The 72,089-nt window shown below is 40.8% G+C and overlaps 1 protein-coding gene and 1 long non-coding RNA gene across 2 annotated transcripts; both read right to left on the bottom strand.

Moving 5' to 3' along the window:
* Positions 1–4,615: 4,615 nt before the first annotated feature.
* Positions 4,616–8,875, bottom strand: LOC133649661 (uncharacterized). Its single transcript, XR_009826112.1, has 4 exons — positions 8,605–8,875; positions 8,446–8,537; positions 6,201–6,255; positions 4,616–4,876 (listed from the first exon to the last, which is right to left on the bottom strand). It is a non-coding gene; the product is annotated as an uncharacterized LOC133649661 (long non-coding RNA).
* A 23,709-nt stretch (positions 8,876–32,584) lies between these two features.
* On the bottom strand, positions 32,585–58,863 carry kpna6 (karyopherin alpha 6 (importin alpha 7)). The gene is made up of 14 exons (XM_062047505.1): positions 58,695–58,863; positions 54,566–54,699; positions 54,394–54,486; positions 44,497–44,596; positions 44,326–44,420; positions 44,106–44,237; positions 43,925–44,013; positions 43,757–43,856; positions 39,773–39,936; positions 39,625–39,703; positions 39,428–39,553; positions 39,230–39,357; positions 38,949–39,133; positions 32,585–36,190 (listed from the first exon to the last, which is right to left on the bottom strand). Exons 1-14 carry the CDS (start codon positions 58,696–58,698, stop codon positions 36,003–36,005), a joined length of 1,617 nt encoding a protein of 538 aa, XP_061903489.1. The 5' UTR covers positions 58,699–58,863; the 3' UTR covers positions 32,585–36,002.
* Between the last annotated feature and the right edge of the window lie 13,226 nt (positions 58,864–72,089).

Here is a 72,089-nt window from a genome sequence, read left to right as displayed (position 1 = left end):
AAGTGAAAGAAGTAAGAAGGTTTTCCAAAATAAGAGAACAACTTCAACTCAAGTTATGGAAAAAAGTGTCAACATGGCACTGCCATATTTATTATTTAAGTCACAAAGTGCATTATTTTTTTTAACATGCCTCAAAACAGCAGCTTGGAATTTGGGACATGCTCTCCCTGAGAGAGCATTAGGAGGTTGAGGTGGTCGGGGTTGAGGTGGGGGGGGGTAGAGGATAGCGGGGGGTGTATATTGTAGCGTCCCGGAAGAGTTAGTGCTGCCAGGGGTTCTGGGTATTTGTTCTGTTGTGTTTATGTTGTGTTACGGTGCGGATGTTCTCCCGAAATGTGATTGTCATTCTTGTTTGGTGTGTGTCACCATTGCGTATTATACTCAATGGTTAACTGGACATCTTTTAGTGCTCGACGCCTCAATCATTGGTATGTTTTCATCTACAAAACCATTCTGGGTATCACTCCATCTTATCTGTCTTGTCTTTTACCAAAGAAACAAGGAAGTCACAATCTTCGTTCAATGAATGTTCTGCAATTTGTCGTACCCAAAGTAAGAACTGAACTGGGCAAGAAAGCATTTAGGTTTTCAGCAGCGAAGGCTTGGAATAACCTACAATCGAATATTAAACTTCAAACCCTTGTTACGTTGAATGAGTTTAAAGCTTCTGTGAAAGGACTGCAGTCTACCTTGTCTGTATGCACATGTGTTATGTGAGCAAGTTTTAATGTCGTAAATGTGATGTTTTATGTATTTGTTTACTGTTTTTAATGTAACCTTGCTGCTGCCCTCTTGGCCAGGTCTCCCTTGGAAAAGAGATCTTTGATCTCAATGGGATTTTACCTGGTTAAATAAAGGCTAATAAATAAAAAAATAAATAAATAGTGTGGGTTTACAGTGTGGCGCATATTTGTAACAGTGTTAAAGTTGTTTATACGGCTACCCTCAGTGTGACCTGTATGGCTGTTGATCAAGTATGCCTTGCATTCACGTGTGAGTGTGTCAAAAGCCGTAGATATTATGTGACTGGGCCGGCACGCAAAGGCAGTGCCTTTAAGGTTTACTGGCGCTCTGTACTTCTTCCTACGTCCGTGGCGTTTTAAAAAGTCATACATTTTACGTTTTGAAACCGATACCGATAATTTTGAAACCGATACCGATAATTTCCGATATTACATTTTAAAGCACTTATTGGCCGATAATATCGGACATCCCTACTTAACACCCTTTCTCCACTTTTAACAGTCACAGGTAATGTTATGCTACGCAAGTCAGTGCAAAACTGTCCCAAATTCTAAATACACTTTTTTTACTTTGTTGTTGTCAGCTATTATGGTGTTTTTTGTTTTGTATTGATATGAAAACAAACAACAACAAAACATTTAACTGTGTTTTTTTTTAATTCAGGCTATTTAAATGTCCCACTAATAACACATTTTACAAGTCCACGTTGAACACATCAGTTCATAATTAGTATTTATGAGCATCCAAATAAGCTATCCTACAGTGTGATACGTGTGAAACACACAGTCACACTGTTGCTCTACAATGAACTGGCAACTTTTTTTTCTTTTTAATGAATTGGCGACCTGTCCAGATCTGTAGCGTGGCCGGATGACAGCTAACGTAGGCTCAGTAAGTCCAGCGTGTCAAAGGTAATGTTACAGACATTAAATGAATGAACAAGTAGGCTAATTGTGTCAACCCTCGGGTAGTTTTACTTTCTCACTCAAATGTTTTTGATGTCCAGGGTCCCCGAACGGGACAAGCGGTAGAAAATGGATGGATGGATGGATGGGTCCCTGCGCTGCTGCTCCTTCTCCTGGACTCGCTATTTGCGGGTCTTCCTAATCTGCTGGCGTTTGCTTGCGCTCACTGAATGCTGATGAGGAAGAACCACGGGAGGAACGAACCGCGGTGTGGACCAAACCTTTTTTTAGGGCCAGTGGGGTTATTGAAATGACTACAATTACAATATCATGTGACTTGTGGCTTTTTTTTTTTTTTTAATTCGGGTTAATTCGTATTCATTAGTTCAGTGCACGCATAATCATTTTGTCATAAAGCTACTGTAGGCTGAGTTTGGGCTCTAGCGGGCTGTGGGCCCTTAGAATTGTCATCACCTTTCCCCCCTATACGACGGCCCTGTCTGTCATTGAAAAACACAATTTCTCAGTATAAATACTCAACTGTGTAGCAAACTAACTGGTGAGATGTCTCCAGTCATGTACAATAATCAGGTAGAACAACTATTTGAACGGATGTCTCTCACTCCCGACAAAATCATTTGCAGCTTCTCCGCTCTGGCAGCAGAACAATACAGATGCGGTTTTCCCCAGACGCCATAATTAAACTAACAGTAGCACAAATGCAAAACCAGTTCACCTACTGGCAATTACATGATTAAACCTAACCCAACCCAACTAATGAAGGCGGGACAAGTCTTGTTGCCATGCTTGTTAAGAAGGGACAAAGACCAGGACATTAAGAGTCAAGTCAAGCTCCAGTGCGGTGAGTTCTTTCGTCATTTTATATTCCAGCATAAAGATGATTGTTTGAACGTGTTGTGTGTAATGTGTATGTACAGAGGACCATGGTACTTTTGGACATTAGCCCTTGTCCACCAAATGTTTAGGTATTCCAGGTTCCTGGGACCTTTAATTCCTGTAGACCTGTGTGGTTTGTGTTTTTACCACATTTCACAGTTCAGGTATTTACTACAAATCAGGCTGACGACGTATGGACGAGGAGGACCATGTATTTCCACTTTGATGCCATGTAAATAAGCAGACAATATTAGGTTAGCTTTATTTACGGAACTTTACATAAAAGTCAGGCTTTTGTCCACAGTGTACTACAGACAGAAAGTCGTCCCCTCAGTAAATGATGAATTCATGAGGTTTAGTGTTAGCCTGTTCATAACATTAGCATACGGTTACTCAGGTTAAGGCTAATGACTACAAATGGGTTGTCACTGATTTCTTTTACAATTTAGTAAATATTTGATGTGATTTACCTTCCTTCTACTCGTTAACTGCTTCCTCTTTCACATTTATCCTCAAACAACGAAGTCGCCAAGTCCTTTGTCGCTTCGGTGAACGCCGTTGTCAGGACAGTTTCACTGATGACGTTGGATCCACTGTCACAATTTTCCATCCTCTTATAAGGTTTCATCAGCTTTTCACTTATTTATTTTGCCCAGTATTCTGTTTGTAAATCCAACAGGTTGTCGGCGATTCTTGCCGACTCGCTTGTTTTGAGTCACCGCTTCAAAGCCCGTAGAAATACTGAATATTTCTCTGTAAATACGTTTGAAAAGGCTGTTCACTTCTCATAGCTTAGCGTACCAAAATGAAGTTTGTAAACATAACAGCATGAAATTGCAAACCAGTTTAAAGACTACGGCAGAGTAAAAACACTGCAAGGTAGTTCCACTATACAGCATTCTTCAGCACACAGATGTCACACAAAAGTTCATTTTGTTCTTCTTTCTCTCCATTGTCAAGTTGGTTGTAATGAGAATACACAAGAAATAAGAAACAAACAAGTTGTCCTGAATACTCTAACGGCGGCCAAAATTTCCAAGACAAAGTTTTAGAAACGCCCCAACTGTCTTGAACCAATCAGCACTCAACAGTACAAACCGCTCTACTAAATTTCCTGAGGAATTTTACAAAGTCCCACCTTGCTAGTAAAAACTAAAATAGTGCCTGTGGAACTTTAATTACTACAGCTTTAGTTGAAAACGCAAGGGGGTATTTCATTTACCATGGTACTTTGGAAAGTTCCAGTTAAGGTTCTTGGGGTGGAAAAGAGATTGTAGTTTGACTTTGTCTCCATGAGTTATGTCGAATAAACTTGATGCAGATGTACTTCAGGATGTTTGATGAGACCATAGAGACTTTTTCAACATTGGAAAAATTCATCTTTGTTGAGCTCGAGTCGTGTTGCTGACACATTTTTTATGTGAAAACGCTCACGAGGCTCAGAGCTCTGTGGAGTCCAGGAAAGTTTGGAGGTCCAACAATGCCCCGCTCTTCCCGGCAGGAACATTTGTCATGTTTCATTTTCAGGACTTTCCAGTGGGTAGAGCTGTACTTGAGTTATTGAGGCCAACAGCGTTTCAAGGACACAATAATGTAACATGGCACTGGTATCCACCGTCTTCCTGGTCACTGAACAACACCATCTTCCATCTGATGGACACCACGTACTTTCTATAAACCGTTCAATGTTGCTTTTCACTGTCTCACAGGAAATACATTCTTGGACATCACCGGTCTCAAACGCCACCATGATCAAGACTTTCATTCTTCTGCTTCTGCTTGTCGGTTAGTAAACAAGACACGTAAACAGTAAACAAAACATGATCTATAGAATGGTACATACTGTATTATAATACAGAAAGTTCACAAGTACATACTAATATGTGAGTAAATCCCATTCAAACAGGAGCCAACAGTCAAACTGATGATCCTGTGCCAGAAGAGTCTGAGCCAGAAGTTACTGCGCCAGAAGTTTCTGTGGCAGAAGTTCCTGTGGTAGGCATGACTGACAGTGAGATTGACAGTGCGACTCACAGTGGGATGCCTCCTCCTCACAATGATCTGCCTGAAGACCTGGAGTTAACTTTGCATTTAAAAAATCCAATCCCAGAGAAGTACAAACTTGTTTGTGAGGCTGAGGGTCAAAAAATCACAATTAAGCTTGTCCCGTGTGATACCACCGACACCCCATGAATGACCACTGCTTTACCTTGACATTTATATCTGACATCATGTTCCTGTTCTACCTATCTAGCAGTTATTCGATTGCTAACCACTAGGGGCTGTGTGGTGGGAAAGTGGCAGTTTTAGGGCGAAGTGTAGCGTTGTTCCTGAGGAGGATAGATTGGAAAGATTATTATATTTCATAATATAATATGTTCATTCAAAAAAAGAGGAGGAACAAAGCCACACTTTGGTTAAGAAGTTTATTGGTGAAAAGTCTCTAAATGTTTCTTTCTTCGGAAAAGTTAATCTTATTGAAAATCATGAAGTCTTTGTGCTCTCTCTTAATTGTAAGCTTTTTCTGTCAACAATCATCATTAAAAAATATCAAATAAAATTTGACATTTAGTACTTTTATTTCCGCCAATGAAACATTGAAACATTTACATTTACTATAGAGACACCTACATTTAAAATGAAAACATCTGATTTAAAGGTGAGGTGAGTTATATTTATATAGCGCTTTTCTCTAGAGACTCAAAGCGCTTTACATGTAAAACCCAATATATACATCTTTAAGCTACATTTAAACCAGTGTGGGTGGCACTTGGAGCAGGTGGCTAAAGTGTCTTGCTCAAGGACACCGCGGCAGTGACTAAGAAGGCGGAAGCGGGGATCAAACCTGGATCCCTCAAGTTGCTGGCACGGCCGCTCAACCAACCGAGCCACGCCGCTGAACATGAACGTGAACTTCACATTTTTTGGAATTTTGCTCATCATTCACATAACTTATTTAAGACAAGAACACATGTGAACACGTTTTAAAAAAAATCAATCAATCAATCAATCAATCAATCAATGTTTATTTATATAGCCCTAAATCACAAGTGTCTCAAAGGGCTGTGAAAAAATGCATTCTAATTCGTAAATAAACGCTAGCAAAAGCCAGCTAACAATGGAGCTGATGGGAGTCGCTCTATTCCACCGATAAAGTGCTCTAAAAACATCCAAAAGCCCCCATCAACATTATATACGTATGTCATGTAGTATCAGGCACATTCATAACAACATGTAATATTCACTTATTTTGCACTTTTTACGCATACAGTGGCATATTAGTTTCACAGACGCATCACAATGTTTGCTTTGTCCTTTAACATCAACAAACCGAGTATTTTGGAATTGGAATTGCATTATTATGGTATCGTTGTGTATTGTTTTGTTGGATTGATTAATAAAAAAATAAAAAATAAAAAACGACTATTCATGGCAGACTTTGTGAGACAAAACAAAGATTACTTTGGGACAAAAGATGATCCAGAACCTTACATTTTTTAGCTTCAATATAAGGAGGATGAGCTACCAGTTTTAGAAGCTGAGTACTGAACAGATCCAGCTTTAGTGACACATTAGCATTAAGCATCATGTAGCAGTATTGCTAAGTGCTGAACAAGAAATACTAACTGCAAATATAATAAAACAATCACTTACTGAACATTGTCTGCTCTCACTGGGATGCCAACTGGTGGGGTGTTCATATCGTCTCCTGTAGATGAAGAAATAAACAATAATCCTTATGCAGGTTTTAAGACAAAAAAAAGGTGCCGCAAACGAGCGTCTTTTGGTGTCTTGCTCGCCATCTCCTGGTTGGATGTCAAAGTTCCATACATCCATCCATTTTCTACCGCTTGTCCCTTTCAGGGTTGCTGGAGCCTATCTCAGCTGCACATGTGCGGAAGGCGTGGGGCATCGGCGGTCACTCTAAACGAGTATGACAATCATCCTGGTAGGAGTGTATCCCTTTATGGAGGATGCCTGTGCGTGACTTTGTTTAGTGTGGGGAGACTGGTGCACAGTCACCACACGATCCTTGACAGAATCGGGTCAGGCTCCAGTGGCATGGAGTCCAAGACGACTGGGGACCCTTTTCTGCCATCGCAGCCGTTGTGGTAGTTCTTAAATCTACCGTCTTCCGCCTGCTCCGCCGTTGAGGTGGGGTACACCCTGGACAAGTCGCCACCTCATCGCAGAGGCCAACACAGATAGACAGACAACATTCACACACTAGGGCCAATTTAGTGTTGCCAATCAACCTATCCCCAGGTGCATGTTTTTGGAGGTGGGAGGAAGCCGGAGTACCCGGAGGGAACCCACGCAGTCACGGGGAGAACATGCAAACTCCACACAGAAAGATCCCGAGCCCGGGATTGAACTCAGGACTAACCCCTGTTCCACCGTGCTGTCAACGTTGAACAATTTATTGGTTTATAGCCACAATATTCTACTATACAGGTGAGAGGCATGATTTATAATCTAGAATGAACTTTCACCAACTCAGATGCATGAGCCCTTATAACAACAATATTGTTAATACTTAGGTAATGTTCAGGTCCATCCATCCATCCATTTTCTACCGCTTGTCCCTTTTGGGGTCTCGGGGGGTGCTGGAGCCTATCTCAGCTGCATTCGGGCGGAAGGTGGGGTACACCCTGGACAAGTCGCCACCTCATCGCACAGCCAAAGGTCCATTCATCCATCCATTTTCTACCGCTTGTCCCTTTTGGGGTCGCGGGGGGTGCTGGAGCCTATCTCAGCTGCATTCGGGCGGAAGGCGGGGTACACCCTGGACAAGTCGCCACCTCATCGCAGGGCCAAAGGTCACGACATGTAAATACAGTATTGTTAGCGGTTTTTGGATGTTTTTTAGATGCCTTTATGGATGCAATAGTGTGCTCCTATTATCTGCATTGTTAACCACATCATACTTAACTTGTATTTAACAACTAAGAATGGATAACACAGAAAAACATATGTTCTTGTCTTGTAGAGATTTGAATGATAGGCACTATTTAAAAAAGTGCAATACCGCGACCCCGAAAAGAATAAGCGGTAGAAAATGGATGGATGGATGGACAATGTTGAAACATCTACATTTAATATTAAAACATTTACATTTAACAATGAAACAGCGCCATTTAATATTGAAACTTCTACATTTAACTTTGAAACATTTAACACTGAAGCATCTACATTTCTACATTATTTTAATGACCCTGTATTTAATACATTCTTCCGAGAATTCAGTTGTAAAATAACATTAATCAAGCTGTATTTATATTTGTTGTAATCTTACTAGAATGGTTTTATTTTTTTCCGCCAAAAATGTCAGAATATTGTGAGAATACAATTACATTTTTCCAGGAAAAAAGTAATCAGATTACAATAATAAAAGTCTTAAGAAAAATATCTTAATGACAATATGTATTCATTTTTAATTTAACTTTTTTTTTCTTTACAAAATTGCCGTTTTCATATCATATCAGTTGTATTTTTTGTATTTGAAATGTTGTAAAGTTACCAGAATAGTTGTATTTTTGCGGGTCAGAATATGAGAGCAAAAACAATTGCATTTTTCACAAAAAAAAAGTAATAGGATTAAATGAATAAAAACATTTTTGTAGCAGTTATACTATGTATTTATTTAATTGTTTTCTCTTTGAAAAGCTATAATGTTACTAAAATAAATAAAAAATAAAATATTCTGTGAGTCAATCCCTTTTTTCTTGTGACTGTATGTCAAAAATTGTCACAAAAGTTTGGAGAACAACAGTTGTTGTCTTCATACAGACGTATTCCATAGTAATAAAATAAGCTTGAAGAGATAAGTCATAAAAAAGTGGAATTAGGTTTGTCATTTCTTGAGGAAAAGCTACAAAAGGAAGAAGGAAGTTCTCACCAGTTCAGCATACTTCTTACAGAGGCCTGCTAGCTTCTCCTCTGGCGTGCTCAAAGTGTTGAGAGTCTGCATGAGGAGAGTGATTTCTTTGCCTGCATAGAAAAAAACCCCATACATTTCATACGTTCACATCTAAACAAGAGGAAAACTACTCCTCACCTAAACCCTTCACTTTCTTCTTCTCCTGCGACTTCTTCTGTTGCTTCTCCCCGCCGCTGCCGCCCTTGGATCTGCCCGGCTTGCCATCCTTTTTCTCCACCCCGTTTAGCTCAGGACTGTGCGACTGGCCGCAAAACAGCTCTGTCTGCAATAGATGCCGAGCATGTCCTCCAGCTGCCAGCTCAGCTCCTCGGTCTTGTCACACCGAGACTGAGCAAACGTGTCTTTGGTCACCGCCTCGTCGCTTTGAGAAGGCGCTTCGGATTCTTTAATGTTTCCTTCCAGACTCCGGTCCCTCTGCGGTAGATCGAGCATCTTTGTTGCCCAGGGCGACCGACAAATTCCATGTCTTACTTCTTCATTAGCTGTTTCTGTTTGTAAAGAAAACACAGAGATCATCTAAGGCACAGGTGTCAAACTCAAGGCCCGCTGGCCAAATCTGGCCCGCCACATTATTTTATGTGGCCCACGAATGCCTGGAAATATTATGAGTTAATAAAATGCTTAATCTTTTCTTGCTAAATATATTTGTTCTTTCCCTTTTGACATTAAAAATCATGTACTGCATGCAATAGCATACCTTTTAATATTCACTATTATCAAAATATTATATTATCATGTAATCCAAAAATATTTTTTTGTTAAAATAATGATAAATACTGTACTTAATATCTGCTTGACTTATGATTTCTACGGAGCCCCTAAAGGGACATGGGGAAACATTTTTTTTAGATATGTATCTCGTGCACACGACAAACTATCATGTGCGCACACAAAAGTTTCTCGTGCTCACGAGATATGTATCTCGTGCGCATGAGATAGTTTCTGGTGCACACCAGAAAGCATTGGATGCGTGCGGATGGTTTGAGGTGTGTGTGAAAATGCCAGTTCAGGAGTTAATTCGGCTGTATTTCCAACTAGGACTTTCCCCTATGTCCCTTTCGGGGTGTTGTGGCAAAATGTGAATGCCTGCCAAAAATGTATTTCCTTCGCGGGGGCGCGCAGCGCTTGCTGAACCTGCATTTTTGGTTTGGTGTGTCCACAGCGGATTAGTAGGTGTAAGACAAACACTTTATCTTCCTGGTTATTGTAACGCTACGTGTTTGACATTATTTAAGACTTTATCGTGTCCGGGAAAGGACAGTTTGCCTCTTCTGTGGTATTGATGAGATTTAAAAGGAGTGTTGTTAGTCCGATGTTGATGTGATAAAACCTCTTTCTTGTTTGGAAGATACACACAACTGTAACTGTTATATCTTCCTGCACATAATGAATATGTACAACGTGTTTGGATGTATTCATTAATGAAAAATTGTCATTAAATGTAATATTGCCTGACCAAAAGTGATTTGATGTAATATTTTGATATTTACACACACGTATTTGACTACAATACCCTTATGAGCATTACATATATCAAAATCAAGTACCTACTGTACTGTTTACTTGTTGAAATACCCTTTTTAGAACAAATAGCTACCCAAATGGCCACTTTGTTGCTGCCAAAAATTGATTTCAAGTAATATTTTGATATTGACACATCTCATCTCTGCATATTTTACTAGAATACCCTTATGGGCATTACATATATATAAATCAAGTACCTACTGTACTGTTTACTTGTTGAAATACCCTTTTTGGAGAAAATATCTACCCATATCATTTATATGTGTATATCCATCCATCTATGAGTATATATATATATATATATATATATATATATATATATATATATATATATATATATATATATATATATATATATATAAATAAAATATACATATTATGTATAAGCATATATATACATATCTATATACACTATATACACTATATACACAAGTTTGGGGTCACATTGAAATGTCCTTCTTTTTGAAGGAAAAGCACTGTACTTTTCAATGAAGATAACTTTAAACTAGTCTTAACTTTAAAGAAATACACTCTATACATTGCTAATGTGGTAAATGACTATTCTAGCTGCAAATGTCTGGTTTTTGGTGCAATATCTACATAGGTGTATAGAGGCCCATTTCCAGCAACTATCACTCCAGTGTTCTAATGGTACAATGTGTTTGCTCATTGGCTCAGAAGGCTAATTGATGATTAGAAAACCCTTGTGCAATCATGTTCACACATCTGAAAACAGTTTAGCTCGTTATAGAAGCTACAAAACTGACCTTCCTTTGAGCAGATTGAGTTTCTGGAGCATCACATTTGTGGGGTCAATTAAACGCTCAAAATGGCCAGAAAAAGAGAACTTTCATCTGAAACTCGACAGTCTATTCTGGTTCTTAGAAATGAAGGCTATTCCACAAAATTGTTTGGGTGACCCCAAACTTTTGATCGGTAGTGTATATATATAATGTATGTATTATATGTTACTGTAACTTTTTTTTTAAATATAGTAGTTATTTTGTATGTCAAATTGAGTGTATATATGTATACTGTATATATGTATGTGTGTGCGTTATATATATATATATATATATATATATATATATATATATATATATATATACACATACACACACACATTACACAAATATAAAAAATATTTTTCTGTCAGCACATACTGGAGCTGTGTACCGTTTGTCACAGAATGACATCACACTAAGACATTCAGTGACACTTTTCCAGTGTTTATCAGTGATTTTTCTTTAGTTATTTAGAATTTTGGTACAGTAAAAACCTTTTAAACAAAGTGCTTGTTAGTGAAATTTTCTGAAATTTGTAGGTATATTCTTGCTATCGTTTACATTTTCAGAATGTATAATATTGTTTTTTAGAGAAATGCTTTTACATTTGGTTATCATTGTTATCTGGAATCAATTTTTGGCAGCAGCAAAGTGGCCATTTGGGTAGTTTTTAGCTCTAAAAAGGGTATTTCAACAAGTAAACAGTACAGTAGGTACTTGATTTATATATACATGTAATGCCCATAAGGGTATTCTAGTAAAATATGCAGAGATGAGATGTGTCAATATCAAAATATTACTTGAAATCAATTTTTGGCAGCAACAAAGTGGCCATTTGGGTAGATATTTGTTCTAAAAAGGGTATTTCAACAAGTAAACAGTACTGTAGGTACTTGATTTTGATATATGTAATGCTCATAAGGGTATTCTAGTCAAATACGCGTGTGTAAATATCAAAATCTTACGTCAAATCACTTTTTGTCAGGCAATTTTACATAAATGAATACATCCAAACACGTTGTACATATTTATTATGTGCAAGAAGAAATAACAGTTACAATTGTGTATATCTTCCAAACAAGGAAGAGGTTTTATCACATCAACATCGGACTAACAACACTCCTTTTAAATCTCATCAATACCACAGAAGAGGTAAACTGTCCTTTCCCGGGCACGATAAAGTCTTAAATAATGTCAAACACGTAGCGTTACAATAACCAGGAAGATAAAGTGTTTGTCTTACACCTAGTAATCCACTGTGGACACACCAAGCCAAAAATGCAGATTCAGCGAGCGTTGCGCGCCCCTGCGAAGGAAATTGTGGATAATGCATATGTTTAAGAGCTATTTCTTTATTCATAATCATGTTTGAATCAGCTCATATTTTTCCAGGTTTACGACAGGGTTTACGACAGGGTCGTAAACCATCAGGAATGTGAACACAACCCCCAAGTCTCTCTTCTTATCAGTGTTGAGAGGAGGGGGGGGGGGGGGGGGGGGAGAGAGAGATGGGGGCTTTCTTTGTGTGAAAAGAGTGGCTTTTTCCTTTGGAATGCCAGATCAACTTGGGCTACGCATTTGGATGTGTTGTTCGAGGCTGGTCTCTATTCTCAAATATTTGACAATAAATTACAAAATACCTATACTGTGCTGGGTGGTACCTCTGAGTCAGTTTATATGTCATCTAAGGAACTTGGGACTGACCAGCGTTTTACATCCCACTTGGAGGAACATCTGGTCAAACGCAACAATTTGGGGGCTTCGTCCGAGATGACACGCTGACAATTGGACCTTCTCTTGCAATCTTCTGGACAGACTCACATGGCCAAAACATAATTCAAGGTAAGCAGAACCTTTCTTTTTAGATAAAATCTGCATTAGGAGTCTGCCCAGAAGTCTGTAAGTTAAACACTGCTTTGTACCCCAGACACAGAATGGTGATTTTGATAGATTGATTGCATTTTTGCCGAGCCTGCCATTGCATTAAAATTGTAAATAAGTGGTCAACTCATGTCATTGTGTCTCGATTACCGTGACGGGCAGTTTCATTGACGAGTGAAGTAATAGTTGGGTGTGGCTCACCCTGGGTAGTTGGTCGCCGCCTAAAAGAGTAACGGGTTGGATGCCCATCATATGGTACAGTAAATACTCCCTGGTTGTAAGATCCCTGTTGACATTTTTATGTGCACACAAATTAAGGATGGGTTGGAGGCCATTTGTAAAATACAATAAATACTCCCTGGTTGCGAGTTCCCTACGGCATTAACGTGTGCGTTAAAATTAAGAATCGTACGGGAGGAGGCCCTTCTGTACCATATGATAAATTCCACGGCTGGAGGCCATTTGTAATAAATACAATAAAGATTCCCTGGTTGTGAGGTCCCGGCGACACTTTAGTGTGCGCTAAAATTAAGGAAAAATAGACACAATGGCCAAGGAGTGTGACAGAAAAGAATGTGATGACGGCTGGGGAAAATGTGATGAATCATTACTGTTTAATAATCAATTGAATGCACTGTTGTCGACAATGGAATTAGCAGGTAGAGTTTAAAAAGAAAAATAAAGAAAAAAAAAGAAAAAAAAAAAGAAAAGAGAACGTTCCTTGAAAGGGTTAAGAGGGAGTTTACAATACTCGAAAAGTTGTGAACTCAAACGTCTGGTAAAATAAAAAATAGAATAAAAAAGTAACTGGAAGTTTTATGGTAAAGTGAAACGCAGAGAGAGAGTGCTTACGTGTGTGTGTGCGTACGGCCGTAGGCACTTGCTTGTGTGTGCGTGAGTGCTTACATGTGCATGTGTGTGTGTGCTGGATGCGCGTGCTCATGTGTGTGTGCGCTGGTGAAAATGGAACACTCAGGGAGAGAATTTAAGAGTTTGGCGTATGATAAAAGTAAACGGGGATTACGTGGAAAAACGAAATGCAACAAAAGAACCGATGATTAATGACAGAATTGACTGATTGGTCTTTTGCCTGCCGCGCATGCGTAAGACAATTCAAACGACCCGCCCAGACTTTGACTAAGCCACCGCCCTATGACGTAAAGCCGGAGGCGTCTTTATACCCACTTTTGACAGTCACAGGAGGAGCCCTGGTGGTCGAAACAGAAACAAAGCTCTCTGGTCCACCCCCTACTCCTGTGACAAATGAGGGCGGTGCTCACACAGCCTCTCTAAAATTGAACCCTCCTCCAAAACTAACGCTGTCTCCTGAGTGTAATTCACCTCTGGTGCCTAAGCCCCAAAATAACATCCACCCAGCGGAAAACCTCCCGAATATGCCTAATCTTACTAGACAGCAGATAATGCATGAGTCAACGCAAAACTCCTCACTTTACATGCCAGACCATTTTGTTGCCATAAACAAATGCCCTCCCCCAGTAGATGACAGCCTCTCACGTGCACATCAGACATTCTTGAACAACACACAACAGAGCCAGACTTTGTGGTCTCCTGTAACTGTTAATGGCTCAATGGAAGGCTACATTGACCAACACCCACATGAACCACATGCATACAACACACGCTCAAAAAAGCTGGTGGGACACGCATATCCACTTTTTCCTGATAATAGCGTCAGATTCCAATATAAGCCTTTTGCTGTGGCAGACATGCAAGCCATTGTTGACAAACTTCCACCTGTGTCTGAAGGTGGGAGTCTTTGGCTTAACACGTTAGACAAACTAACAGCAGGGTACACTCTCTCAGTAGGAGACTTTAGAGGCATTTTGTATCGTTGTGTTTCCACGCAAGATGGCCAAAATACAGAACAACAAGCAGGATTAATGGCTGAATTTTCGGCCTCACCGATAACACCATACGTTACAAACATAGCTACTGCTATGCGCAGTCTCTTTCCTCAAGATGAGGATGATAAGGCTAATGACAGAGCAGCAAGGACGCAACTCCTTAATTTACAGATCACTGAAAATAAAAGGTTAAAAGAACCAAAAGGTCAAAGATCAGCTAGGGTATATTCAGCAGTGGGTGACCTTGCTTTTGAGTTCCAACAGGTGGAGGAAAGAATCCTCAACAGACGTGCGACCAGACGGTTGGACTCGGGTGGTGGACAACACGATGCTTCAAAGCCAGTCCGGGGTGGAAATTGTTTCGGCTGTGACCAGCCTGGTCACTGGAGTCGTGACTGTCCGAACATTTTCGAACAGGAAAGGTTCTGTAGTGCCAACAAACGAACACAAAAGCGTGGCAAAGGACGCCCACTGCAGGAGCCCCAACAGGAGATACAGACTGGCCCCCTGCTGGACATGCGTGTCAACGACAATGTTATCAGTTCGTGATTGACACTGGCGCCACCCATTCGATTCTGAATGCAGAGGTACCAAAGAAACTGTGTGCTTCCTCTTTAAAGGTCGAAGGCTTCGCTGGGGTCACAAGAAGGTTGCCTGTCACCAAACCACTTCCGGTTCAGATTGCTGGACACACACTAAAGCACCCCTTCGTGATTGACCTGCACACACCCTGCCTAATTGGTAATGACCTCCTTTACAGACTGTACCCTGACATTCAAATCGCACAGAAGGAACATTCCTGGTGTTACCTGACGGCTCAACCACCAAGCTGCGACACCAGTACCAAGGCTCCTACCACAGCCTGAAACAACAGGAATGGCTGACATCCAACTGCTCTAACAGTGAAAACCCTGACTGGCTGAGATGCTTCCGTGTGTTCTGCCACCCGACTCGCCATATGTTATGATCACCAGTTAGACACTCATACCAGGAGACCTTTGACTCCTTTGTATATTTATATATGTTGGAACTCAAGGTGTGGTTGCTCATGTTGACCTATCTTTGAAACAACTAGCATGGTATAAGATGGACACAATTGTGTCCCACATTGTTCACTTGCTCTCTGTCTCGCCTACAAAACCAAAGAACTTAGGTGCAATGATAAGACACGGCGTAGCTGCCAAACATTACACATTTAAGCATATCAAATAATTGTAGTTGCTCATTACATACACAGAGTTGCCATGGCAGAAGTCTGATAGAAAGTATTCAGTAACAAACGTGTCCGCATCATTCGACTTTCTACAACATGAGCTTGACTTAATCAATTATTGGGGCCACCAGGTGTGGTAAATTTTCAAAATACTATTGATAAAGCATCCGCCATACGGGTAGTATTTTTCTAGTATTTGTGACAATATAAAATATAAGCATATTTAGTGGAGTTTGAGTTATTTGTTATATTGCTAAGGGGTCCCCTACCCTAACAACACCCCCCAGTGGACCACAGAGGCTAAAGAGACTATCATTGACCTCAAACATGACTTGTCCTCCGCTACTTGGCTATTAGTTGACCTTTTTCTTAGATGTTTCTGAAAGTGATAGTATTACTAACACAGTCCTTTTTTCAGAAACAGAAGGGGGTGAGTGAGGGTAGATACAGACTCCTTGGAACAAAATCGACAATCATCCGACTCTGACACATTCCATAGTTTTAACGTTTTTCCCGTGGGTAAGAAGTTATAACTAATTTTAATTTGAAAATAACGATTTTACACATCGATAGTACTTTAGTAGATCAAATTTAGAATATGGAGGAGGTGAGGGTGAACCATGTATAGTCTTTGATTTCACTGATATGATCAATACGGTACAAGGGAAAAGGTACGTACTGACTTGTGTTGACAATTACAGTGGTTGGCCGGAAGCAACAACAGCCTCAAAAGAGGATGCAACATCAGTAATTAAATGACTTGTGAATGACCTAGTACCCCGACATGGTTTCCCCAAAAAGATTAGGTCAGACAACGGCAACCATTTAAAAAAAACAAAACTCACTTAGCCTTGGTCGAAAAGGCTTTCGGACTAGAACACAGGTTTGGGGTACCATCCTGAGTCCCAAGGTAAGGTTGAAAGGATGGACCAGAACATTAAAAACTAATTGGCTAAAATCTGTGCACAGACCAAATTTAATTGGATTGACATGTTGCAATTAGCGTTAATGATCACTCGAAGGTCCGTGAATAAAACTGTTTTACCGCCCTTTGAGTTTTTTCACCCTATGAGCTGCATACAGGTCAGCCCAGGACCAGCAGCCGCCATGGAAGGAGGACTCAGCGTAAAACCAAAATGGTATTTTACACAAAAAATCCAGAATTTGTGTGCCAGTTCTTCTGTACAGATACGAGGATGACAGCCCGCCACTCCAGATTCCCTTCCGGCCGCTGAGAGGGTCAAGATCTAGGTCATCAAACGCAAGTGGACGGAGCCCAGGTGGACTGGTCCCTTCAAGGTCGTGGAACGGACGTCTCACGCCCTTCGACTAGCTGGAAAAGGGGACACCTGGTACCACCTCTCCCTCTACACTCCTGCTGAAGAACCTGACAGATTACCAGCGGATGTCATTGCTGACATCGCCACTACATCTGCCCCACTCGACCCCCCAGCAGCGCCTTTTGAGCCTGAGGCAGCTGAAGAAGAACGGGAGCAGAAAACGACTCATTTTTAGTGTGTGTGTTAACGAAGTAACACACATAAGGGGTGATTGTGCTAGTAACCTCTCCCCCTCTAGGTCATAGAAGAGCGAGGCTTTAATTACACACACATAATCCTACAGCCCAGAAGACAACGCTGAGAGAGAGATTTTCTACCTATATTACTCTTTTTAACTTCTATATTGTATATCCTTATTTGAGACCAGCCTTTATACTCGAAGTTATCCAATTTCTCTTGCTTGTTTTCAGCATAACTATCTGTGTCGTTATATTAAGTGAAAAGTTTGATGTTTATCCCCGTTTCGTTACCTGAATTACTCTGATTTTGATAGACGAAAGGCAGGATGTTACGCCCAGTAGTTTTTCCTGACGGACTGGTGCTTGGGCGTGTTCTACTGTCTTTGTGTCTCAGTTCTTCCTTCCTGACGACAGTGACTGACAAGTGTCTAAGAACAAACAGCGGACTTTAAATAGACTGGGTCAAAGGGGATAGCAAGACTTATTTTTTGACCTGTGCAGTGTGATTAATTACGGGGGACACAATAGCTATTACCGTGGTAATAACCTCTATATTTGTTACAACTCAACCCTGAACCATTGGTGTCGGATGCAGACAACATACTATGGTAAGTGGTGCCCATCGTCTCTTTTATGTTGTTTTGGGGGTTGACCTGACTGATACAGACTCTAAAGGAATTATTAAAATTAATGTCCTTGAGAGGGCGTTAACTACCTCTACACCCTCTGTAGCACATAAAGTACCACCCCACCTTGGTGGTGTTTCAAAGGCTCTCACATCTGTGCGTGCTAATGACATCACCACCGAAGGCCTGGTAGCTTTGACCTTAGGAGCAGGTGCAGGCAACCTATGGCTCAGGTGGATGACTAGCATGGCTAAGAGCCAAAACCTGGGTGACTGTGTTGCTTGTTCCGCTGGACGTCCTTTTCCCCACACTTACCCCGCCCCTTTTAAGTTGACTGACATAAATGGCTCAAACTGTCTTATTTCCTTGTTCTCTGAACCCAGGCCACCAGGGTGCGATTTGTTGGCTAGTGTGTACCCTCCTGTTGACAATTCCACCGGACTTCTTCCATTTGTGGCCCAAAAGCTGAATTACACGTGTTTTCAATTCAAAGGACCCTCTTCGTCCCCCAACAAATTGGGTGACATTAACCCTTCCTGGTGCACCACACTGATAGATGGCTCAAGGATAGGCCCTTGGGCACGAGCTGACTTATTCTGGTATTGTGGGGAGCACAGATTGTACATTAGAATCCCAACGTTATCCGTAGGGCTTTGTGCTATGGTTAGACTGGTGACCCCACTCACCCTAGTGGGTACCAAATTAACTCCCCTTGTAACTCCTGTCTCAGCGGCCTCTCTAACTTCTCGCCGACGCCGCCATGTTTTATCTCGGAGGAGTGTAAAGGGCTCCTTTGATCTGATGAGAAACCCTGATGGTGTTTACTTTGATGCAATTGGACAACCAAGAGGGGTCCCCTCACAACACAAATTGTGGTGTGAATCCTGTGCAGGTTTCGAGAACCTTCCTATCATTGGAGCTATTTTCCCTGTGACTGCTACTAAAAATGTAGAACGCATTAACTATGTTTTTTATAATCTGTTGAGACTGACCAACCTGACTCGTGACGCCGTTGAGGGACTTGCTGAACAACTTGCCCCGACCTCCCTCATGGCCATCCAGAACCGCATAGCCCTTGACCGCATCCTAGCCAAGGAAGAAGGTGTGTGTGCAATGTTTGGTGACCAATGCTGTACCTTCATTCCTAACAATGCTTCCCCCGATGGCTCGGTCCAGAGCGCCTTAGAAGGCCTCAGAGCCTAAGAACTTACTGAAGTTTCCGGTGTCTCTGACCCCTTTAAAGATTGGCTTCATAACACCTTTGGCAGGTGGTCTGACCTAATTAAGTCGGCCCTGGTCTCCATTGGAGTTTTCTTGGCCGTCATAACCTCATGCGGATGCTTTATTGCCCCTTGTGCTAGGTCTCTATGCACCCGCATCATTGTTAGAGCTGTCAAAGGTCAACCCCACCCTGGTTCTGGGCTTGCTATGTCACTGAAGGGGGTCAAGCATAGTGGTGACTTTCAGGGACCGTTAGTTTCCTTCCCTGACAATGACGACATTGACGTTGACTCCCTCCTTCTCTCTCCCATGTAACTATGGTTTGATTGTTTATCGATAGCTTGCTCGAAAACCAAAACAGCACCTACTTTAATGTAGGGCGTGCTTTAGAGGTGTTGCTCTCGTAGGAGAGATCTTTTGGATAAGATCTGAAGGGGGATTGTGGATAATGCATATGTTTAAGAGCTATTTCTTTATTCATAATCATGTTTGAATCAGCTCATATTTTTCCAGGTTTACGACAGGGTCGTAAACCATCAGGAATGTGAACACAACCCCCAAGTCTCTCTTCTTATCAGTGTTGAGAGGAGGGGGGGGGGGGGGGGGGGGGGAGGAGATGGGGGCTTTCTTTGTGTGAAAAGAGTGGCTTTTTCCTTTGGAATGCCAGATCAACTTGGGCTACGCATTTGGATGTGTTGTTCGAGGCTGGTCTCTATTCTCAAATATTTGACAATAAATTACAAAATACCTATACTGTGCTGGGTGGTACCTCTGAGTCAGTTTATATGTCCTCTAAGGAACTTGGGACTGACCAGCGTTTTACATCCCACTTGGAGGAACATCTGGTCAAACGCAACAAAATACATTTTTGGCAGGCATTCACATTTTGCCACAACACCCCGAAAAGGACATGGGGGAAAGTCCTAGTTGGAAATACATGATAAATGATAAATATAAATGATAAATGGGTTATACTTGTATAGCGCTTTTCTACCTTCAAGGTACTGTTGCGTTTGACCAGATGTTCCTCCAAGTGGGATGTAAAACGCTGGTCAGTCCCAAGTTCCTTAATGACATATCAACTGAACTCAAACGTACCACCAAGCACAGAATAGGTATTTTGTAATTTTATTGTCAAAGCTTTGGCAATAATGAGACCAGCCTCGAACAACACATACAAATGCGCAGCCCAAGTTGATCTGGCCTCCCACAGGCCAAAAGCAACTCTTTTCACACAAAGAAAGCCCGCCTTTCCCCTCCCCCCAACACTGATAAGAAGAGAGACTTGGGGGTTGTGTTCACATTCCTGATGGTTTACGACCCTATCTAACCAGGCAATCTGAAGACAAAGAGAAACTAGTATACAGAGTAAAATTAAGGAAAGAAATGAGCTGATTCAAACATGATTATGAATAAAGAAATAGCTCTTAAACATATGCATTATCTACAATCCCCCTTCAGATCTTATCCAAAAGATCTCTCCTACGAGAGCAACACCTCTAAAGCACGCCCCACATTAAAGTAGGTGCTGTTTTGGTTTTCGAGCAAGCTATCGATAAACAATCAAACCATAGTTACATGGGAGAGAGAAGGAGGGAGTCAACGTCAATGTCATCATTGTCAGGGAAGGAAACTAACGGTCCCTGAAAGTCACCACTATGCTTGACCCCCTTCAGTGACATAGCAAGCCCAGAACCAGGGTGGGGTTGACCTTTGACAGCTCTAACAATGATGCGGGTGCATAGAGACCTAGCACAAGGGGCAATAAAGCATCCGCATGAGGTTATGACGGCCAAGAAAACTCCAATGGAGACCAGGGCCGACTTAATTAGGTCAGACCACCTGCCAAAGGTGTTATGAAGCCAATCTTTAAAGGGGTCAGAGACACCGGAAACTTCAGTAAGTTCTTAGGTTCTGAGGCCTTCTAAGGCGCTCTGGACCGAGCCATCGGGGGCAGCATTGTTAGGAATGAAGGTACAGCATTGGTCACCAAACATTGCACACACACCTTCTTTCTTGGCTAGGATGCGGTCAAGGGCTATGCGATTCTGGATGGCCATGAGGGAGGTCGGGGCAAGTTGTTCAGCAAGTCCCTCAACGGCGTCACAAGTCAGGTTGGTCAGTCTCAACAGATTATAAAAAACATAGTTAATGCGTTCTACATTTTTAGTAGCAGTCACAGGGAAAATAGCACCAATGATAGGAAGGTTCTCGAAACCTGCACAGGATTCACACCACAATTTGTGCTGTGAGGGGACCCCTCTTGGTTGTCCAATTGCATCAAAGTAAACACCATCAGGGTTTCTCATCAGATCAAAGGAGCCCTTTACACTCCTTCGAGATAAAACATGGCGGCGTCGGCGAGAAGTTAGAGAGGCCGCTGAGACAGGAGTTACAAGGGGAGTTAATTTGGTACCCACTAGGGTGAGTGGGGTCACCAGTCTAACCATAGCACAAAGCCCTACGGATAACTTTGGGATTCTAATGTACAATCTGTGCTCCCCACAATACCAGAATAAGTCAGCTCGTGCCCAAGGGCCTATCCTTGAGCCATCTATCAGTGTGGTGCATCAGGAGGGGTTAATGTCACCCAATTTGTTGGGGGACGAAGAGGGTCCTTTGAATTGAAAACACGTGTAATTCAGCTTTTGGGCCACAAATGGAAGAAGTCGGGTGGAATTGTCAACAGGAGGGTACACACTAGCCAACAAATCACACCCTGGTGGCGTGGGTTCAGAGAACAAGGAAATAAGACAGTTTGAGCCATTTATGTCAGTCAACTTAAAAGGAGCGGGGTAAGTGTGGGGAAAAGGACGTCCAGCGGAACAAGCAACACAGTCACCCAGGTTTTGGCATCCACCTGAGCCACAGGTTTACCTGTACCCGCTCCTAAGGTCAAAGTTACCAGGCCTTCGGTGGTGATGTCATTAGCACGCACAGATGTGAGAGCCTTTGAAACACCACCAAGGTGGGGTGGTACTTTAGGTGCTACAGAGGGTGTAGAGGTAGTTAACGCCCTCTGAAGGATATTAATTTTAATAATCCCTTTAGGGTCCGTACCAGCCTGTTCAACCCCCAAAACAACATAAAAGGGACGATGGGCACCACTTACCATAGTATGTTGTCTGCATCCGACACCGATGGTTCAGGGTTGAGTCGTCACAAATATAGAGGTTATTACCACGGTAATAGCTATTGTGTCCCCCGTAATTAATCACACTGCATAGGTCAAAAAATAAGTCTTGCTATCCTCTTTGTCCCAGTCTATTTAATGTCCGCTGTTTGTTCTTAGACACTTGTCAGTCACTGTCGTCAGGAAGGAAGAACTGAGACACAAAAACAGTAGAACACGCCCAAGCACCAGTCCGTCAGGGAACACTACCCGGTGTGACATCCTGCTTTTCGTCTATCAAAATCAGAGTAATTCAGGTAACGAAACGGGGATAAACATCAAACTTTTCACTTAATATAACGACACAGATAGTTATGCTGAAAACAAGCAAGAGAAATTGGATAACTTCGAGTATAAAGGCTGGTCTCAAATAAGGATATACAATATAGAAGTTAAAAAGAGTAATATAGGTAGAAAATCTCTCTCTCAGCGTCGTCTTCTGGGCTGTAGGATTATGTGTGTGTAATTAAAGCCTCGCTCTTCTATGACACTAAAAATGAGTCGTTTTCTGCTCCCGTTCTTCTTCAGCTGCCTCAGGCTCAAAAGGCGCTGCTGGGGGTCGAGTGGGGCAGATGTAGTGGCGATGTCAGCAATGACATCCGCTGGTAATCTGTCAGGTTCTTCAGCAGGAGTGTAGAGGGAGAGGTGGTACCAGGTGTCCCCTTTTCCAGCTAGTCGAAGGGCGTGAGACGTCCGTTCCACGACCTTGAAGGGACCAGTCCACCTGGGCTCCGTCCACTTGCGTTTGATGACCTTGATCTTGACCCTCTCAGCGGCCGGAAGGGAATCTGGAGTGGCGGGCTGTCATCCTCGTATCTGTACAGAAGAACTGGCACACAAATTCTGCATTTTTTGTGTAAAATACCATTTTGGTTTTACGCTGAGTCCTCCTTCCATGGCGGCTGCTGGTCCTGTGAATGGCTGACCTGTATGCAGCTCATAGGGTGAAAAAACTCAAAGGGCGGTAAAACAGTTTTATTCACGGACCTTCGAATGATCATTAACGCTAATTGCAACATGTCAATCCAATTAAATTTGGTCTGTGCACAGATTTTAGCCAATTAGTTTTTAATGTTCTGGTCCATCCTTTCAACCTTACCTTGGGACTCAGGATGGTACCCCAAACCTGTGTTCTAGTCCGAAAGCCTTTTCGACCAAGGCTAAGTGAGGTTTTTTTTTTTTAAATGGTTGCCGTTGTCTGACCTAATCTTTTTGGGGAAACCATGTCGGGGTACTAGGTCATTCACAAGTCATTTAATTACTGATGTTGCATCCTCTTTTGAGGCTGTTGTTGCTTCCGGCCAACCACTGTGATTGTCAACACAAGTCAGTACGTACCTTTTCCCTTGTACCGTATTGATCATATCAGTGAAATCAAAGACTATACATGGTTCACCCTCACCTCCTCCATATTCTAAATTTGATCTACTAAACTACTATCGATGTGTAAAATCGTTATTTTCAAATTAAAATTAGTTATAACTTCTTACCCACGGTAAAAACGTTAAAACTATGGAATGTGTCAGAGTCGGATGATTGTCGATTTTGTTCCAAGGAGTCTGTATCCACCCTCACTCACCCCCTTCTGTTTCTGAAAAAAGGACTGTGTTAGTCATACTATCACTTTCAGAAACATCTAAGAAAAAGGTCAGCTAATAGTCAAGTAGCGGAGGACAGGTCATGTTTGAGGTCAATGATTGTCTCTTTAGCCTCTATGGTCCACTGGGGGGTGTTGTTAGGGTAGGGGACCCCTTAGCAATATCACAATTAACTCAAACTCAACTAAACCCTAGCTTTTATGTAACTTATTCAATATGGTGAAAGTAACAAATATGCTTATATTTATATTGTCACCAATACTTGAAAAATACTACCCTTGTGGCGAATGCTTTAGCAATAGTATTTTGAAATTTTACCACACCTGGTGGCCCCAATAATTCATTAAGTCAAGCTCATGTTGTAGAAAGTTGAATGATGCAGACACGTTTGTTACTGAATACTTTCTATCAGACTTCTGTCTTGACAACTATGTGTATGTAATGAGCAACTATAATTATTTGATATGCTTAAATGTGTAATGTGTCGTTTTAGCTCAGCTGTTGTGTAGCTGCTAGCTCCTCGTAGCCTACAGGTGTCTAAAGTGCAGCCCATAGTTATGTGTTTAACACAACTATGTGCTAAACCTAAACAATTGAAAATGTGGTATTTGGGTGTCGGTGTAATGTTTGGCAGCTACACCGTGTCTTATCATTGGATCTAAGTTCTTTGGTTTTGTAGGCGAGACAGAGAGCAAGTGAACAATGTGGGACACAATTGTGTCCATCTTATATCATGCTAGCTGTTGCAAAGATAGGTCAACATGAGCAACCACACCTTGAGTTCCAACATATATAAATATACAAAGGAGTCAAAGGTCTCCTGGTATGAGTGTCTAACTGGTGATCATAACATATGGCGAGTCGGGTGGCAGAACACACGGAAGCATCTCAGCCAGTCAGGGTTTTCACTGTTAGAGCAGTTGGATGTCAGCCATTCCTGTTGTTTCAGGCTGTGGTAGGAGCCTTGGTAGTGGTGTCGCAGCTTGGTGGTTAAGCCGTCAGGTAACACCAGGAATGTTCCTTCTGTGCGATTTGAATGTCAGGGTACAGTCTGTAAAGGAGGTCCAGCAATCTGAACCGGAAGTGGTTTGGTGACAGGTAACCTTGTGACCCCAGCGAAGCCTTCGACCTTTAAAGAGGAAGCACACAGTTTCTTTGGTACCTCTGCATTCAGAATCGAATGGGTGGCGCCAGTGTCAATCACGAACTGATAACATTGTCGTTGACACTCATGTCCAGCAGGGGGCCAGTCTGTATCTCCTGCTGGGGCTCCTGCGGTGGGCGTCCTTTGCCACGCTTTTGTGTTCGTTTGTTGGCACTACGGAACCTTTCCCGTTCGAAAATGTTCACGACTCCAGTGACCAGGCTGGTCACAGCCGAAACAGTTTCCACCCCGGACTGGCTTTGAAGCATCGTGTTGTCCACCACCCGAGTCCAACCGTCTGGTCGCACGTCTGTTGAGGATTCTTTCCTCCACCTGTTGGAACTCAAAAGCAAGGTCACCCACTGCTGAATATATCCTAGCTGATCTTTGACCTTTTGGTTCTTTTAACCTTTTATTTTCAGCGATCTGTAAATTAAGGAGTTGCTTCCTTGCTGCTCTGTCATTAGCCTTATCATCCTCATCTTGAGGAAAGAGACTGCGCATAGCAGTAGCTATGTTTGTAACGTATGGTGTTATCGGTGAGGTCGAAGATTCAGCCATTAATCCTACTTGTTGTTCTGTATTTTTGCCATCTTGTGTGGAAACACAACGATACAAAATGCTTCTAAAGTCTCCTATTGATTTCTTCCCATTTCACTCAAACAACTAAACAAACAAACAAATAAACACACTTGCAGCTAACCACAATCAACAGCATACCATTTACGAATACCTTCATTTGTCACTTTCTCATCTTTTCTTCACTTTCGTTTTCCTTTACAAACAACATCCTGTATCCATCTTTTCTCAAACCATCCTCTTCTCCCTCAATCTTCCTTCACCTGCTCTCTTTTTCTCTCTCTCTCCTTCTCACTGGAGTAGGAGGCGGTGGCCTAGTCAAAGTCTGGGCGGGTCGTTTGAATTGTCTTGCGCATGCGCGGCAGGCAAAACACCAATCAGTCTAGTCTGTCCTATTTGTCTCATTAATCATCGGTTCTTTTGCTGCATTTCGTTTTTCCACGTAATCCCCGTTTACTTTTATCATACGCTAAACTCTTAAATTCTCGAGCACCAACCCTGCTCTTTTTTTCTCTTGACCATTTTCACCAGCGCACACACACACACATGCACGTGTAAGCACTCACGCACACACAAGCAAGTGCCTACAGCCCTACGCACACACACCCACGCACACGTAAGCACTCTCTCTGCGTTTCACTTTACCATAAAACTTCCAGTTACTTTTTTATTTTATTTTTTATTTTACCAGACGTTTGAGTTCACAACTTTTCGAGTATTGTAAACTCCCTCTTAACCCTTTCAAGGAACGTTCTTTCTCTTTTTTTTTTTTTTTAAACTTTACCTGCTAATTCCATTGTCGACAACAGTGCATTCAATGGATTATTAAACAGTAATGATTCATCACATTTCTCCCCGACCGCCATCACATTCCTGTCTGTCACACTCAGTGGCCATTGTGTCTATTTTTTTCAGAAGGGCCTCGAACCCCTGAAGGCCTTTAACCCACAAACCATACGGCGGCCTTTAACCCCGTAATTTTTCGTACAATACGCAGCTAGAGCCTCTAACTCTAACCCGTGCAATTTATCGTGCAATATGCAGGCCTCTAACCTCCATATCATACGAGGGCCTTTAACCCGTTACTCTTTTAGGCGGCGACCAACTACCCAGGGTGAGCCACACCCAACTATTAGTTCACTCGTCAATGAAACTGCCCGTCACGGTAATCGAGACACAATGGCGTGAGTTGACCACCTATTTACAATTTTAATGCAATGGCAGGCTCGGCAAAAATGCAATCAATCTATCAAAATCACCATTCTGTGTCTGCGGTACAAAGCAGTGTTTAACTTACAGACTTCTGGGCAGACTCCTAATGCAGATTTTATCTAAAAAGAAAGGTTCTGCTTACCTTGAATTATGTTTTGGCCATGTGAGTCTGTCCAGAAGATTGCAAGAGAAGGTCCAATTGTCAGCGTGTCATCTCGGACGAAGCCCCCAAATTGTTGCGTTTGACCAGATGTTCCTCCAAGTGGGATGTAAAACGCTGGTCAGTCCCAAGTTCCTTAATGACATATCAACTGAACTCAAACGTACCACCAAGCACAGAATAGGTATTTTGTAATTTTATTGTCAAAGCTTTGGCAATAATGAGACCAGCCTCGAACAACACATACAAATGCGCAGCCCAAGTTGATCTGGCCTCCCACAGGCCAAAAGCAACTCTTTTCACACAAAGAAAGCCCGCCTTTCCCCTCCCCCCAACACTGATAAGAAGAGAGACTTGGGGGTTGTGTTCACATTCCTGATGGTTTACGACCCTATCTAACCAGGCAATCTGAAGACAAAGAGAAACTAGTATACAGAGTAAAATTAAGGAAAGAAATGAGCTGATTCAAACATGATTATGAATAAAGAAATAGCTCTTAAACATATGCATTATCTACAGTACTCAAAGCGCTTTGACAGTATTTCCACATTCACCCATTCACACACACATTCACACACTGATGGCGGGAGCTGCCATGCAAGGCGCTAACCAGCAGCCATCAGGAGCAAGGGTGAAGTGTCTTGCCCAAGAACACAACGGACGTGACTAGGATGGTAGAAGGTGGGGATTGAACCCCAGTAATCAGCAAACCTCCGATTGCTGGCCCGGCCACTCTACCAACTTCGCCACGCCGAATTAACTCCTGAACTGGCATTTTCACACACACCTCAAACCATCCGCACGCATCCAATGCTTTCTGGTGCGCTCCAGAAACTATCTCGTGAGCACAAGAAACTTTTGCCTGCACACGAGATACATATCTAAAAAAATTTTTTTCCCATGTTTCTTTAGGGGCTTTGTAGATTTCAAAACAAAAAATTACACAATAGATTTTATGGCCGACTAAGTTTACCGTAAAATCTACTTTGGTACTGTTTTTTTTCCATAACAGTAAGACACTAAAACATAAAAAACAAAACAAAAAAACATTAAAACAAGATTAAAATTAAAAGATAAAAAGATAGATAAAAAACTGGCAGCTCGGTTTGAATTTTACTGCTAAAAACAGTGGTATTGTTTTTCCATTCCATTCCATTTATTAGATTTTTTATATGCTGTAAAAAAAAACACTGCTTTTAAAATTCTGGTGACTGAGCTGCCAGTTTTTAAAGTAAAATCTAAGAAGTTAAGGGCGCCAGCTCTAAGGGGTGGTGTGATGACTCTTGTTCTCACTCCCAATTTCTTGGCTAAACCCCAGTCCATCAAGCTCTCATCAGCCCCCAAGTCACTTAAAACATCTAATTCCATGCTAATTGAGTGGTTGGTTACCTTAATGGGTGTCAAGGCACACGAGGTAGCACTTGAGGCAGGGACCTGATTCCCTGCCTGGATCGACTTGGAAAGGCAGGCGGCCACAAGATGCCCCACCACTCCGCAGTGGAAACATCGCCCCTCCTTGATGCGACGCTAGCGCTCTGCCAGGGAGAGTCGTGCCCTGCCCAACTGCGTGGGCTCCTCTACGCTCTCGTGCAGGGGATGGGGAGGCCGTACGGTTGGTTGAAGCATAGCTGGCGGTGATAGGAATTTGCCACTGGCGATCTGAATCCGTCGGATGGCCTTCTTGGAGGAGCTTCAACTCTCATAGCCGTTGATCTGTCCGGATGGCGAGAGTGATGAGGTCGTCCAGGTCTATGGGTAGAAGTCGCTCCAGAACAGGGCCGGCCAGCCCCTTGAGGAAGACGTCGTAGAGGGCCGTAGTATTCCATCTGCTCTCTGCAGCCAGGGTTCGAAAATGTATGGCGTAATCTGAGACTGATCCTCTCCCCTGACGAATCCCACTGAGCTCTCTAGCCCTTTCACGCTCGGAAGAGACAGGGTCAAAAGTCTTTTGGAGAGTCTCTGTAAAGTCTCGGAGTGAGCTGCATATATGAGAGCCCCTGGACCACTCGGCCATGGCCCACTTCCTTGCTCTCCCAGCCAGATAGGAGATCATAAACGACACCGTGGGGCGAGAGCTCAAAATGCATCTCACAGTTCATGATGAATTCCTTGCATTGTCTGGGTTCGCCCGCTAAGCGTTCAGGAGTGGCCAATTGGGCTTCAACTCCACTATGAATGGTGGGGAATACCTGAGTCCTGGTGGCTGGCTGCGGCTCTGGCACAGTGGGTGCGGGACCAGGCTTGGTCATTTGGGTGAGCAGAAAATTCACCTGTTCCGCGAGTTGGCCTACCTGGGTGGTAACAGCGGTCCTGAAGCTTTCCCGGGTTCGGACGATCCCCTGAATTCCCTGGCCCAAGACTGTCACCCGCTCCTCCTGAGAGGAGAGGCGGGATTCCTGCGTGTGAAGTGCCGCAGCCAACTGCTCCAATCCTGCTGTGTTCATACTGGCCAGAGTGTACTGTCGCGACCAGAACAGGACTCTGAACACAGATGCAGGATTTTCAGAAACAGATATTTATTCTGAACAGAGAAGGGGTTCAAAACGGGAGAAACAAAACAGGCTATCAAAACAGATCTAACCTGACCACTAAACTAACAAAAATACTAACAACTCAAAATGCTCCGGCTGTGGAGGGGAAAAAGGGGCTAAGAACAAAAAATACCAAATACAACAAAGAGCGCTCCAACGGAGGCGATGCATGGAAGCTAATCTTACCTGACAAAAGTTTACAAACAAAGAATCTCCCATGGATCAAAAGGTACAAAAACGTGGCAATGGCTGTAGACATGACTGTGGCAAAGGAACACTGGAGGTACGCACAAGAAGATATGAAACACTCTGGCACAGGACAGAAGGAGGACGAGACATATTATACACATGAGGGAGGGTGACACAGGTGGGCACAATCAGGCAATCAGGAAAGATGTCAGACCAGTGATACAGGAGGAAGGGCAAGTGATCTGAAACCAGAGGGAGAGTCAGCATTTCAAAATAAAACATAATGAAAACATGAAACCAGACGAAACCCAGACAAGGCTTCACCCAGGTGTGACAAGGCAGAGGGGGAAATTGCAAGGACAAGAGGAGGATAAGACAGAGAGACAACAACAACAAAAAGAGAAACAACAACAGAACAACATCAGCAAATACGATATGTACAAATATGACACGAAAAATGTTAACTGAAGGAGATAGTAATAACACAGAAATGACAATGAACATTATTGCACTACTAATGGAACAATAAAAATACAAATAAAAGAAAAATACTATTAGAAGTAGCACTATTGATAATGAATAATAATAATTGTTTCAAATGCAACAATACATATATGTAATTAAAACTTGAATTACAAAAGAAAGCAGATACATGTAGGGGAAGAAATAGAAAAAATAGGTTAAAGGCCTACTGAAATGAATTTTTTTTATTTAAACGGGGATAGCAGATGTGTCATACTTGATCATTTCGCGATATTGCCATATTTTTGCTGAAAGGATTTAGTATAGAACAACGACGATAAAGTTCTCAACTTTTGGTCGCTGATTAAAAAAAGCCTTGCCTATACCGGAAGTAGCGTGACGTCACAGGAGGTAGGATTCCTCACAATTCCCCGTTGTTTACCATGGAGCGAGAGCGATTCGGACCGAGAAAGCGACGATTACCCCATTAATTTGAGCGAGGATGAAAGATTTGTGGATGAGGAACGTTAGAGTGAAGAACTAGAGAGACAGTGCAGGACGTATCTTTTTTCGCTCTGACCGTAACTTAGGTACAAGGTCTCATTGGATTCCACACACTCTCCTTTTTCTATTGTGGATCACGGATTTGTATTTTAAACCACCTCGGATACTATATCCTCTTGAAAATGAGAGTCGAGAACGCGAAATGGACATTCACAGTGACTTTTATCTCCACAAAAATACATCAGCGAAGCTCTTTAGCTACTGAGCTAACGTGATAGCATCTGGCTCCAATGCAGATAGAAACAAAATAAATAAATCCCTGACTGGAAGGATAGACAGAAGATCAACAATACTATTAAACCATGGACATGTAACTACACGATTAATAAGTCTCAGCCTGGCAAAGCTTAACAATGCTGTTGCTAACGACGCTGAAGCTAACTTAACAACTTAGCAACCGGACCTCACAGAGCTATGATAAAAACGTTAGCGCTCCACCTACGCCAGCCAGCCCTCATCTGCTCATCAACACCCGTGCTCACCTGCGTTCCAGCGATCGACGGCGCGACGAAGGACTTCACCCGATCACAGATGCGTTGGCAGCTAGCATCGGCTAGCGCGTCTGCTATCCAAGTAAGTACTCCTTGTTGTGTTGCTACAGCCAGCCGCTAATACACCGATCCCACCTACAACTTTCTTCTTCGCAATCTCCATTGTTCATTAAACAAAATGCAAAAGATTCACCAACACAGATGTCCAGAATACTGTGGAACTGTTCGATGAAAACAGAGCAGTTTGTATGGTGACACATTGGGTACGAATACTTCCGTTGCCGTCGTGACGTCACGCGCATACGTCATCATCCAAAGACGTTTCCAACCGGAAGTTTAGCGGGAAATTTAAAATTGCACTTTATAAGTTAACCCGGCCGTATTGGCATGCTTTGCAATGTTAAGATTTCATCATTGATATATAAACTATCAGACTGCGTGGTCGGTAGTAGTAGGTTTCAGTAGGCCTTTAAGCTTTATCAGTTTTTACGCAGTTTCCTCCGGAGACAACAACTTTAATATATGTTTGATGAAACGTGACTATATGCATGAGTATATGTATGTATATGTGCTTGCATATGTTGTGATTACAAATACACTGGATGCAGCCAGAACTGTTGACATACTTCACACAGAAGTCATAATTTCTCAGTGATTGTAGGTCCAAACCTAATGAAGATTTTGACAAAAAGGGGTTTAGTAAGGTTTTTTTTGTCATTCTGTGCATTTTTTTTTTTTTTACATTTATTGCGCCTGCTGGTCTCGAAACACTGCAGGAATGTAGCAGCAGAGTGTGCAAATAAGCCCGCAAAACTATACTTTCACAAAATAAAAACATGTTTTAATTGTAAGTTTATGAGCTACAGTATGTTTACAATAAGTAAACATATTATTTTGGTTTAGTTTGTCAGAAAAATTAATGGCAAAAGGACAGCAATGGCATGCATCATGATCTGGGCACAGCCCCACCTGACCTTGGTAGCAGTCATGGCGCCTGTTTAGTTGGCCATGCTCTCTTCATACACGACTTTGGGCTATTTTGTCGCCATCTGTAGGATTTACAATGTATTACATGTATTTTCAGGAAAACTACTTAGTCGTTGGAAGATTGCAGTGAATTTTATTGCAATCGCCACAAAAACTTTTTTGTGAAGCGAGTTACATTAATTAGCCCAAAATATTTGTATATTCTTTACTTTTTTATTACTTGCACTACATTGTAACTTTTTAAAATCATACTTATATTTTAAATAAAAAAATATAAATCATTTTATATATTGTCAGTTGCTTCTTATATTTAATTTTCCTTAAATTCTTATTTTCCCATGTTAGCAGTTTTTGCACCAATACAAATACCTTGTATGTGGAAATGTACTTGGCAATAAAAAATATATTTTAAAATAGGTGTTATTACACAACTGGGTATGACAAAATGTGAACACATAAGAGTATGCGCAAACTTTTTTTTCCTACATCTTTATTTTCATACAGTATTCACTGAATAATTTCAAACCTTTACATTTTTTACATACTGTATGTTTCCCCCCATGTTCATGTTTGTGTGTCATGTTCACTGGAAGTGTTTTTTCATCACTCATTCATACCGTCGGTTAAGTCAAGTCAAGTCAAAGTCACAGTTTAAGAGAGATAGGGGTAATTTTGAAGAAAATTGGGGCAAAAAAAAAAAAAAAAAAAAATAGAGAAAAGAAAAGAGGACATAAATAAAAAGAAATGAAAAGGACCAGAGTAGACACAATAAAGAGGACTGGTCAGTGATGTTCTACATGAAAAGTTGTATACAAACATTGTAAACATTTGCAGCGTTGTAGACGACATGATGTGACTAAGCCACGCGTGGCGTTTGTTTCTGATACATTTCACACAAACGCCACACAGTTTCTACAGGACGGAAGACATATAAAGTCATGATTGTGATGTTTTGGTGTGATGACGATTTAATCTTGACCATTATTTCCGGAATATTAGGCAGCTTTTTTAAAATTCTCAACACAATTATCCAAAAATATATCTCAGAATATCCCCCATCAGAAAAAAAAAGCCCATTTTCCTGTGAAATATTCCAAAAATCCACTTCTCAGAAGTGATTGCATGTGAATCCCTGTCAATGTATCAGAAAATACATATAATACCTTTTCATGGAAATCACTGCACATTTATGAATCCCAGATTTTTTTAATAACTTAGAAAAATGTCAAGTATGAACAGATGTCATCTTTGCCTCAAGAGGGCCTGTTTATTTTATTTGATATATTGCAGTCTTCTGGGTTTGCTTTTGTTTTTCTGAACACCCTCAACCAGAAATGGAGCACTTTGAATAACCTGCAGGAAGCAGGTGTTGGGAACTAAACATCACAGCCTCCAATTTAGGTAGATCAACTTTGGTAAACTTGAAGGAAAGTGCCAGAAATGGTTTACTTGCATTTTGTAGACTGCAATATACCCAAGAGGGGCCAGATCTATGCGTCACTTTTTATTCAGGCGCCCACAGTAAAGAAAGCCAACTTTTCCAGTGGCAAAATAATGTAACTTAAAAAAAAAAAGGTAAAGAAAATAGAGCAGCATTTTTTTTTTAATTTTTTTTTTTTTGCACAGTACGTGTGCACATTCAAGTAAATAAAAGATATATCTATAAAGGAAAATAAATCTATAGGTCCAAGACAGATACATAAGAACCTCCAGTCTTTGTTGGTCAGATTGGCACTTTAGTGAATAGAGTGCAGTTTTGAAGAAAAACTATTTCAACGTCACAATTTTTCCACAAAATCAAAGCCTTTCTTGATAAATCCTGCTCGAACACATTTGTCATGTGGGGACGCTGTTGATAGGCTATTAACGTTATTGATGGAGGTCTTCTAGGAGCGTACGTGTTCTGTGGAGAACATTTCGACAAGTGATTATTAACGGGGACCACCTAAAAGTCCCCCACAAAACATTTAAGGCTACAAAGTCACGCCGTCAAGCAAACAAGCCCGTCCTCACTCGGTGCTACTTAGTCATCAAACATCACGCGACCACACTAACGCTCTGTTTTAGTGCGTCCGCACTCATTCCAATAATCATAAGTCATAGTGGCTAAAAGCAATGACCAAAAAAAAAAAAAAAGTTTTTCAGAAGAAAATACCTTATCCTTAGTATGAAGGTCTGGGAAATTAAGTTGAATTACTTTTTTTTTTTTTAATTATCAAATCTTACAAGAATAAAGTCATGTTAGAGAATATTTTTGTGCTTCAGAATAACAACAAAAGTTTAAAAATGTCCATTTGAGCTAAAGACTTGAACGCAACACTCTGGGACCAGCATTGCTTTGTTTGTGTGAGATTTACCCAAGTGTAACTTTTTCATTTTACCGCTTAATCTTGCAAAATCAACCTTTTTATAGTAAAAAATTGTGACTTTTATATTCGCATCTTTATTTTGTGTAAAATCACAACCTTTTTTTTTTGTTGCAAAATTACAACTTTATTCTCATCACTTTTGCATGATATAGCATTAGTGTTTTTCCCCAACAGTCCTATTATACCGTCGCACTTTCATGGTACTAAAGATTTTTTTTGCGTTTCGAATACATTTTGAATGTTTGTCGAGAAGAGAGGAAAAAAAAAAGCTAATTTACAAACTTTAGTTTAAATAAAGACGGAAAACGTTTTGGTTTTCCATACATAAATGATCTTGCTAGTAGCCACTCATCAGTGTGACGTGTGCATGTGCAGGTGTTGTATGCAAGTGTGTGTGTGTGTTTGTGTGCAAACAAATACATGAATATCAACGCAAATAATATTACCCGATTGAAACTACACTTTTGAATCACCGCTGTCTGCTGGCACATCTCCCACCACCGGGGCCGGAAGAGGTCCCATGGGTTGACAACATGCAAATAGTCTGAATGGTATTCATCCACTAGCACTGTAGTACATGACACCATCACTACACTATTAGTAGTTAACAGCCAGACACCCGCTTCCTGTTCCGTGGCTGAGGATGTGCAGAGGCGGCGTGCGACAAAACACCATGCGACTACATGCAGACAGGAAGGGGGCATCGTGTTCGAACTGACTAATCTGGTATCCTTTCTCTGTAAATCTACATTGCTTCTACTGCTGCCCCCTCTTTCCTTCTGCCTTGTTAGATCACCTCCTATCTCAAATGTACTCTTATTAGTAACACAACACACCACGAGCATTTGATCGCTACCTAACTAAACCACCCCTGACATTTCTAGATCTTGTAAACCTTGCCCACAAACACCCCCAAGTGCAGATTTAATCTACATTTTCCTCCCACACAAAAAATATCCTGATGAAAACAAAGTCATGTCAGTTTGCGCCCCTTCCCTGCGTAGATTTTGATCCCTCCCTTGAGGACGTCAGCCTCTCCTAAAAGTGCTTTCCATAAAAGAAAAGTGACCTAAAACCCAGTAAGTGTTTAGGGTAGGAGGTAAAAAGGGAGCTTTAAAGTACATTTGCAAAATTGCACTAAGTCAGGCCGTTATCCAGAAGGTGGGTGCCTTTCCTCAAAGTAGGAATGTCCTATTTGGAAAAGAAACTCATCAAAATGCCTACAAATATTCTTATCATTACTGCCACTAACAGACCCCCGCCCCCAAAAAAACAAACAAACAAAAAAAACAGTGGCAGCAAGATGTGTGTGTGCGCTGTAAGTCGGGGTACAGGTGGTCTCAGATCAGCGATAGAGAACGGAGGTATGACATCTAGAAATCGCTACTCCTCCTCCCCAATCAAATTGGACAAATCTTATCCTTTAGAGTTGAAAGCCCTCCATGGGCGCCTCCTGCTGGGGGAACAGGAACTGCTGATTGGCCTGGTCCACCTGAGGCGCCAGACTGCTGTCTTCGTCTTCCACGCCGAAGTAGTGCTCTATGAGGTCAAAGGCCTTCTGGTAGATCTCCTGGTTCTCGTGGCTCTGGAGAAACTCTATCTTGTCCAGACCTACAGCAGGGAAACACTGCATTGACAACATCCGTGTCAACGTAAAACATGACAAAATACACTTAATACAGTGGAACCTCAAATTATGAACCTAATTGGTTCTTGAACAAGGTTTGTAAATTTAAAAGTTCATGTAGTGAAGCAAATTTCTCCACAAGAAACAATGTAAATATGAATAATGGGTTTCAGCCTCAACTAAAGTCCATATTTTAGTGAAGGTTGCACACTTTTTTACACAATGTCACATAAAATAAGGAGGTGAAGAATTAACTGTCTCTATCAACAAGCCAAAACGACGACAATCTAAACTGTCCTGTATGCGCTGCTCTGCAAGTATGTCTCATTGGTTCCCTCACAAAAGATCATCAACCACAAAATACTTTAACTTTAACAACCATATAGCTACAATAATAAAAAATTAAAATGAGTAAAATCCACTTACTTTACATAAAGCTGATTCTGATTAACACCGGCACAGTCTTCTCGTGAGATGCTCCGTAACAGAGAGAGAAGGGAATGTAGGGGGCGGCGGGGAGGGACGGTGTGTGTGTGCTCGAAAGAAGCAACACTGAACGAGAGGTAGTCTTCTACTCTGCTGTGAAATAAATCCGCTTTGGCATATTTTTCCAGAAAAGTCCATTCTCTTCACAATTAAAAGCTTGCTGTGGTAGTAATATACATGCAAGCAGAAATGGCTACCAGCAGGACACAAAATGAATGAATGACGCATTGCTGCGCAGCGACATAGTTCGCAAACGGTGGCTTATTTGTCTGGATCTAAAAGTTTGTTAACTGAAAAGGTTGCTAATAGAGGGGTTCATAAATCGAGGTTCCATTGTATTGTTTTTTTTGTCTAAGACTGACTTTTTTTTTCAGAAGGGACAAAGAGATGGGAATCAAATGTTTGGATTCTGGGAATCATTTGCCAGTTTCGTTAATGATTCCCTTATTGATCCCTAACGGCGCACATGACGTCACACAAAACGCCACAAATGCTCAAGTGTCAGTCACGAGGAAGCATTGCAAAGTTGGTATTTCATAAAAGGGAGGAAGTACCACAAATATGCAGAAACATTAGCACACACAATGTTAACTTCGAATGAATGAGACGTTTTGATACCCTCTGAGCCAAAAGTGCACCTCCACCAGCGGCAGCGCGTCATCTGTTGTTAATACTGCAGGTAAATGACACTGCCGGTCATTGTAAAAGCTGCTATTATTAACTGTAAACATGAACTGAATGCTTCTCATGCATTACATTACATGATGAGGCAGCGTGTGACTGGCTCAGAGGCTGTATGCCTCCACCCTGTCTAAGAAGTGTCCTCTACGGTGAAAGCACCGTGATTGGTCAGAAAGGTACCGGTAGTGTATGGCTTCCTGAAAAATAAGATATGCTTATTTTTCTGCAAAATAATAGTTCATGTTTATGGCAGAATGCCCAGTTCTATTAGATGTGACTTGTATTTGTCACTGAATGACATTGTTCTGCTTTTGTGCTCAGCTAATGTATTATTTAAAACAATTATCTGCATTTCAATGGAAAAAAATAGTTCATGTTACTGGACATTCTTGTATAGTTGCCATAAAATAATTGTTGTATTTTGTTTATTTCTACAGTTGAATACTTATTTTAGAGTTACTTGTTAAAACAAAATACCTGTAATTTTTCTGGAGACTCCCTGCGCCCTGGCACCCCATCGAGGCTGTGGTCCTCTTAAGACCTCCCTGTTGTGTTTGTTAGAGATGGGAATCTCTGAGCAACTCACAATTCAAACCTCTACCAGTTTTTGGGGTGACTATTTGATTAAGATAATTGATTTAACACAATTCAAATCGATTTCCGCAATATATCATTTGGTGTAATACAATGATTCTCAAACTGTAGTACGCCAAAGAATCACTTGATTAAAAAAGTGTTTTATTTTCCTGTATTCAAACGCGGTGTTACTGTTCAAACTGCATGTAATCGATTTATAATCGGAGAGAGTCACAATTTAGATATTGATTGATTTTCTTAAATAACCCTTAGTGTTTGTACATCAGAATGAGAATCATCTTTATTGGCCAAGTATATAACACAAGGAATTTGACTTGGTTCTGTGCTCCCTTTGTTCAATGCAAGAAACAAGGAAAACGCAACGACGACGAAGAGCGCATTATTCTGGCAGATGGTACTGCGCACTTCATGTTTCTTTTCTAAACTAAACAAATGTGATGCTAATCAACCTGTTTGTTGTCTTTTTTCAAATGAGAATCAATAGGAGAATCGATAAACTGATTTGTTATGCAGAACCGAAAAAGGATTCCCATCCCTGGACACACAACAGGCTCCCTCGGATTGGTTCTGACGAGGCGACAGTTAAGTGTTTAAAGTGACCAATCAGAAAGAAGGATTGGAAAGTCGCTGTGCATCTATTAAACACATCGCAAGCTCAAATATGAGTCCACGCATGAGCAAAAAGAGGCTGTGCGAGCATAAAACGAGTCTGCACACAGCGTGGGTTTTACGCACAAGGATGCTGGTGCTGTTTTGACGCCATTTATAATACTGCAATATAGTAGGCTGCCGTTAGCATGGGTGATTATTTTGATAATTTCTAGCATGCTTGGGACCCTGTGTGACCAGGCACCTGGAAAGACACCTGCTAGTCCCTACTTTTGCCAGTGGAAAAGCTGTGCTGTGGAAAATTGACCAATTTCATTTAACACTGTGTTTCTGTTAATACAGTAGGCCTTAGCATTTTCTGCACAGTACCGTAAGCTTCTTCGATGTGGCTGCAGTACGGATTGACTCCCGTGCCGTTGTTCTCCTGCTTGGCCTCCTGCTCGCCCAGCCGCAGGATGTTCTCCAGGCCGTTAAGGGCCACCTGAACAATCTTGGAGTCCATCACGGTGAGCAGATCACAGAGCGGTTTGATACAGTTTAGGTTAACCAGATACCTGAAGTGCCAACATACAAACACATACAAAGACATTCGCAGTTGAACCCAATGAGAGAGAAAGGGGAATTCATTTAATTTAAAATCTCGTAAAAACCTGATCTGTTCTGGTGTTCCTCCAGAAGTGGCGTTGGAGATTGCCCAGGCAGCCTCTTTCCTGGTCCTGAACTCAGCTTTTTGGAGGATTTCAATCAGCACCGGGAAGATGTTTGCATCAATAACTGTCTGTAGAACAGAACAACCAAACATCAGACACGCAGAACGACAGGTGCCCCCAGTGTGTGCCGTGTTGCACCTGTATCTGTGCTCGGTTCCCTGCTGTGATGTTGGAGATGGTCCAGCAGGCTTCTTTGCGGATAGACTCTCTGGCGCTGCTGAGCAAGTGCAGCAGACAAGGCAGGGCGGAGCAGTTCAACACCACCTGTCCACAGCGATACCGTCTTAAAAACAGCCGTAAAAGACGTTTTAATGCTGATCGGCAGAGACTCCCACCTGTGTCTGGATGTCATCTCCTGTCACGATGTTGCCCACCGCTCTCAAGGCAGGAGAGGCCACCTTATAGTCTACGTGCCTGCAAAACAGGAGGCGCGTTAACAGGCCGGGAATTTTACCAGCGGGACGTGCGGCGACGCAGGCTTACATGAGCAGCTCTATGAGGCGCCTGCAGACCCCGGAGTCGATGACAGCCTGGATTTTGTCATTGGGGCCGTCTGAAAGGTAGGAGAGCGCCCAGCATGCATCTGCCAGCAAGTCTGGGTCGCTGCTAAATAAAAGTCTGGAGAGTACCGGGAGACAGGGCGACACCTACAAGCACAATGTATTCTGGCATAAACATATCTTTAAAAAGGACAACAAAGTTCTGTATAGAGACTTTTGGCATTAAACTTGTGGCTACAGGCAACCTCCCGAAGTAGTTTTTTTTTCAGCATCTGGCAGATGGTTGCTACTCTGTGGTTGAGTGAAACTCATGCATGTGACACTTGCACTAATAGTAGCTCAGTCCGTCTCTTCAGGATTTTGCAGACTTTTTTGTGACTGTTTCGGCCTAAAATGGCTGAATTCACAGAAGCTTTTTCAGAAAGTTGCGGCAAAAGTTGCAACGTTTTGAGGCTTATTTTATTTCAATAACATTGAATCAACTTCTGATTTTATGAATATGTTATCAATGTTTTAAGGGTTCCTTATAAACCTAACCTCTAAAAGCACAGGACTGCAAAAAATAAAAAATAAAATAAAATAAACTTTATTAATGTTTTATTTGTTTTATATAGCACAGACCTAAAAGTAAACGCTAAGGCCTCTTTCATGCTGCAGGTCAATTCCGATTTTTTTTCCTACGTGTCGGATATTTTCATGTCAATGTAAACAGTGCAATTCCCACTTTTTCCAAGTCCGACCCAGGCCTCTTTCGTATGTGGTTATAAATCTGATATGCATCCGATTCGACTGCAGTCTGAACACTTGGTTTGCGTTCATCCGACTAGTAAGTTATCAAAAAGCAATGAGCGTCATAATTCTTCGTCAAAATAAACAGTTGCAAAATAGAAAATTGACAAATGAACAGAAAACTTGCAAAAATTATATGTTTTAGGAACTTTTGTGAATGTTCCACCACTCCTGTCTCCGACTGCTCACCCACACGATCTTCAGAGCAGACGTTGAGGCAAATCTCGCACAGATTGCGAGAGCCAAAATGCACTCTTCTTTCTTATTCTTCTACACCAGGGGTCGGCGACCTTTACCACTCAAAGAGACATTTTGGCAAGTTTCACAAATTAAAGAAAGTAATGGGAGCCACAAAAAAATTGTTTAAATTTAAAATGAAAAACACCGCATACAAAGCTTAAATGCTTTGTGCTATGTTAACCAGGGGTCTCCGACACACGCACCGGCACGCACTTTAATGTGGAAATTTGATGTTAGTGCAGCCCGCGAGTTTTGAATGTATGGCGCTTGATAGCGTCATACTTGCCAACCCTCTCATTTTTCCCGGGAGACTCCCGAATATCAGAGCGTGATGACACTGCATTTGGCGCCCTCTACAGTCTGCCCTAACAGTGTACCTGCTCGACCACACGTAGAATGCTATTTCAGCTTGCTCACGTAAGTGACAGCAAGGCGTACTACCTCAGCAGCCACACATCTTACACTGACGGTACCAATACCCAGAATCCCATGCAGCCCTAACTTACGGTGGGATGTTCTCCAGAAATGTGTTTTTCATTCTTTTTTGGTGTGGGTTCACAGTGTGGCGCATATTTGTAACGTAACAATGTTAAAGTTGTTTGATACGGCTACCGTCAGTGTAAGCTGTGTGGCTGATGAGTAAGTATGCTTTGCTGTCTCCTGTGTGTGCAAGTAATAACAACATGCAACATGTGGCTGGACTGGCACGCTGTATGTAAATGCTATAGAGGACAATTACTGCAGTGCAATTAGGGCACGCCCTTTATTTAGTAATTAGAGTGTAAATAGGATTATTTTTTCCCTGGGAGTAATCTATGAGAGACACTGAGATCCATAAATCTCCTGGGAAAATCGGGGGGGTCGGCATGTATGTAGCTGAGCCGCATCAGAGTGGTCAAGGAGCCGCATGCGGCTCCGGAGCCGCGGGTTGCCGACCCCTGTTCTACACGCACTAAATCAGTTCAGAAAATGTTGAATGATTACAGAAAATCCTTGAAACTGCCACAAATGCATCAGGACTGAGACCTACTAGCCACTAGTTGAAGCCATGTTTTACTTTTGTAAACACTGTAGCACATGTGAAATGTCTGCATGCAGGTCAGATTGCGTTAAGTTTAGACATTACAATTTTTTTTGTAACACGAAAGACTACATGAAAAGATCGGATTTGCTCCAAAAATCCGGATTAGACATCCTATCAGATATTCTCCACAATACCACATTTACCTCCGCAAGTTATGAGCATTTGTGAATGAATTATAGCAGTAGTTATTGTTTGTACATGAGAGACTCATCACACATCAACATATCTCACCTATAAATGCAGCCTCTTTGCTAGGTCAGCATTGCAAATGAAAATATGTTCTTAATTGCCTTACCCTGGATAAATAAAGTTTAAATTTTATATATAAATACATATATATATATAAATACATATATAAATACATGTAAAGTAGGAAGTGAGGATGTCGGTCTGTTACCAAATGTTTATATACTACCGTAAATTCAGTATTTAGCTTTTTTTTTCTTCGTACGCTTTGGACCTTGCGGTTTATAAAATTGTGCGGCTATTTTATGGATTTATCTTTGCTGATGGCCACAATGCAAATATCATTCATAAAACACAAGCAAATACATTGAAAAGGGGTGTTATTGTTTGTGATATGGTGCAATCTTTTGGCCAAGTTCTCTCACTGCAGGTGTTGCGGGGTGAATGTCTACAGTATTTCTGTCTTCGAAACGTCCATAGCATTTCTAGTTGTATGGATTCTTCATCACTCTAAGCAACAAGTTTTACAATGTAACTAAAACAATTTATATTTGCTAAACCGTCTTGTGTGATATCTGTAGGAGTGTTTTCATGCATATTTGTAAGTGCTATCGTAATGTAATCAAGCTAGTGTTGTTAGCATTAGCTAATATGCCAACATGTTTACAAGCATCTGTGTTATTAGTATTATTACCTTTCAATGGCATTCATTTTGTATTTTTCCACTCATTTTCTTAGTAAATTCACCAAAATGTCACCGTGGACTTATTGAGTCTGTTTTGCTGACTGGAGAGCTGGCTTCCGCTGCTAGTGGGTCCATGAAGATGACTTTTGTTTTGTTTGATCAGCCGTTTTACTGGCATGTTACAGAATCTAGGAATGTAAATGAACAATTACAACATATTTTTGTGTAAATAACTAATTTTATAGCATGTAGGTGCACCTAATACATGGAAAAATATTTGTTCTTCTAAAATGTCGGCTTATATAACAGTGTGCTCTATAGTCCAAAAATATGGCACATTACCCAAAAGGCTTAGCAATGTAGACCAGAACCAGAAGTAGCTCTGAGCTGCACAGGGGGCGACAATTGTGCCTTTTGAGCAATAAAGAGTTGATATATTGTTGCATACTGTTGTTCCTGCTTAGTCTGCACAAGAAACAAGCATACGTCTTCATTAAACAATTAACATGCGCGTTTGAGCGCCTCTTAGAGACAAATTCAAAGGGCTAAAATTATGCTAATTGGTCAACATGTGCGGGGGATTGGTTGAATTTGAGTTATTTGGCCCAATTGCGACATCCTGGAGGGACTGATCACTAACTTAATGTTGACTGAGCAGTTTGCTCCTTTCTCTGGTTAAAACATTGGTTCTGTTGCGGCTGTGTTGTGCAATACTTGTTAATAAACAACTCTAACCCTTTCTCATGCACAAATGAACCACCCAGCTATAATTACAGCATTTGCAGTAATTACACAATAAGTTAATCACATCGGTGTAATATACTACATTAGAAACAGCCCTCTGTATAATACACAATATTGCTATTCTGAAAGTGTATATTTTTTGTAAAGGCAGCATTGTTTTCTACTGGATTTGTGCAAGTGTCCCCAATAAAACCTTAAAAAAATAAAACTGATCGCTGTGTTTGACTCATGGCAACAACCTTTTCGAAGGCAGGCGGAGGGTTTTTTCCTCTGCAGAGATTAGACAGAGCCCACACGGCGTTCCTGGTCATGGTCAGTCTTGTGGATTTAGTCAGGAGCCTGCAATAGCAAAGACAAGCAACTGTTGTATGAAATGTATCAGAGTTAAATGTATATTGTTCTCTTACATTAATAGAGGTGGAAGGATGTTACAGTTGAGCACATAATCCCTGCACACAGCACTGTCCCCTGCGATATTGCCCAGCGCCCACACAGCCTAAAGGACAAAATAACACACAACCGTAAAAAGAATAAAAAATATTTGGGGTCATATGGCTATGGATGCAAAATACAACATCCCAGTCTTACCTGCTCCTGCACATCCTCAAAGTCAGAATTAAGTAGCTCTATGAAAATGGGCACAGCTCCGGCTTCAATGACAGTCTTGGTCTGCATGGGCGTGCCTGATGCGATGTTGGTGAGAGCCCAAGCAGCTTCAAACTGCACATGCACGTCACATCAAGGGCAATAACATGCATCCGTTAGGCTTATCCCACTTCTTTTATCAGCTATCTTAGTTCATGCTCACCTGTAGCGTACAGTTGTCATTCCTCTTTAGGAACTCCACAAACCTCTGCACTACTCCAGCCGTGTTTATAACTTCATTAATAGGAGGGTTGGGCTCTGGAAGGAACACAAAGGAAATGGGTTAACCTTTTTTTTATTCCTCTCATGGTGGCTAATATGAACAACATGATACCTTTAGAGAGAAGCTTCCTAAACTTTTGTGTCGTGGCGAGCTGAAATTCCGGGTCCTCTGAGAAAAGCATTTCGACCATGTCTCTGGTGATAACACCTTCCTGCAACACACGTGCACATTGCTTGAGCACTGCAACCTCTACTTTAGGGCTGGACGATTGTGGCAAAAATAATAATCACAATTATTTTTAAATTACTATTGTAATCACAAATATTAACACGATTATTCATTATTTGAAAACATTAGTATTTATTGTACCATTAAAACTCAACTTTAAATATTTAAAATAACAAAGGGATATGAATTAGTAAGGAATAAACAAGTACAAAAATTAAATAATAATAGTAATAGTACATATAAAAGAAGCCATATGTAATAATTTCATGTCAAGTCATCATTAAAGGTCTAGTGAAATGATTTTTTTTTATTTAAACGGGGATAGCAGATCTATTCTATGTGTCATACTTGATCATTTCGCGATATTGCCATATTTTTGCTGAAAGGATTTAGTAGAGAACATCGACGATAAAGTTCGCAACTTTTGGTCGCTGATAAAAAAAGCCTTGCCTGTACCGGAAGTAGCGTGACGTCGCAGGTTGAAAGGCTCCTCACATTTCCCCATTGTTTACACCAGCAGCGAGAGCGATTCGGACCGAGAAAGCGACGATTACCCCATTAATTTGAGCCAGGATGAAAGATTCGTGGATGAAGAACGTGAGAGTGAAGGACTAGAGTGCAGTGCAGGACGTATCTTTTTTCGCGCTGACCGTAACTTAGGTACAAGCTGGCTCATTGGATTCCACACTCTCTCCTTTTTCTATTGTGGATCACGGATTTGTATTTTAAACCACCTCGGATACTATATCCTCTTGAAAATGAGAGTCCAGAACGCGAAATGGACATTCACAGTGACTTTTATCTCCACGACAATACATCGGCGAAGCACTTTAGCTACGGAGCTAATGTGATAGCATCGGGCTTAACTGCAGATAGAAACAAAAGAAATAAAACACAGAAGACAGAAAATCAACAATACTCTTAAACCATGGACCTGTAACTACACGGTTAATGCTTTTCAGCCTGGCGAAACTTAACAATGCTGTTGCTAACGACGCCATTGAAGCTAACTTAGCAACGGGACTTCACAGAGCTATGCTAAAAACATTAGCTATCCACCTATGCCAGCCAGCCCTCATCTGCTCATCAACACCCGTGCTCACCTGCGTTCCAGCGATCGACGGAGCGACGAAGGACTTCACCCGATCATCAATGCGGTCGGCGGCTAGCGTCGGATAGCGCGTCTGCTATCCAAGTCAAAGTCCTCCTGGTTGTGTTGCTGCAGCCAGCCGCTAATACACCGATCCCACCTACAGCTTTCTTCTTTGCAGTCTTCATTGTTCATTAAACAAATTGCAAAAGATTCACCAACACAGATGTCCAGAATACTGTGGAATTTTGCGATGAAAACCGAGCTTTTTGTATTGGATACAATGTGTCCGAATACTTCCGTTTCAACGATTGACGTCACGCGCATATGTCATCATACATAGACGTTTTCAACCGGAAGTTTCGCGGGAAATTTAAAATTGCACTTTATAAGTTAACCCAGCTGTATTGGCATGTGTTGCAATGTTAAGATTTCATCATTGATATATAAACTATCAGACTGCGTGGTCGGTTGTAGTGGGTTTCAGTAGGCCTTTAAATGGCCCTGATATGTCGAAAGGCAAAAATAAATCTAATACCTTTATAACTGATAACAGTTGTTCAGCCGGGAAATGCTCATTTCAAAATTAGATTTACAGCCCCGTAATCTTGTTATTGTTTTCATTTCGATGTCCCACCCTCTACCGTTTGACCAATTAGAAAGTCCGTGAGTGTGCAGGTTTCCAGTTACGCACCGCCCTCTTCGTCTAGCTACTACCACTGGTAAAGTTACTAAACATGTCAGAGACTTAGTAAATCTAAAAGGCGTCGTTACGATTCTCCACTTATTCATGACAAAGCCAGGAACAAAACGAGGATTTGTATCGGGGATGCCTTTGAAAGATGAAGACGATTGAAGGCGGAGAAGATTTTTTCGTCTGACGCCAAACTTGCTAATTTCTTCCTTGATAGGTAAGTCAGGTATTTAGGTTTTCTTATTACTTGTAATAAATGAAAATGGACATTTCGTATGTAAACTATATTGTCCAAAACAGTCTATGATGTTGTCTAACAAAGCTTGTATGTTCGTGCAACGAATGCTTAGTGTGATGGTGCTTCGCTCCTAGTGTAATGCTTAGCATGCAAACCCAGTGAGGACACATCGACATACAGGCTAATGGGGGAAATATTATATGCCTGAACTGACGGGGCAAAATATATTTTCGACAAATAAAAATTATGTGGATATGGGTAGTGTCAGTGCCTATTTCGTTCTCAATATGCTGACACGCTGAGGAAATGGGTTCCAACATCCAACTGTCATCATGGCAATGTAAAACATATGGAGACAGCCAAATCCCATGATAAAATAATTCCTCATTTGTGTAGCCTATAGGCATACCTTGGTAAAATGTATTCTCTTTAGTTATTTTCACCAGTATAACAATTGCTCGCGTTGGTTGTAGTTTGTTTTAGTCTTTGTTTTCTGATAGTACTGACAATAAACATATAATTGCCATTTGTTGTGATATTGTTTGCAGGCATGACGTACTTCTTCCTGAAAATAGCCTAATTTCTGTGTAAAATGTGTTGGTTAGAGATTTGTTATTGACAAAACGCTTGTCTATTCAGCTATTATGGTCCCAGCACCTCAACCCGTAGTAAGAGGCAGTGGAAGTTTGAAGTTCCTTGGAGTAGCCCAGTCGATTGAGCTGGATTCGGCTGCGTATCTGGCAACCTCAGTCAGGGAAAAAGGGAGGGGACTACAGAATTTTGACCGTGATTGCAGTACCATTTCTGGCCACATTATTACATATGGCACCTTTAAATAACAGTAACAATATGAAAAAAAACGTTTTCTGTTTTAATTCCATTTTTTCCTCCTTTTACACTTATTTTACCACTATAGTGTGTGCTTTTTGTGTCATAAGTAAATTTTTTAAATAAAATGTTTGTTAATAAATGCAAAAATCCTCACATTTATTGATTGATGCAATACATATTTAGACAATTTTGACTAGTATTTTAAGTCAAAGCTTAATAATTATGTACATGTATCAATGTGTGCTTTAAAGGCCTACTGAAATGAGATTTTCTTATTTAAACGGGGATAGCAGATCCATTCTGTGTGTCATACTTGATCATTTTGCGATATTGCCATATTTTTGCTGAAAGGATTTAGTAGAGAACATCGACGATAAAGTTTGCAACTTTTGGTCGCTGATAAAAAAGCCTTGCCTGTACCGGAAGTAGAGTGACGTCACAGGTTGTGAAGCTCCTCACATCTGCACATTGTTTACAATCATGGCCACAAGCAGCGAGAGCGATTCAGACCGAGAAAGCGACGATTTCCCCATTAATTTGAGCGAGGATGAAAGATTTGTGGATGAGGAAAGTGAGAGTGAAGGACTAGAGGGCAGTGGAAGCGATTCAGATAGGGAAGATGCTGTGAGAGGCGGGTGGGACCTGATATTCAGCTGGGAATGACTAAAACAGTGAATAAACACAAGACATATATATACTCTATTAGCCACAACACAACCAGGCTTATATTTAATATGCTACAAATTAATCCCGCATAACAAACACCTCCCCCCTCCCGTCCATATAACCCGCTAATACAAATCAAACACCCGCACAACACACTCAATCCCACAGCCCAAAGTACCGTTCACCTCCGCAAAGTTCATACAGCACATATATTTCCCCAAAGTTACGTACGTGACATGCACATAGCTACACACACGTACGGGCAAGCGATCAAATGTTTGGAAGCCGCAGCTGCGTACTCACGGTACCGCGTATCCAACTCAAAGTCCTCCAGTGGTAAGAGTCTCTGTTGTCCCAGTTCCCCACAGGCCAATGGTAAAGCTTGACTGTCATCGTTCGGGAATGTAAACAATGAAACACCGGCTACGACGTAGCCGCTATGTGTTTGTGTTGCTGCAGCCGGTCGCTAATACACCGCTTCCCACCTACAGCTTTCTTCTTTGCTATCTCCATTGTTCATTAAACAAATTGCAAAAGATTCAACAACACAGATGTCCAGAATACTGTGGAATTTTGCGATTAATACAGACGACTTAATAGCTGGCCATAATGCTGTCCCAAAATCACGCACAAACGACATCATACCGAGACGTTTTCAGCAGGATATTCCGCGGGAAATTTAAAATTGCACTTTACTAATCTAACCCGGCCGTATTGGCATGTGTTGCAATGTTAAGATTTCATCATTGATATGTAAACTATCAGACTGCGTGGTCGGTAGTAGTGGGTTTCAGTAGGCCTTTAAGTATATTATGCTCTTGTAAGGTACTTTTTTGAAACCTTTATTCTGTTAGTGCTGTCAGACCGGATGTTGTGCACAGCAACATGTGAAGGAGAAAAGTGTGCTGCTGTTCTGAGCTTAACATGTCAAGACAACTTTAGGCAGTGTTAAAAAAAAGTTGTGACTACTGTCCTGTTTCTACGTTACTCTAACATTGTTGATGTTGTTCACAACAACACAAGCAAATGACATGTGTTGTGGGTGTATAGATTGTTCTCGCTAGCTTTAATTTCATAGTTTAGTCACTGTTTCAAGTGGTCGTCTCCACATTGTGTAGTTCAGGACGAGGTGGTTGAGTGTTTCAGGGATGAATAAGCGCCACCAGGCACATTATTATCCGAAACAAATGTTCTTTCTCCTCACAATGACAGCATTTCACTCCCAGTAATGTCAATTTCCCTGATATTCTGCGTTTAAGGTTCAAGGGTTTCATCCGTCACATGCAGAATACACCACAGTGAAATGCTTTTTTCCATGCTCTTCAGATATTGCGTACAGTGGGATCCAAACACTAGTTGCTGAATCGAATACACTAAATACAAAAAGTACAGCAATTTCAATAGCTTTGATTTACATTAATTACAAGACAATAAGTTGCACAATAAGTCCCAGTAGGTATGGTAGAAGTATCAGTACAAGTAAAAGTACAGTAGTCACATACAGTACCAGTGCAATGTCAAATAGTATAACAGTATATACAGTATACACAGTATAGGAAGTAATAAATATTAAGGTGTCTACAGTTCTTTTGGCAGTTGAGTAGTGACAGTAGTATGAACAAAGGTAATGGAACAGTATGACTTCTTTATACTCTTGTTTTTACATTATTTACAGTCATTGAATGAAGAGTATTGTAGTCCGGTAATTACAATGGTAAGTAAAGTGATTCTTGTGCGTGCGGTTTTGTGCAATTGTGATAAGTGTTAATCAGCGGTGCAGTTGAGCAGTCTGATGGCTTGGGGATAAAAGCTCCTCCTGAGTCTCTCCGTGTTGGCCATGCGACTCCGTATAGCGGATTTTTGTTTTATTGGTCAATTCTGTGATTCCGTGAATGCAGAAATCATATGGCCTTACTTTTCTTGTTGAGTTTAGTGATAATTGATTAGATATACTAGTGCCGTGTCAAATAAAAAGTAACAACCATGGTGAGATCCTGAACTTTGGGTAGATGTGGTCTTTTTCCCCCACTCATACGTATACTCATCCGTTTCACCATTACAAGCATAGGGATGTGCACGCACATTGCGTGGCCCATTAATTAATTTTTTCTCAATTATACCAGTAGGCAATAACAGAATCTGAATGTATCCGTTCCAGGGTCAAGCTTGAGGCAATAGTTCCACGTGGCATTTATGTATGAAAAAATAATCATTGACAAAGGTCATCTAATATTTTGCATTTTTAAAAGTTAGCCACTGTTTTGTGAAACGTATAACCAATAAAACCTCTATTGTAAAAGTAACGGCATCTATAGATACTGTGTCAACATTTAAAGTTAAACCATTCAGAAACAATTACAATCTGACATATATTCTGAAATTATTTTATTTATGTCAATTATTTTGTGAGCTTTAGTTTTGTTTGTGATTTCAAAACTTTACAAGTTTTTGTTTTCAGTGTTTTATACAATGTATTAACGAATAATTAATTTGCTCTTTAAATAAGAAAATATCAATAAACATTAATTTAGATTAATTAATTCAATGGGTTCTTCATTTTTATTACCTTCCACAAAAAAGGCATCACAGAATTATTTCCTAATCTAAAATATTGTGGGATTTACATGACTAATGGTTTGTAACTTTAGAGACGCTTTTCTAATTATATTTTAAATTTTGATCCAATTCTGAATTCTACGACCTTTTGGTGTGATGGTGTGAGATTCTGACAACCTTAGGCAAAAAAATCACAATTTCACTGTATGGTATTATAGTTACAGCCTCATAATGTGATATTTTTATATTATCGAAAGGAAGAGGAAAAAAATAACTTTAGTAGAAAGTAATTTTAAGCAATAATAGATAGAACATAATAGCAGTGGAGAATATACATTTAAAACAGCTATAACAAATGGTCATATATAATATAGTGAGAATAATAATACAATTATGTTCTTAATGTAGTCTACGGTTGGAAAAAATGGCAACTCAAGTGCAAACATGTTTATACTTTCTTTGTAAAAAAAAACTGCAAATAAATGCAATCACTAGGTAGTTTAAGAAAAATGATTGATAAAAAACACTTTAGGAAGATATAAAAAATAATAAATAAAAGTAGGCATGTAGCTTAAAACTGAATATGTTTTGGAAACTTGCTCACGATTTATCCACGAGAGTGAGTTGGAGTTGTTGAAGTACGTATTTATTAGAAGACTTTAAATTCAGTGCATGGTAAATATGACATCATATACAGTAGTGGTAAAAAGTTTACATACACTTGTAAAGAACATTATGTCATGGCTGTCTAGAGTTTCCAATAATTTCTACAGCTCTTATTTTTTGTGATAGAGTGATTGGGAACGGCGTGGCGCGTTTGGGAGAGTGGCTGTGGGTTCCTAGTTCAATCCCCACCTACTACCAACCTCGTCACGTCCGTTGTGTCCTTGAGCAAGACACTTCACCCTTGCTCCTGATGGGTTGTGGTTAGGGCCTTGCATGGCAGCTACCGCCATCAGTGTGTGAATGAGTGAATGTGGAAATAGTGTCAAAGCACTTTGAGTACCTTGAAGGTAGAAAAGCGCTATACAAGTATAACCCATTTACCATTGGAACACATACTTGTTTGTCATAAAACACATTCATGAAGTTTGGTTATTTTATTAATTTATTATGGGTCTACAGTAAGGCTGAAACGACGCGTCGACGTAGTCGACGTCATCGGTTACGTAAATACGTCGACGCCGTTTTTGTGCGTCGACGCGTCGCATAATGACGTCACACTACCGTCATGGCGAAGCGCAAAGCAGACGATCAAAGAAGACGATGCGAGCGGTGCGAGCGAGGGGGGAAAAGCATTCCAAAAGGGGTCAAAAGTGTGGGAGTATTTCAATAAACGGCCTAATAATGTTGTTGTATGCACACTGTGTCGAGCGGAAATGGCCTATCATAGCAGCACAACGGCTATGAACGAACATTTGAAAAGAAAACCATCAACTAGTCAATCGTCCGCGCGAGTATACGTTGTCATCATTACACAAAAACATGAATGTGTCATTTGTATCTGCTAGGGGTGTAACGGTACGTGTTTTGTATTGAACCGTTTCGGTACGGGGCTTTCGGTTCGGTACGGGGGTGTACCGAACGAGTTTCTAAGCTAAAGCAAAAGTCTTAACAAGCTGCTTTGCTCCGTCTGCCTCTGTCTCAGCACGCAGCATTGTCCCACCCACACAACCATCTGATTGGTACACACGCAGCATTGTCCCACCCACACAACCATCTGATTGGTACACACGCAGCATTGTCCCACCCACACAACCATCTGATTGGTACACACGCAGCATTGTCCCACCCACACAACCATCTGATTGGTACACACGAAGCATTATCAGCCAATCAGCAGTGCGTATTCAGAGCGCATGTAGTCAGCGCTTCAGCGTGGAGCAGATAGGTGTTTAGCAGGTGAGCATCAGGCAGCGGACTCTCCCCAAATGATAATAAACACCTCCCAGTCAACTACTAGTAACATCACTATGAGCCCGTTGACCTACTAGAAACTTAAACTGCAGCTCAGCTCACTCGCAATCCTGGCTTGAGGTGAAGGCTAATTAGCTCTCAGTTCCAGCCACATCGACCCCTTCTGAGCGCCTATTTTCAGATGCTGGGAATATTGTAAACAAGAAAAGAACCAAAGCAAGTAGACATGCTAACCTTTCTTCATTACAACTGTTAGTCACTCACTGGAATGAGTAGAATTGGTTATTGTGTACTGTGTTGGACTGGATGTTTATTTTGCACATTTTAAAAGCAATACTTAATGTTTACAGTGCTCCAGAATATTTAGATTGGCACTTTTTTGTATTGGATGTTTATCTTTATTTTTGCACATTTTAGCAAATAAGCAATACTTTCACTTTTGTTGAAATGTTTACACTGTTGTTACAGAATATTTCGTTTTGCACTTTTTTGTATTGGATGTTTATCTTTATTTTTGCACATTTTAAAGCAAAATAAGCAATACTTTTACTTTTGAAATGCTTATACTATTGCAGAATATTAAGATTTGCACTGGATGTTGACTTTTATATTTGCACATTAAAAAGCATATAAGCTACCGGTACTTTTAATTTTGTTAAATGTTAAAAGTTTTAAATGTTTACATTGTTACAGAATATTTAGTCATGTTGTTGTCAATGTTGACTGAGTGGCCATACTTCTTTTTTTTTGTAAATAAAAGCCATGCCTTTTGAAAAAACGGGCTTACATTTATTTTTTCATCTTCATTTTGAATAAAAAAATAATCGGTAAAAGGAAAAATAATCTATAGATTAATCGAAAAAATAATCTATAGATTAACCGATTAATCGAAAAAAATAATCTATAGATTAATCGATAGAAAAATAATCGTTAGCTGCAGCCTTAGTCTACAGCAATGTTAATATTTGGTTAAATGTCCCTTGGCAAGTTTCACTGAAATAAGGCGCTTTTGGTAGCCATCCACAAGCTTCTGGTTAAATTTTTGACCACTCCTCTTGACAAAATTGGTGCAGTTCAGCTAAATTTGTTGCTTTTCCGACATGGACTTGTTTCTTCAGCATTGTCCACACGTTTAAGTCAGGACTTTGGGAAGGCCATTCTAAAACATTAACTCTAGCCGGATTTAGCCATTCCTTTACCACTTTTGACGTGTGTTTAGGGTCATTGTCCTGTTGGAACATCCAACTGCGCACAAGACCCAACCTCCGGGCTGATGATTTTAGGTTGTCCTGAAGAATTTGGAGGTAATCCTCCTTTTTCATTGTCCCATTTACTCTCTGTAAAGCACCAGTTCCATTGGCAGCAAAACATGGTTTTGGTGTTCTTGGGATTAAATGCCTCACCTTTTCTCCTCCAAACATATTGCTGGGTATTGTGGCCAAACAGCTCAATTTTTGTTTCATCTGACCACAGAACTTTGATAATATCAACTTTGGTGATAATGATGCTGCCATGAAGGCAAGAATTGCTGACATAGAAGTGGCTTAGCATTGTGAAGGGACGCTACATTGCCTTGAGAACGCATTGGTTCGCTTGTCGCTACAAAATTTGCGAGACACAACTAGATTGTGTCATCAATGCACTCGTCGGCCAAATTTATATCATGCTACCCTATACCACGGAATACCTTAAAACCGTGAGTAGTTCTGTTTCTATCCCAAACCACGAGAGAAAACGGCAAGTGAACCTGTTGCTGTGAGACATAAACACGGAAAATGTGACACTCACAGTTGCTGGTGAATTGATGAGCGAGTCCACAAGGGGGCTCTCCAACATGGCCTCCTCTTCAGTGAGGACGTCCACGTTCCTCCTTTTGAAGAGCTGTGGACAAAAAGGAGATGGCTCTCTTCACATTTTTTTTTACACACTGAGGTGAAAGATGTGTAAAGATTAGCCATACCTGCTGCTCTCGTTTTTGCTTCCTGAGTTGGATGACCTCATCCTCTCGCCTGCGCCGCATCTCCTCGGGGTTGAGCGCCTTGTTCTTGTAGCGGTTCATCCGGGAGGTATCCTTGGCCGGACTGGCTGACGGCTCTGTTGGAGCATGTGGAGAATGCATTAATTTTGGGAAAGAGAAGTGTGTGAATGAGGAAGAACACTATCCAATTGCAGGATATCAGGAGGCTTGTAAAAAACTAAATATAAAAATGAGTAACGATGAGTGGACAACATGGCCTAAAAATACACACACACACACACACACACACACACACACACACACACACACACACACACACACACACACACACACACACACACACACACACACACACACACACACACACACACACACACACACACACACACACACACACACACACACACACACACACACACACACACACACACACACACACACAACAAACTGTTCAGCAGAACAAAGGTCAGTCGAGTAAAAAGGCAGAGTTTGCATAAAAGAGTGCCCACGCAAAAGACAAAACTGACCATTCTCAGCATTTGTGCAGCCATGCCACCATAGCAGGGCATTGGGCAGACCTGTGTGTTGTTGCCCATGGCAACAAGGGAGCGACTCAACAGTGAATTCCGCAGCCAACAGCATAATGGTGTCAGACCTCAGAGTCAGAGGGCTTTAACCACAACACCAAGGTTATCTGAGGTTAAATGTCAGAACAACTGTTCCCACTGAGATTATACTGTGCTTTTGGGGCATTATCACTATTAAAAAAGCTTAGAGATAGTTAAAATTAACTCATATTGGACAAACCGCAATTAGCTTCCCAACAACTGCTCTAAAAGCCTCATACATATGTCCTCATGTATATGTCCTACCATTCTAAAATGGGTTTCTTACATAAATGTAAGACATTTTGTTTTGAACCCATTAAAAGCCAGTATCATTATATAACTATGCTTATTTAAACTGAATCAAACAAATAATTTCCATTAAATACATTAAGGAGTTTACATTTTTTTAGAGCCTAAGATAAGTCAATGGTCAGCAATAGAGGTGGGGAAAATATTCGATTTTTAGATGCATTGCAATTCAGACATGGACGATTATAGAATCGATTAGCAATCGATAATTGATTTATTTATTATAAATAAAGTAACGCAGACAGTTTTAAAATTTGGTTGACTGCAGCGTGCCACCTCACCGAGAGATCCGACCAGCTCCTTTACTATTGGGCACTTATGGTCCAGTTTTGCACACATTTACATTAATTTAATAAATGGAGGAATTAATTTAACTGTTTCTTATTTCAAATGATTTGGTTTCTTTTTTAGTTGCAAGTGATAAATGTTTATTCAATGAAACGAAAATAAATGTAAAACTGCATTAATATACATAGATTAAAGATGCATAAATAATACATTTTTAGCCGAATCGTAGCTCCTGAATCGTAATCGAATTGTGAGGTGCCCAAAGATTCCCACCTCTAGTCAGCAACAACGACGACTTTAATCCTGCTGTAAACAAATATATTTGTTCTCACCTTAAACAAGGAAATCTTTTAAAAATACTCCTAAATTATTAATCATAATTGTGACCCATTAAAAAGGCTGTGTGTTTTAAAATTATTGTTGGAGCAAGGCAACAGAAAACAGACAAAAGGTGCTGCCTGTGGTTGTATTTGTGTAATAAGGGCATGAAGTACTATTTTTACAATGTTTTTTTTTAATGTAAAGAATAGAGATGTCCGATAATATCGGACTGCTGATATTATCGGCCGATAAATGCTTTAAAATGTAATATCGGAAATCATCTGTATTGGTTTCAAAATTATCTGTATCGGTTTCAAAAAGTAAAATTTACGACTTTTTAAAAACGCCGCTGTGTACACGGATGTAGGGAGAAGTACAGAGCGCCAATAAACCTTGAAGGCACTGCCTTTGCATGCCGGCCCAGTCACATAATATCTACGGCTTTTCACACACACAAGTGAATGCAACGCATACTTGGTCAACAGCCATACAGGTCAAACAGAGGGTGACCGTATAAACAACTTTAACACTGTTCCAAATATGCGCCACACTGTGAACCCACACCAAACAAGAATGACAAACACATTTCGGGAGAACATGCGCACCGTAACACAACAGAACAAATACCCAGAACCCCTTGCAGCACTAACTCTTCCGGGACGCTACAATATACACCCCCGCCCCCACAATCCCGCCCACCTCAACCTCCTCATGCTCCTCAAGCATGTCCCAAATTCCAAGCTGCTGTTTTGAGGCATGTTAAAAAAAAAAAAGCACTTTGTGACTTCAATAATAAATATGGCAGTGCCATGTTGGCATTTTTTCCCATAACTTCTGTTGATTTATTTTGGAAAACCTTGTTACATTGTTTAATGCATCACAACAAAATTAGGCATAATAATGTGTTAATTCTACAACTGTATATATCGGTGGATATCGGTATCGGTAATTAAGAGTTGGACAATATCGGCAAAAAAGCCATTATCGGACATCTCTAGTAAAGAACTTTGCACTACATTTTATAGGTATTAAAAGTGAGATGCAAATAGTTTGATTTGATTTGCATGTTTTTAATGTGGAAAAAAACTAAAAATAGACCATGGAAATCTTAAAGGGATCACATTAAGATAATGCTGCACCAGAGGAGGCATTTTTCACTGTGACGTTTTTAGTCGTGATTTTAGCCTTATTTAAGAAACAGAGGACAACTATGTTTTCACAAAATGTTAAAATAGTATACTCTGGCAAATTTCACCAGTATTCATTCAACACAGCCAACATGGTTTGAAAAAACCTGCACCAAAAAGCAGGGTTAAATAAAGAGGATTTACACAAAACAAGTGGCGCGAGTTATTCTGTCACAGCAAATTGTGTATTGCTATTAGGGCTGTGAATCTTTGGGTGTCTCACGATTCGATTCAATATCGATTTTTTTTCAATTCAACACGATTCTCGATTCAAAAACGATTTTTTTCACGATTCAAAACGATTCTCTATTCATTCAATACATAGGATTTCAGCAGGATCGACCCCAGTCTGCTGACATGCAAGCAGAGTAGTAGATTTTTGTAAAAAGCTTTTATAATTGTAAAGGTAAATGTTTTATCAACTGATTGCAATAATGTAAATTTGTTTTTAACTATTAAATGAACCAAAAATATGAATTATTTTATCTTTCTGAAAATATTGGACACAGTGTCAAGCTTATGAGATGCGATGCAAGTGTAAGCCACTGTGACACTATTGTTCATTTGTGTTTATTTTTTATAAATGTCTAATGATAATGTCAATGAGGGATTTTTAATCACTGTTATTTTGAAATTGTAACTAATATTGATACTGTTGTTGATAATATTCATTTTTGTTTCACTACTTTTGGTTTGTTCTGTGTCGTGTTTGTGTCTCCTCTCAATTGCTCTGTTTATTGCAGTTCTGAGTGTTGCTGGGTCGGGTTTGGTTTTGGAATTGGATTGCATTGTTATGGTATTGCTGTGTATTGTTTTGTTGGATTGATTAATCAAAAAATAAAATAAAAAACAAAACAAAAATAAAAAATGTTTTTTTTAAACTGATAATCGATTCTGAATCGCACAACGTGAGAATTGCGATTCGAATTCGAATCAATTTTTCCCCCACACCCCTAATTGCTATACGTGCAATATTATTTAACACTATAGCCACATGAACACGGTGGTTTGACAAGCCTCATGTCAAAAACTGCGACATTCGCTTAACGTTGTACATTTTAAACCGACGTACATATAGGACAGTCTTGATAAATCACCAACTATATTAGTGCTAGCATTGTAGCTAAGCTAATCAACAGTAACCAAGGGTGCTAGCATACCGTCAGCTAAGCTACAGTGTGCACGAATCTTCGTAAACTGTTAAAGGTGAGTACAATCATGACAAAAAATTAACATTAAACGTGTTAATAAAGATTATGTGTTATTCGAAATAAACACATCCAAGCCATCAAAGGGACCACTGGTTGAGGTAAATGTCAATTTCATAAGCATTACAGCAATGAGTTAGCATCGAGTACCGAGCGTATGTCTACATTCAGACGCAACGACACAACTTACCCATTGTGCACTCTGTTGTTTAGGTGTATGGCGCGGTCTAGAAAAATATAAATCAAGTTTTAAATCCTTTTCCCTCGCTTTATGCTCAATAATTTTGCTCTGGTAAGTTCGGCAATATGTCTGCCGGAGGCGGAAACCCTATATAATGACCACTTCCTGCCAGCAGGGGACGCACCACGTCCACAAACGACCACATTATTTCTTAATTATTTTCTTTCCCCACGAGTTGTTTTTTTACAATTAACATTATCAATCATAGTAAAGCATATTGTTTGGATTTATTAATTTATTCACGGTTTTGTAGGTTCGGCGCGGTAAAAAAAAAGCAACATACGCCAGGGAGCCTTATTTACAACGTCAGTCGACGAAACAACGAAATCACGCGAGACTTTCCCTTCACCCACATCTATAAAACACTAAGTGGCGACACTGTCATCTGCTGGTCGTTTTAGAGAACTTCCCCTTTTCACACTATCTCGTAACTCAACCCCCATACAAATTGTATTTTTTTAAATTAATACCATTCATAAAAAGCACATTGTTTGGATTTAAAAATGTATTCACAGGTTTGGTGCTGTAAAAAAAAGCAACATACGCTTTGGTGCCTTATTCAAAAGGGCAGTCGACGAAATCACGCGAGACTTTACCTTCGCATTTATATAGAACACTCAGTGGCGACACTGCCATCTGCAGGTCGTTTTGGAGAACTTTCCATTTTCATACTATCTTGTTATACATATACATCCATCCATCCATCCCATACTTGCCAACCTTGAGACCTCCGATTTCGGGAGGTGGGGGGCGTGGGAGGGTTTTTTTGGGGTGTGTGTGTGTGTGTGTGTGTGTGTGTGTGGGGGGGGGGGGGGGGGGGGGGGGGTCGTGGTTAAGAGGGGAGGAGTATATTTACAGCTAGGATTCACCAAGTATATATATATATATATATATATATATATATATATATATATATATATATATATATATATATATATATATATATATATATATATATATATATATATATTAGGGATGGGCGATACCACACTTTTAGGATTCGATACGATACCAATACTTTTTCTTGCATTTTCATCGATACCGATACCGATACCATTAATTTCTTATTGGCAATTTTTGTCAGTCAAAAATATTATTACTATTATTATTTAAGACAAATCACAAGACAAATACAGACCATTTATACCACATGTATTATGGTCAATATATAATAAAAGTAAAATTAAAATAAATAACATAAATATTAAAAATAAATTAAATATTATATATAATAATAATTATATATTATGTATAATAATAATTAGATATTAGGGCTTTCCAATTAACTGTCAAATCCGAATCGCAAGAAGCTGCAGTTATTTTTTAAAGTTTTTGATATAATTAGCAATTAATGAAATATGAAATAGGCTAATGTTTTCGAAATGTAAGAAATCATGTCACAGATTAAAACTAAAATCACATTCAATCATATATTCAAGATTTTCTTGGAAAAAAATAAAACTGTAATGCAAAGATGAAGAATCTCCAAATTGTATCTCTTCTTATCTTGTTTTAAATACTCAAGCAATTTTCAACTAACAGTAAATTCCCCTGTGTGGAAATTATTTGATTTTAGGATAATCATTTAAACAAACATATTCAGTAAACATTACTAAAAAAAAACCAACAATGCCTGTTTTAAGTCAACAATTGGACAACACTGGATATGCCTGGCTGCATCGCCGTCGGCTGGCTGTGTGTGTGTTGCACGTTGACGACGCTCATTCGCTGTCTCCTGTCACGTGAGTGGGCCAGCTCTATACTCTGCCAGGTACAGGGGTGTCCCAGCACATAGTAAGTTAAGTAAGTAATCAAAAACATCTGAAAGTGATGCCTGCACCCCCCACACGCCGTTTTTTGGTTTATATCGATACTTTTTTCAGAAAAGTGATGCCAAACGAGTAGCGTGTGAGTATCGATATATCGATACCACAGGATCGATACGCACATCCCTAATATATATATATATATATATATATATATATATATATATATATATATATATATATATATATATATATATATATCCTGAAAATATGCAAACAAAACTGTGTTTAGATAATTGATACTTCAAACTTGCATAAATAAATCTTAAGGAATATAACATAACTTGGCTTCTGAGAGCTTCAAAATGTAATGAATAAAATGCTAAAGTTGTTGATAAACAAGCAATTATTTAATAATTAAATATGGTTATTTTAAATGAATTATTATGATCATTTAAAATTAATTAGTGCGTCTGCCTCACAATACGAAGGTCCTGAGTAGTCGTGAGTTCAATTCCGGCCTCGGGATCTTTTGTGTGAAGTTTGCATGTTCTCCCCGTGACTGCGTGGGTTCCCTCCGGGTACTCCGGCTTCCTCCCACCTCCAAAGACATGCACCTGGGGATAGGTTGATTGGCAACACTAAATTGGCCCTAGTGTGTGATTGTGAGTGTGAATGTTGTCTGTCTATCTGTGTTGGCCCTGCGATGAGATGGCGACTTGTCCAGGGTGTACCCCGCCCGGTTGTAGCTGAGATAGGCTCCAGCGCCCCCCGCGACCCCGAAGGGAATAAGCGGTAGAAAATGGATGGATGGATGGATGTTTATTTTAATGTATAATTCTATGGCTGGATGTAATAAGGAGTCAGAAAAAATACAAATAAAAATACAATTAATTTTGATGTTTTTAGCAAAATATAGTACAAATTTATTTTAGTGTTTAAAAAAAATTAATAAATATATTTATTTTTAGGTAAGATAAACATAATAATACCATTTATCTCTAGTCTGGATTCTTGTCACCCTGTTGTCCTCCCGTCTCTTCCCCGAGGATGGCTCCATGAGCTGGGCAAACGCCTGGAGATGCCCTACGTCAACAACACGGTCGGCGGCCCGTCGGTGCGCAGCTCGTACATCGCCGCCCTCTACTTCACCCTCAGCAGCCTGACCAGCGTCGGCTTTGGCAACGTGTGCGCCAACACGGACGCCGAGAAGATCTTCTCCATCTGCACCATGCTCATCGTCGGCATGCCAGACGCCTTGTATGGAATAACGTGATTGGGCAGGCACGCTGTTTATATTGTGGGAAAGCGGACGTGAAAAAAGGCTGTCCTCACTCAGGTCCGCATGGAGCTGGAGGGGGTGTGGCCTCCAGCTCCGGCTGAAAATCGGGAGATTTTCGGGAGAATATTTGTCCCGGGAGGTTTTCGGGAGAGGCGCTGAATTTCGGGAGTCTCCCGGAAAATTCGGGAGGGTTGGCCAATATGCTTTGGTGCCTTATTCACAACGTCAGTCGACGAAATCACGCGAGACTTTACCTTCGCATTTATATAAAACACTCAGTGGGGACACTGCCATCTGCAGGTCGTTTTGGAGAACTTCCCATTTTCACACTATCTTGTTATACATATACATTAAGTGGGACAAATGCAGAGGACACATTTCACCACATCTAGTGTGTGTGTGACAATCATTGGTACTTTAATCTTTAATCTTCCATCCATCCATCCATTTTCTACCACTTGTCCCTTTCGGGGTCACGGGGGATGCTGGAACCTATCTCAGCTGCATTCAGACGGAAGGCAGGGTACACCCTGGACAAGTCGCCACCTCATCACAGGGCCAACACAGATAGACAGACAACATTCACACTCACATTCATACACTAGGGCCAATTTTTAGTGTTGCCAATCAACCTATCCCCAGGTGCATGTCTTTGGATTTACATTGTATTTTCAAAAATGATCAATAAAAAGATTACAAAAAAATGATAGCCATAAAAAATATTTGATGTTTTTAAAGTTAAAAAATCAATTAGTTAAATACTTTCATTTTTAATGAATTAAAATTATATATTAAAACGTCAATAATTTATTTAGAATGTAAAAAAATAATCAAAAGTTCCCTTTATTTATTTAATTTATGGCGCAATAAATACTACAATGAATTAAAGCGGACCATGATGCTTTATGTGGGACACAGAGGCCGCCTGCAGTTGGTAAACATTTAAATAGATCATGCATTCACAGATGAAAACTCCCTTGGCTAAAACCGAGTCCCACCCTGGCCATGACAGTGAGTTTCACAGACTGAAAATTGCGCTGTGATGCTGTTGCCAATGTTTACCCTTCACATGTTTATGTGGGTTTCTATGCAGGGAAGTTTTTTTTTGCCTCCCTTGGAGAGAAGTGTGCTGAATTTTGGACTCCTGGGGAAATGCTGGACAATAAAGGCAAGACAAGAAAAGATGGTGGTATAAGCACTTAAAACTCAACAACATGATAACCAATGGAATGGCTCCACTCTTGTTTCGTCTGCATATCTCCAGTCATGACTCCCCTGTGGTTTTAATAAATCAAATATAAGAGGTTAGTGTTGCACAAGTGTGGTCAATTTGCTTGTAAATTGCTGTGCTTTATGGCTATGCAGCATTGTCCTCGACATAACATGGGGCCCAATGGGGATGGCTCATATGTGAGATTTGCCTGAAACAGACAATAGGGGGCAATGTTGCACAGATAAAACGCCAAGAGTGTGCATAAGAAAGGGCGTGGGAGGTCAAGTGATTACAGATATTCTGTCATGATGGCAATTTCCTCAGTAGCAAAAACACTGCACGGATCCGAGTGCGGTAGTGCGGGCATAACTAATATTTTGACTGACCAGAGACCGGTTCAGATTTTGGTGTGCATGACTGTTCCAACAAATAATTATTGATAGTAAAGACGACATCGCTCGGAGGTTATTTGCTCATCATCACTTCCATACGGCGAAATAATTAGCAGACATAAGGACCTCTTCCAGTATGCCTCATTAGTGACCACAGTGAAGAGTCAGCATGTTTTACATGAGCTAAAAAGGCTTATTCAGCGCATTGACCACATAGATGAGTGAACTGCCAACCAGTATCAACATTAGTAAAACATTGCTTGACTGACTTTGAGGAAAATTGTTATTCTTTAATTGGTCTTTTTTGTAGACACTAAGTAAACAGCAGCTCTGCTGGTTGAATCAGGCAGTTTGCTGTGTTGCATCAGGATACAATCAATTAATTTATTTCCCTGCACATAACTCGCATATTATGGGGCTACTGTGTGCAAAGATATACTCTGCATGTTAACTAATGTTTTGACTTCTCCAAAACCACCGCTTTCACATGCACAGTGTTTGCATAATACACTAGTCTGCACAAACATACCAGCCCCCTCCTCTGTCGGCCATATTAATGAGCTTTGAGGGGTTCAGAGGCGGGAAGTGGGATTGTACTCGCCACCGCAGAATGAGTCGGAATAGGGCTAGGTTTGCTGTGAGGCCTCTTGAGACGTGGCAGGACCCCTCGGGTTAGTGTGAGAGTAAAAGACTAGCGTGGTGGGAAAAGTAAGTAATATATGTGGGACATGTAGCGGTCAGTGTATAACCTCAGCACACAGGAGACCTGACAACCAGACTTGGGTGGAGAATGGACTATTTTCTACCTTCAACACACACATTAGCCCATTTTACACTGCCTGTTGAAGCAAGGATTCCTTTTTACACAGCTGCTGTCCCACCTCTGCTACTACAAACACTTCTTCCCTAAGTGGGATATTGGTGAGATGACTCGGTATCATCATTTGGTGTTAGTGTTATACAGAACTGCACTGATGAACAATTCCCTACATCTAGGGATGGGTACCGATACAGTACCAATTCTTGGTACCTGGGAATTGATCCCGGTACTTTTATTTTCTGTACTTTTATGTATGTAAATACATACTAATTGTTTTTGGTACTAAAATCTAATTTCTTATTGCAGTATTTAAAAATGAACTAATTATGATAACTACTGTCCAGTTATTATATCTTGTTTATTATCATCATATGTAAGTATAGGGATGATGATTGATAAGAAATTATCGAGTTCGAACCTATTATCGAATCCTCTTATCGAACCGATTCCTTATCGATTCTCTTATCGAGTCCAGATAGGTTGTTGTATATGGAAAAAACCACAATATTTGGTTTAACAAATCACTTCACATTCTCTACTGCTCGCTACTATAGTATTACCATATCTCAGTTATTGTGCAGAAATGTGGGGAAATAACTACAAATGTGCGCTATATTTGTTAACCGTGTTACAAAAAAGATAAATTAGACTGATACATAATGTTGGATATAGAGAACATACAAACACTTTATTTATTGAGTCAAAAATATTAAAGTTCGATGATTTGGTAAAATTGCAAACAGCTAAAATGATGTGGGATTAAATGATGGAATGGATTAAGTAAAGAAGTTAAACATTGTACTGATATGATCCAGTTTAAGAGGTTGTTCAAATGAATAGTGCTTACAAAGTACAAAGAAGAAGAATTATGAGAAATACTTTCAACCTTATTGAAATAAGTATAGATAGATAGTACTTTATTGAAGGGATCAATAAAGTGCTATCTATCTATACTTATTTCAATAAGGTTGAAAGAAGAATTATGAAAAATACTTTCAACCTTATTGAAATAAGTATAGATAGATAGTACTTTATTGAAGGGATCAATAAAGTGCTATCTATCTATACTTATTTCAATAAGATTGAAAGTATTTCTCATAATTCCTTCAACTTTATTGAAGGGATCAATAAAGTGCTATCTATCTATACTTATTTCAATAAGGTTGAAAGTATTTCTCATAATTCTTCTTCTTTGTACTTTGTAAGCACTATTCATTTGAACAATCTCAAACAACAAACTGGATCATATCAGTACAATGTTTAACTTCTTTACTTAATCCATTCCATCATTTAATTCCACATCATTTTAGCTGTTTGCAATTTTACCAAATCATCGAACTTTAATATTTTTGACTCAATAAATAAAGTGTTTGTATGTTCTCTATATCCAACATTATGTATCAGTCTAATTTATCTTTTTTGTAACACGGTTTATTGTACTTTATTGAAGGGATCAATAAAGTGCTATCTATTTATACTTATTTCAATAAGGTTGAAAGTATTTCTCATAATTCTTGTTCTTTGTACTTTGTAAGCACTATTCATTTGAACAACCTCTTAAACTGGATCATATCAGTACAATGTTTAACTTCTTTACTTAATCCATTCCATCATTTAATTCCACATAATTTTAGCTGTTTGCAATTTTACCAAATCATCGAACTTTAATATTTTTGACTCAATAAATAAAGTGTTTGTATTAATAATGACTGAATTAATTAATTACATATTACAAAACTGTTGTATATACTAATTCACAGATATTTTATTATAAAAAGGTCAGTAAATGATGTATATATTTGTAAACGCTATGAAGTGGGAAAGGGGTAGGATTAAATAAGCTTTACTTCTTCCTACTCCTGTAAAGTGAAATGATATGAAACTGTGATGTATTATGATGTGGTCGGATCATGTTTTGTTTAGTTATGTTCTGTTAGTTTTGGACTTCCTTAGTTGTTTTGTGCACTTCGGGGTTTGTTTTAGTCACCATGGTTACTTATGATTTTCACCTGCCTTGTACGCGCACCAGTTGCTCATCAGAGACTCTATTTAAGCCTGCCTTTTCTGGTCACTCGTCGTGGCTTCATTGTTTGCATTTGCAACTGTTACGTTGGCATTCTGGTTTTCGAGCTTATGATTCCTGTGCTAAAGTTACCTTAGCTTCTAGTATTCCTGTGCTAAGTAAGTTTTTGCTTTAGCTTCTCGTGCGAACGGCACGCTTTCCTTTTGTTTCGTTCCTGTCTGTTGTAATGTGTATGATTTATGAGAAATAAATCATCTCCTACCTGCACGCTTTCGTCCGCAGCCGTCAGTTTTGCGTCCCGGGAACAAACCGCAGCACGCTGCACCCGGTCCGTGACAAATGACTGAGCTACGTGACGTCATTTCTTGTGATGTCTCACGGGGCATTTCTTGTCGGGACGAGATTCGTTCCCAGGGATTCGAATAAAGAACCAACTCTTTTTCTTTACTATAGTGGTTTCGATAACGGGTACCGGTTCTCAAAAAGGGATTCGAGTCCGGGGACTCGATTCTTTTCTTATCGAACAACCGGGAAAACCGGGTTCGAGCATCATCCCTATCTAAGTATGACATTAAGTTGCAATTACAGGTGCAAGTCCAAGACGTTAGATGGCAGAAATGTATAGTTAATGGTGTGTTTATGTTATTTGTTGCACCCTACAAAGGGGTAATACTGTAAGTAATGTACTTATTACGCACTAAGTATTGTTTTATTGTAACTGGCATCTTAGTTGTAGTTTACATAGAAAAAATTGGAGGTGTTAAAATTGCCATATAAAATTGCTAAACCTAATCAGTCAATAGCAAAAGCCAATGTATATTAGCATCAAGCTAGTGCATTTTCGAAAAAAGTGGAGCCGTACTTAACTTAGATTGGAGCGTTTTTGAGTCAATTTCTTTGTTGGCATTGGAAATTGCAACATTACCCAGAGGTAGTTTGGCTGTGTCCACTCTCAGTGTTGCTGGAGTGATCGCCAAGTGCCAAAGTGCAACGAGCGGCTAAGATGGCGTCGCTGTAGTGGCTGCTTCTTGTAGGAGCACTGCACTATTGTGTTGCTCCCATTGTGTTCTTGATGTTTCTCTCTTGTTTTCATGTGTTTTTGGCCTTTTGAATTGGACCGGGGTGGTGGTTGCTCTCTTTGAGAAGATGAACCGGAAGGTGTGTTCCATCTATCGTGGGATTACACTTCAGCCTTCCTGGTAAGGTCTATTCAGGTGTATTTAAAAGGAGGTGACGCCGGATCGTCGAGCCTCGGATTTAGGAGGAGTCGTGTGGTAGTCGTCCTGGTCGTGGAACTGTGCACCAACGCTGTACTCTCTGCAAAGTCCTTGAAGGTGCATGGGAGTTTGCCCAACCAGTCTACATGTGCTTTGTGGACTTGCAGAAGGCATTCGACCATGTCCTTCTGGAAGTCCTGTGGAGAGTGCTCAGAGAGTATAGGGTATTGGACCGCCTGATTATGGCGGTCCGCTCGCTGGATGATCATTGTCAGAGCTTGGTCCACATTGCCGGCAGTAAGTCAGACCCATTTCCAGTGAGGGTTGGACTCCGCCAAGGCTGCCTTTGTTACCAATCCGGTTCATAACTGTTATGGACAGAATTTCTAGGGGCAGTCAGCGCGTTGAGGGGATCCAGTTTGGTGGCTGCAGGATTAGGTTTCTGCTTTTTGCAGATGATGTGGTCCTGATGGCTTCATCTGGCCAGGATCTTGGTCTCTCACTGGATCTGTTTGTAGCCGAGTGTGCATCGACTGGGATGAGATCAGCACCTTTAAGTCTGAGGTTCTCACCCGGAAAAGGCTGCAGTGCCATCTCCTGGTTGGGGAGGAGAGCTGTCCCCAGGTAGAGGAGTTCAAGTACCTCTGAGTCTCGTTCACGATTGACGGAAGAGTGGATCATGAGATCGACAGGTGGATCGGTGGGCCGTCTGCAGTGATGCAAATCCGTTTTGGTTAAGAAGGTGCTGAGCCGGAGGGCAAAGCTCTCAATTTACTGGTCGATCTACGTTCCTATCCTTACCTTTGGTCATGAGCTTTGGGTTATGACTGAAAGGACAAGCTCGCGGATACAAGCGCCCGAAATTAGTTTCCTCCGTTGGGTGGAGGATACTCATTTATCCTACTGATGATGTGTTTTTGCAATAGTAATCTAATGCTTTTCCAGTTTAAGGATCTCCTCCATCAGGCCCCCGCCCAAGTCTCTGCTGCAGCCTCGCAGAATTCACCAAGCCTATTAGTGAGTGATATCCAATGCTTGGTGAATCTCTTAGAGATAGGGTGAGAATCGCTGTCATTTGGGAGGAGCTCCAAATAAAGCTGCTGCTCCTCCACATCGAGAGGAGCCAGATGAGGTGTTTTGGTCAGTTGATCAGGATGTCCTTGGGACATCCCCCTAAGGTGGTGTTTAGGGCATGTCCGACCAGTAGCAGGCCACGGGGAAGACCCAGGACACGTTAGGGAGACCTTGTCTCCCGGTTGGCCTGGGGATGCCTAGGAATCCCCGGGAAGGAGCTGGATAAACTGGCTGGGGAGAGGGAAATCTGGGCTTCTCTACTTAGGCTGTTGCCTCGGATAAACAGAAGAAGATGGGTGGATGGATCGGGCCCCTTTGGGACTGCGCAACAAGTTGTGGCACTTTTGTGGCCTCTGCGCTGCTTTTTGGTGCTTTTTTGTGAACTTTTGGATCTGCCTTGGGGAGCTGTGGCAATGTCTGCACTGGAGACCAGCTGCTGGCTCTCTGCCACACTGGAGTGCGTGTGGAGAGACCGAAGGAGATGCGGAGGAAGAGACGGGGCTAGCGTTGAGCGTCGGGATGGACAAGTTTTTCGAAGCCATGACTGAACGAGCATTTTTTGGAATACTTCAATCTCCCTGGACGGATTATCAATCATACACGTGTACTGGACATTGACTGGACGTTGGCCACGAGCTAGTGGGCAGCCTAGGACTGAGTACGCGCTCTTGGTGGCTTTGTTGGGTCTTCTCCTGTCTCTAGCCATGTTGCCCCCCCAACAGACGATGGCGTGGAACACCGTAGCGGCCACCGCGTGTGTATGTTGGCATTGAAATGGTGTTTTTGTTCTGTTTTGTTATTTGTCTATGTATGTGTGCAACATGTATTATTTATTGCAGTTTTTTTGTTGTGTATTACTTTTGAAGCTGTATGTACAAATAGTGTCTCTGAAGTGGTAGCTGGTCTCATCAGCTCTATGCTTTTTCATTGCCTTTTATGGCTTTTGTATGTTTTAATGTTCCCGTCTTGTTTTCATACCAAGATGGCGCCGCGGATGGCCGCCATGGTCCTGTGCTCTCTTGTAATTGTCAAATTCCTTGTGTGTTAAACATACTTGACCGATAAAGATGATTCTGATTCTGAAAAGTCGGCAACCGGGCGTGACGTCACGCACAACCCAGGTACCGTAATCGGTACATTCAGTCTGTGCCAAAAAAGTACCGGATTCGGTACACATCCTTACCTACATCTGACAAAAACTTTGGTGTGCCACAAGGTTAAATCTTGAGCACATTATTATTTAGTATGTACAGCAAAGACAAATCACTTTGACAAAATAAGCAGCAAGCCGCACTTGCACCTGTCAGCTGCTGTGGGGCGGTATAGCTCGGTTGATAGAGTGGCCGTGCCAGCAACTTGAGGGTTCCAGGTTCGATCCCCGCTTCCGCCATCCTGTTTACTGCCGTTGTGTCCTTGGGCAAGACACTTTACCCACCTGCTCCCAGTGCCACCCACACTGGTTTAAATGTAACTTAGATATTGTGTTTCACTATGTAAAAGCGCTTTGAGTCTGAAGTGTTCCTGAGCCCTTGTGGTGATATCCTTTACACACTGATGTCGCTTTTTGATGCAGGTCCGTAGTATCATCGCTTACGTGCAGTGATTTCTCCAAATTCTCTGAACCTTTTGATGAAATTACGGACCGTAGATGGTGAAATCCCTAAATTCCAAGTGGAAAAGTGTTCTGTGGTCTGACGAGTCCACATTTCAAATTGTTTTTGGAAACTGTGGACGTCGTGTCCTCCGGACCAAAGAGGAAAAGAACCAATCGGATTGTTATAGGTGCAAAGTTGAAAAGCCAGCATCTGTGATGGTATGGGGGTGTATTAGTGCCCAAAGCATGGGTAACTTACACATCTGTGAAGGCACCATTAATGCTGAAAGGTACATACAGGTTTGGGAGCAACATATGTTGCCCTCCATACAACTTTATCATGGACGCCCCTGCTTATTTCAGCAAGACAATGCCAAGCCACGTGTTACATCAACGTGGCTTCATAGTAAAATTGTGCGGGTCCTAGACTGGCCTGCCTGTAGTCCAGACCCGTCTCCCATTGAAAATTTGTGGCGCATTATGAAGCCTAAAATACCACAACGGAGACCCCGGATTGTTTAACAACTTAAGCTGTACATCAAGCAAGAATGGGAAAGAATTCCACCTGAAAAGCTTCAAAAATTGGTCTCCTCAGTTCTCAAACGTTTACTGAGTGTTGTTAAAAGGAAAGGCCATGTAACACAGTGGTAAAAATGCCCCTGTGCCAACTTTTTTGCAATGTGTTGCTGCCATTAAATTCTAAGTTACTGACTATTTGCAAAAAAAAATCAAGTTTCTCAGTTTGAACATTTTCGAAAAGCGGAGGCTTACTTTATGTTCCAGTGTTTTCTATTAGGCATACTTAATTTGTTGGCATGGAACATTTGAACATGACCTAATAGTAGTTTGGCTGAGTCCGCATTGGATACCCCTTGAGGGATTGTTTCCTCACCAAGTGTGCGAGCCGGTGCTGCCTGCAACCTGGTGTGATGTCACGAGCAATAAATGTATCAAAAAAGGGCACAGAATAATAGGAGATATATCTACTTAATATAGTGTTCAAAATTCATTCACCGCTGTCCTTTCCTGGCTTTTTCTTATCAGACGAATAGGGCCGTCTCTCTCCGGCTGTCTGACGCTACAGCTTTGTGACTTCTAGCAGGTGGCGGAGCAGATAAGTACCATGCTGACAAGGTGATTTTGGAATATTCTTCAGGATCATTCCATCATTCCTCTTTGTGCAAAAGGTGTGAGATTTGCGAGAGCTGCGTGAATAGCAATGAGTAATTCTCACCTGAAAGGATAATAGACGCGGAGAGAGACAAATCTCTTGCTTGATGACATTTTTCATGGGGGGAAACACAGCAAACACATTTGTTTTGGGAAGGCTGGAGTTGTATTGCTTTAATTAGACAGGTTTGTCTGACTTTTATGGTGCTATGATTAATTACATTACATTTTGTATCTTGGTTATACAATACTAAAACAGTCCTATAATCCCTCTCGGACTCTCCCAGACATATGTTCATGTACAGTAGACAAGAAATGTACCAAAAAGTAATGTACAAAGTATTTGGTTTAGGTTTACAAAAAAAAAGAACAAAAAAAGAAAATAGAGGAACAGTTGGAAACTTCCCATGGAAACTAATGGTAATTAACAGGATTTTTGTTTTGATCTGTAATACTAATTATCAACTATTAAATACATGAGACTTGTGTGACTATGGAGTACTATGGAATGCCTTCCCGGTCACAGTTAGAGATGCTACCTCAGTAGAAGCATTTAAGTCCCATTTTCAAGGCCTACTGAAACCCACTACTACCGACCACGCAGTCTGATAGTTTATATATCAATGATGAAATCTTAACATTGCAACACATGCCAATACGGCCGGGTTAACTTATAAAGTGCAATTTTAAATTTCCCGCTAAACTTCCGGTTGAAAACGTCTATGTATGATGACATATGCGCGTGACGTCAATAGTTAAACGGAAGTATTCGGACACCATTGAATCCAATACA

Source organism: Entelurus aequoreus, linkage group LG05 (genome assembly GCF_033978785.1).
Source record: "Entelurus aequoreus isolate RoL-2023_Sb linkage group LG05, RoL_Eaeq_v1.1, whole genome shotgun sequence".
Lineage (NCBI taxonomy): Eukaryota > Metazoa > Chordata > Actinopteri > Syngnathiformes > Syngnathidae > Entelurus > Entelurus aequoreus.
The sequence above is the reverse complement of the archived record's forward strand: the minus strand, read 5'-3'. Positions and strand labels throughout refer to the sequence as shown.

Coding starts and splice junctions, on each gene's coding strand:
- kpna6 (XM_062047505.1), bottom strand. Junction 43,857..43,924: donor ATCCTTCCACCTCTATTAAT/GTAAGAGAACAA, acceptor TTGCTATTGCAG/GCTCCTGACTAAATCCACAA. Junction 39,554..39,624: donor GAGATGACATCCAGACACAG/GTGGGAGTCTCT, acceptor CGCTGTGGACAG/GTGGTGTTGAACTGCTCCGC.